This window comes from Carassius auratus, unplaced genomic scaffold (genome assembly GCF_003368295.1).
Source record: "Carassius auratus strain Wakin unplaced genomic scaffold, ASM336829v1 scaf_tig00025933, whole genome shotgun sequence".
Taxonomy (NCBI): domain Eukaryota; kingdom Metazoa; phylum Chordata; class Actinopteri; order Cypriniformes; family Cyprinidae; genus Carassius; species Carassius auratus.
In genome coordinates, this window is record NW_020525469.1 from 307734 (window position 1) to 379822 (window position 72089).

Below are 72089 nucleotides of genomic sequence, written 5' to 3' on the forward strand. Positions count from 1 at the left end.
TTGATAACGTCCAGCGTGTTGAGTTGTGATGTTTGTGATGGTCAGAGATCCAGTTTGATGATCCACCTTCAGTCTGTCTCTGAATCTCCCGTCAGGAACATTAAATGTGGAGATGATCTGTTTGTTTATTTTGATGTTCACTATTGGAGATGTTTCAGCTCCAAATGTCCACACTATCCTGCTGTCTTCACATTCAGTATCATCAGTGTTTAGAGTGACAGAATCTCCCTCCATCACAGACACTGACTGTGTTTCATTTGTCTCAGAACCAAACACACCTGAAGAACATGGACATATGAAGGCTCCCTTTAGTTGAAAAAGCCTTAAATCAGTTGTAGATTGTATTAAACATAAAGTGAATAACATCCAAAACAGCAGAAGGTATTTAGTGTATTTTAAACATATCTGATGTACAATAAATGCAATGTGGGAAGTGGCATAATTTATAATATACGTTGGATTCTCTTAATTGACTAGTAAATTTCCTTCTGTAAAAGTCTTCTGTAGCTGTGTATGACTACTGCTGTATTCTTAATAATTCAATAATAAATTGCTGGAGAGCATTTGCATTTGTAACCCTCGTAATTAATATATATTAACAAAAGATGCCAGAGATTTGAAAGCGGTTCAATTTAATTTCTTTCTTTATGAGTAAGAAAAATGTACAATCCACAATGGGAGGGCTGGAAATTCCAATCAAATCAAAAAGTTTTCATAACTTACCAATCAGACGGCAGCAGCACAAACAGAACAAAACAAACACATGAACCATGTTCTTCAACAGTTTAGTGAAAAGTCTGATCTAATAAGACTGTACTCGACCTGTTAATCTGGTTTGTGAATCCTCCCCCGGAAGAGTTTGTCCCTCCTAACGCAGACGTACATGCTCTTAACACGTTTTATTTTTTTATGTATGTATTTTTATTTGTTTACTGCATTATATTGTATAATAATAATGTATAATATTCATAAAATTTGTATAAACTTCATAATGTTGGGGTATATATTATATATATATATATATATATATATATATATATATTATGATTAAACATTTTATTTGTAAATAATTTAAGTTAAAAATGAGTTTTATCCTTTTTTGGATTAAATAAATTTTATTAAGTGGATCCACTCTTGATTTTTTAAATGGTTGTATATATTTATTTAGTTCACAGATATAGTATATGGAAAAAGCAACATACATGGTTAAAACTGTCTGCCACCTCCCAGTACTGGTTTAACTGAAGTACTGTTACTGATTCAAACTGAAACCGGCTGCGGTTGGTTTTGCTTTGAAGCATCAAGTACACGAGAATGGCCATTCAGAGCAGGTGTTTTATATGTGAAGAGTTTCTTCCTGTCCTGCTGCTGGCTTTTATGATTCTTTACTCTACAGAAACAATAAACCATGATGTTTGACACAAAGGGAGATAAACAGTGGTGGAAACAGGCAAAATATTGGGAGTTGATGGTGATGATAATGTAAGCATTGTTAATGAGCACTTGTTTAATAAAAAGGGAGAATTGGTTTAAAAACACCATTAAAAAAAAAGGAGTAGTCAAAAATTTAAGCACACTTAACAAAAAGTTACCTTCACATTATAAGGCTATATTTGACCCCTTAAAGGGATAGTTCACCTAAAAATGAAAATTATGTCATTAATAACTCACCCTCATGTTGTTCCAAACCCGTAAGACCTCCGTTCATCTTCAGAACACAGTTTAAGATATTTTAGATTTAGTCCGAGAGCTCTCAGTCCCTCCATTGAAACTGTGTGTACGGTCTACTGTCCATGTCCAGAAAGGTAAGAAAAACATATACTTTTTTATTACTAATAATAAAAAATTATAATTCATCAAGTGCTCATTTACGAGATAGAGAGAGAGAGAGAGATAGTCTTTTTATTAACAGTGAAGTTGTGGATTTGATTCCATTAGAAACAATGATGTTACCAGCTCCTTGTTGAGAAAGATAATGTAGCTCTTGAGGGTTTGAGCAATTTTATTGATAAAATTTTGGGGGAGCCCTAAAAAGTTTGTTCATGAATGTCGGAGTGACAACTGATCTGTGTGAGTGACTTGAGTGCGTGTGTGCATTAGATACAGCGAATACAGCGCATTAGTTTACAACTCTTTAAACGTAGAGAGTGTGTTAATTTGTGCAATGACAACCTACCAGCAATTTTTTTTGTATATATATTAGAATGAGTACATTGCAATATAAATTTATTAGAACTAGTACATTATTATTTATAGGCTTTAAAAAAATGCAGACAATCAGAATATTGAGGTAAGATTTCGTTGCGGCCATGTATCATAAAAGCGTATCATATCGTGGCATCTGTATCGCAATACGTATTGTATTGTGTCTTTGATGGCGATACACAGCCCTAGTTAATACACAGGGGAGATAAAAAATATATAAATAGAATTGTTAACCAACTCTACGTTAGAAGTAACTAAATGGTCTTACGTTTATTCTTTTGTTTCAGGTTTTCCCTTTGTTTTCCCCTTTCCCCTTACCACAAAAGATCTGCAGCAAATGCACAGAAATCAAGAATAAGAAAAGAGCTGTAATAGTTGTTTAAAATTACAACAATAAAAATAAACTTTAAATGTTTTATTGATGACTGTAGTGTACTTACACAAATCCTGTGATGGCAGCATTTCTTCCTCAAGTCTCTCTTCAGCAGATAAACACACGTTTGTCTCATCTGTTCCTGTAACATCCAGACAAGAGTCGGTCTCCTCTCTGATTTATCTGTGATATACTGCATTTACATGTTGAGTTAGTAACTGACTTTTGATGTAACTCACTTTTCATCCTACACAAATGTTCCATAAATTACCAATATTGCAAATGGACAAATAAAACAGATTACTTATGTTTAGTTACTCTATGTAGATGTGTTTGTTTCCATTACTTAAAGGTCCCGTTTTACGCGCTTTTTTGAAGCTTTGATTGTGTTTACAATGTGCAATATAACATGTGTTCATGTTTCGCGTGTAAAAAAAACACAGTATTTTTCACACAATTCACCTATCTGTATACTGCTGTTTTCACTGTCACAGAAACGGGCTGATGACTTCCTTGTTCTATGAAGCCTCTCCTTCAGAAATACGTGACGAGTTCTGATTGGGCCAGCGGTACCTGTGCTGTGATTCGACAACAGATGAGAGCAGGCTGCCCTCCTGGTAACGTGATTGGGCTAGAACGCACGTGCTGGAGATGTATTTATAATCACAGGAGCGTTTTTACTGACGAGATGAAAACCGCATTTGTTTTTTTTGCACAGCCCTAACATCTAGTTAACAAAGCTAAACAGCGTTGCCCTTTGTGTAATAAGTTACAGAAACTGTTAAACGCACCAACTTAAATAATAAAATACACTTACCAGTTGTGGTCCAGACAAAGAAGGAACTGCTCCATCTTTCAAGAATAATCTTTGTGCAAATCCGGCATTAAACTGATTGAGATTGAGAAAGTTGTCCTCAGCAAGTTGTCCTCAGCAAGCTGTCCTCAGCAAAATGAGCTGCACATAGTTTTATATGTGCATATTTAACTCGGGAACCGAGTTAAATATAAATTGTAACCATTAATCTCAAAGTACAGCGTTCCTGGGAAGCCCAAACAAAGGTGATTGGACTCAGAGATGAAAAAACAGCGTTTCAACGACATGGCGACAAAAACAAACAGCTCTTCTTCTTCTCCGTCAGAGCGCAACAAGGCCATGCCCCCTGTTTGTGAATTCATGTGGGTGGTGATTAGTCAAAAAAAACTGTTTTAGTGATGTCATTACTGCAGGAACTAGAGGGCTGTAGTCCAAACGGGTCGTTTTTTGTAGGCGAATTCTGTTAAATCAAATATCTCGCTTGGCATTGAACTTTGAGCTTTAGAATTTTATAGATATTATTTATACTCTAACAACAACATTACACACTAACTAAAGTTTAAAACATGGAATCACGAAGAAGGGGACCTTTAAGCCCCGTTCACACCAAGAACGATAACTATAAAGATAACTATAAAGATAACAATATTAGCGTCCACACCAGCGAACGATATCGTACACGTGCGCCTACCGCTTTAATCCTCGAGCTCGTTATAGCAGGATGGATTCTGATTCGATGTCAATGTTTATATTGTTCACCAGCTGGAAAAAAATCGTTCTGAAAATGATTCCAACGATACCCATTTTGCATTTATCATTTTAGAAGTAGTGTGGACTCTGCTATTCTTTAATATTGAGAACGATTTTTAGAACTATATCTTTATCGTTATCTTTATAGTTTTCGTGCTTTGTTGTGAACGGGCCTTTACACTCATCTGAAGCAGTGTTGTGAGTGAATAAAATCACACACACATCACTCAGATCAGATGCATGTTTCATGTCTATCAGATGAGCTCATATTAAATACTTTTAAAATATTTGCCAAACAAGCCAGGCAGAAACTAAGTTAACATTAGAGTTTGTAACATTTAACAAAACATAATTTACAAAGGAAGAGTAAGAACCATTCTCAAAATCCTAAATCCGACTTTAAAATGAGATTTTGTCCGAGACTATCTCCGTGAATAATAGCGCCTGCTCAAGCACTGGTTTCGCACCGATTGTCGACTGAGCTTCTTGTACCCACAATGCTAAGCGTAATTTAAAAAATACGAAGAAACATCTGTAAAAAGAAAATACAGACAATTCATTTAAATTATTACAGTATATTGTACTGTGTTTTTATGGACTTTTTTTACAGGGTATGAAATCTAATGTAATCAATCAGAAAATTATTGAGGTGATTAAAAAACTGTCATTACACTATCTGTCTCAGGAGATGATTGAGTTCTCCCGAGGCATGCTGTCGCACATCTGACAAACCACCGTGCGCAACAGAGAACACTCGCCGACAAATTGACCCGCCCTCCTCTGACTCTGACCATTTGCCGTGAACCTGAAACAAACCAATCAATCAAACGATGGCAGTGAGTCTTACCCAATCAGGATGTCTTCACAGAATGTCGGTGGAATAATTTGTATGGGATGCTGCATTGAAGGCAACTCCGAAAGTACGGGACAAGCCCCGTCCCGTTTTGAATTAATAACATTAATTCAATATTTTATTCTCAAATACGGGACGATTCCGTATTTTAAGGGACGAGTGACAACCCTAACAGGAAACCTGACAGATCCGTTAATTAATTATTAATATGTTGTATTGATCTTAGTTAATATAAACACAGCTGTTCATTGTTTGTTGTTCACATGTTATTTCACAGTTTATTAACTATGTTAACAAATACAACTTTTATGAACTGCTCCGCTCCCTCCGGTATTTTGCTCGATGGTTTTGTTTTCGCACTATTCGTGTGTTTACAGCGGAAGTGTGAAAAGGCTGAGCCGGATGTGAGGCGCATAACTCACGTCATTTCCGAACGAATGTGATTGGCTTACGGGTAACCAATGATTTTAAACTTCAGAGAAGCCCTTCAGTTGGTATTCACCTTATTTTCCATGGCAACAACGGTGCCGCCATTGCGCTCGTTTTGTCATCTTACTTCCGGCTGAGGGACCGGACGTAACGTACCTAAGCTAGTGGCTACTGGCTAGATAACAGAACGCAAATATATTAAGTATTATATGCTAAGTTAGGGGCTACATAACAATTGTATTAAAAAAACAATTGCACCAACGATGTAGCGAACACATTGTGAAGCGGTCTGAGTCTTGTGGTGCACTTTACAATTTATACCCACCACCTAAAGAAGAGAAGCACCTGAGGAAATGGATGAAGGCGCTAAATTTGAAGCGCCCACTCGCTCTTATGTGTGTTCGTACCAGTTCATGGACGGGAAGGCGACTGACGAACACCCTTACCCCGAGAAATGGCTCGACTACGATGTTCCGTTAAAGAGGTCACGCCGGGGGATGAAAAGGTTGTCAGATTCGGGTAAGCTAACCTTAACTAGCTATGTGTTTGCTCGCCTAACGTTAGATTTATGAAGTCCGTTCTATGAGTACATTTAAGATCAGTAACAGGCAGTTAACAAAGTACAACGAATTTTCCATGATTACCATTGTCCACCTATTTATTTAATATTTACGGTAGTACAAGATATTATAGTACAATAGCTCACATTATTCCTGCTACAGAGATTGCAGGTGATAGCAGGCCAGCTAGCTACATTTCTCATTCAGATACTGACCTACGTTTAAACACAGTTAACAGTGTGTACTGTTTTGTTTCTAATGCATCTCTCTCTCTCTCTCACACACCGTTCTAAGTTCGGGTCCCATCATATATTAATTCTCATTATATGTTCTAAGTACTAATGTAAAAATGTTTAATTATTTCCACAGATGTGTCGATGACCGCCAGTGATGCAGTGGACAACTGTGAGGGTGATCAGATCCACATGCCCCTGATCTTGCTGAAAGTCACCTGAAGTTACCTGCTGTGATAGTTATTTTTATGAACCTTTACAATGTCACCAGAAGTTACCTGCTGTAATAAGTTATTTTTATGAACCTTTACAGTGTCACCTGACATTACCTGCTGTAAATAGTTTTTATTTATCTTAATTTGATCTTTTTTTTTATCTTTAATCTCTGAATTGAAGGAATAAGTCAAAGTTTGCAAGTTAATTTCATCTTGGTTTATTACATATGGAAATTAAATGTTGAAATTTTATAGGATTTTTTTTTATAGGATGGTCAGTAAGAGGTGTCTCTTGCTTCCTGAAAACAACAAACACTGATCAACAAATCACAAATGATTTTATACAACTTATATTAAATTATCCATGTTCTAAAAAAAAAATCACAGTCTGTCTCGTGTTTAACACAACTGATTTAAAACAACTTATTTCATATAGTCTTCACCCACATCCTCTACATCCCATCCCAATTACCTAATATCCTATCCTTAACCTAATTATTCTCATTCCTGCTTACTTACAAAGCTGCAAGTATCTTGTGGAAAGCAGCAGGTCGCCTGCCTGAAACTCATCTGACACGAGGAAGCATACACTTAAAATAAAAGGTTTGTAGTCTAGCTACACTCTTGGCACAGAATTGCTCATTGTAACAGATGTAGCAGAACTTGCTGTGATGGATCCCAGATGAGCAGCTTACAGGTCCTCAGCCCTGTACAGAACATGGCAAACCTAAAATACATTTCAAAGATTTCACAGTTGTCTTATTTCAGAATCATTCATTATTATTACACTTGACACTTACCTACATTATTCATTGATTAGACTTAATGTACACCTACCAAATCTTACCTTTACCTTACCTTTTGCATATACACTGTGCAGAATTAAGAGGCAAGTTGATTTTCTGATCATATTTTTTGGTAAAAATTACCAATTCCAAACCACACCAATCTTAACTATTAATTTTGCATTTAATCTTTTATAAGTGATATATAATCTTTTTTTTTTTCAGAAAAAGAAAATCTGCCTAATAATTATGCATACCTGGATATAAGGCGTTTTTCACTTCCAAATTCCAGTCTCCTCCTTTTCTAATGTGTAATTGGTAAACGTTCACTTACTTTACTCCACTGTACAATTGAGTTATTAGACAAAATACTTAGTCTGATGATGGTCATCAAACACGTGAATATACTTTTAAACATTCATAACTTCGTGTATGTTAACATCACTCACTCACACATACATACACACACAAATCCAGCACCATGCTGAGAGGTTTAGACTGCGTGGCTGGTTGCACGTTTAATTTTAAAAAGACGAAAAAACCCTCGCTGTGTAACAGTACACGACCCACTGTCTCACTATGTAAATACTGGTATGCCTCGGTACATTATTTTTTAATCATTTTTCCTTGCTGCTCCATCAACTCCTTCTGACAGAGCAGTTAAATATGTAAGTTAACGCTGGCCACTTCTTCATATCGTCTAACATTACCCGCGTTAACAGCGTCGATGGATGGGACAATTTGAGACCATTTGATCGTCGTAAGACGTTTTAATCGTACTCCCAATTTATAACATAATGTTCTTTGTCTTTTCGCCATAATTATAGCTAGCTGTAAACAATCTTACAACTACTAAACTAGTAACCGGACGTGCCGTATCGGTTTAGCGGAAGTCGGATGACAAAATGCGGAAATGCGAAGTATTAAAAGTGGGCGGGGCGGAATAAGGTGAATAACCAGGCTGTTACAGATAAGCATATCAAAACGTCCCCGGTTACTCACGTAACCTTAGTTCCCTGAGAGGAGGGAACGAGACATTACGTATGGGGAAATCCATTTCCTCGAAATTATGAAGTCTGATTGAATAACTCTTTTGCTTGCAAATAGCCAATGGCGCCCTCGCCCTCACCTGATTGGCTGACAGCCATCAATATAGGTGACGGTGGGCACCAAAACCCTCAGAATCTTCCACTGAACGAGAGTAATGAGGCTGGAAGGTTTTTCCACACGGCAGGTTACGTAATGTCTCGTTCCCTCCTCTCAGGGAACTAAGGTTACGTGAGTAACCGGGGACGTTCCTTTATCGAGTCGGTCTCTCGACATTACGTATGGGGAACAATAAAACCCCCGCCGTGTGGGAAATACTGTCCGGCCCAGCTCGCATCGAGCCACAGAAGAGCATAAACACTAGTTCTTACAGCGCGTTAGCTCTAGGTCGGGTACCGGACCTAGTTGAAACACCTCTTGGCACAGAGCCAAATCAGCTCTTACACCATCGTAATCCAGTGCACCCAGATAAGCAACACTGGTGTGATATGGGGAAAATGCAGCAATATGTTGGTGCTTGGGAATACACTGCCGGCTTATAATGCGGGCATAATAAGGGACCACATTAGATAGTGAAAGAATACCTCAACCGCAGCTATTACAACAATAACTGACGCTGACCTGGTAGAAACCACGGCTAGTGCACGCGCTAGGCAGGGCGTGCCCATAGTTTAGTCCAATGACTGCTCAACTCCCTCCTCCTGCACTGACAGCACATGTGATGCGAACGAGGGAATGTCCAGATTATAGAATCTCGCAAACGTGTTGCGAGACGACCAGCCCGCTGCGAAACAAATGTCCTGAATAGACATGCCTTTCGCCCAACCCCATGACGACGCCAAACTCCTTGTGGAGTGGGCGTGCACCCCGATTGGGCAGGCGGTTCCCCGGGAAGCATAAGCTAGTCGCACAGCCTCCACTATCCAGTGTGATAGCCTCTGCTTCGACAGCACGCTGCCCTTCTTGGCACCCGCGTAGCAGACGAAAAGCTGCTCTGAAGTTCGAAACTGGCTAGTTCTGTTCACATATGCACGCAGGGCACGCACGGGGCACAAAGCGCACTTCTGAGACACTGAATTACTGTCCTCCTCGGGGCAAAATGCTTGAATTGTAACTATCTGAGCTCTGAACGGCGTTGAGAGCACTTTAGGCGAATAGCCGCGTTTGGGTAAAAGTCTGACCATACAATCGTCCGGTCCAAACTGCATACACGCGCTGTTCACTGACAGGGCATGCAAGTCTCCCACTCGTTTCCCGCAAGCTAGCGCGAGCAGTAGCGCCGTCTTAAATGAGAGCACTTTAAGGTCGCTAAACTCGGCTGGTTCAAAAGGTGGGTTGGACAGCGCACTAAGCACTAATGACAGGTCCCAGACCGGCATCTGACGAAGGCGGGGTGGATTAAGCCGCCTAGCTCCCCGAAGAAAGCTCGTTATCAGGGGGTGCCTCCCCACTGAATGGCCGTCTAGCAAGTCACGAAAAACGGCGATAGCGGCCACGTAGACTTTCACTGTAGATGGGGTACTGCCAGCATCCAGACGTTCCTGTAGGAAGGTCAGAATAATGGAGATATCGCAACTCCTGGGGTCCTCATTTTTGTCAACACACCAGTTAACAAATACTTTCCACTTCAGAGTGTATAAACGCCTCGTCGAAGGGGCTCTAGCCTCTGCTATTGTCTGCAGCACTCGCTGATATACTCCAGGCTGATCTGCCACACATGCAGATTCCAAAGCTCTGGGTTGGGGTGCCATATGGTGCCCCTCGCCTGGGATAAGAGGTCCCTTCTCGGCGGGATCCGCCACGGGGGAAGCCGCGACATGTTCACCAGTTCCGGGAACCACGGCTGGTTGGGCCATTTGGGTGCTACCAGGATCAACGCACATCTCTCCTCCCTGATCTTCTGCAGCACCAGCGGCATTAACTTGACTGGGGGAAAACCATACTTCCGTCCCTTTGGCCAGCGGCTCGACAGCGCGTCTCCCCCCAGGGGGGATGCTGTCAGCGAGAAGTACAGAGGGCAGTGGGCGTTCTCTTGCGACGCAAAGAGGTCGATTTCCGCTTTGCCAAACAGATTCCAGATCATATTTATCGTTTGCGGATGGAGCCTCCATTCTCCGTGTACAATGCCGTCCCTGGACAGCATGTCCGCGCCGCAATTCAAACTGCCCGGTACATGCACTGCTCGAATCGACAGAAGTACCCTGTCCGTCCATAACAGCAACTGTCTCGCTAGTCCCTGCAGGGATCGCGAACGCAAACCTCCCTGGCGATTGATGTACGCCACCACCGCCGTGTTGTCTGTTCTGATGAGAACATGACGGTGTTTCACAAACGGAAGGAAACTCTGCAGCGCTAGATGAACCGCTTCCATCTCCAAGCAGTTTATATGCCAGCGCGTCTGGTCCCCTGTCCACGTACCGAATGCTGGTCTGCCATCGCATAGGGCTCCCCAGCCTGATAGTGAAGCATCTGTAGTGACCACTACACGTCTGACCACCCTGCCCATAGCAGCACCCTGCTCGAATATGGTCGTGCCGAACCAAGGCGCCAGAGTCTCGAGACATGAACGCGTTATGATAAGGCGTTCCGTTCCCGCTCTCCACGCCCGCGGCTTCACTCGGCTCTGTAACCAGTGTTGAAGCGGTCTCATGTGTAACAAGCCCAGTCTGCAGACGGAGGCTGCGGCCGCCATCAGACCGAGCAACCTCTGAAACGTTCTTAAGGGGATAGCTCTGCCTTGAACGAAGAGGGCTAGTGTATTTTGAATCGACTGGATTCTCGGCTCTGACAGCTTCGCGGTCATAGAGCGCGAGTCCAGTATCATGCCCAGGAATGTGATATATTGGCGCGGCTGCAGTGTGCTCTTCTGAATGTTCACAGACAGCCCCAAACCTGTCAGATGGGCGAGGAGTCTGTGTTTGTGTTCCTCGAGAGCGCTTCTCGACCGTGCGATGACTAACCAGTCGTCGAGATAGTTCACTATGCGCATTCCACTGAGCTTCAGGGGAGCGAGCGCTGTATTCATGCATATTGTAAATACGCGGGGAGCCAAAGCGAGCCCAAACGGCAACACTTTGAACTGGTACGCCACACCCTCGAATGCAAAACGCAGGAAGCGCCTGTGATGTGGGGCTATCTGGATGTGGAAGTAAGCATCCTTTAGATCCACTGCAATGAAGTAATCGTCGGGCTGAATGTGCGTGAGGATCTGCTTCACAGTTATCATCTTGAACGTGCGTTTCGCGAGTGCTTTGTTCAGTAATCTCAGGTCTAAAATGGGGCGCATACCTCTGTCCTTTTTCGGAACTAGAAAATAACGGCTGTAGAAACCGGAATTTCTCCGTTCCACGGGCACTATCTCTACTGCTTGTTTGGCCAGGAGAGAGGATATTTCTGCTCGTAGCAGCGGGGCGCTCTGTTCTGACACTTCTGTCATAATCACACCGCCGAAGCGGGGTGGTCTGCGAGCGAACTGGAGCGTATAGCCGCGTTTTATCGTGTTGATCACCAAATAAGATGCCGCGGGGAGCGTCGCCCACGCGCTGAGATGACTCAATACAGAGGGTATTAATGCATGCTGCGGCGGGGCGTGCGCGCCAGCCACTGGGGAAGCATTGACCGCTATATGAATGGCAGGTGACTCGTTCGCGGCTTCTTGCACGGGAACAAACATAGTCACCTCCTCGGGTTTCCCCGAGCTTCCGCTTTGCGAAGCGTCTCTCGGAGGAGAGGCTTCGCTTATGTAGCGGGTAATAGTAGAGGGAGGAAGAAAGCTCTTTTGCTGAGGCATGTAATGCATGTTTATTGAAACAGAACACAGCGGTTTCATTCTCACGACATTTACATTTTTGACGAACTCTGGGCGGGAACACGCCCTTTTCGCCGCGGGTCCGACGAACACGTCCCGCGCTCTCTTCCCCCTGGCACGAGCATCAGGAACGCTGCTCCTTCTTGCCAGCCGGGCGCCCTTGGCTGCTAGAGGCCGGTTTAGGACCAAAACGGGGCTTCCTGGGCTGCCTCTGGCGGAATGGTGGCTCTGGCTCACGACGCTCTGCCGCGCTCGGGAACGCGCGCCTGGTATTTCCCGCCTGGCGCTGTGCCGAAGAAGATCTGGACCTCGCTGCAGGGGGGGCTTGAGACCGTTTCGGCAAAAGATGAGGCATCATCTTAGACTGCTTGACGGTCTCGGCGTATTTCTCCGACAGAGATTCCACCGCGACACGGAAAAGACCGGTGGGGCTCACCGGTGCATCTAGGAACTGCCTCTTTTCGGCATCGCGCATGCCGGACAGCGTCAGCCACATATGGCGATGCAGGACCACAAGGCTGCTCATATTGCGGCCGATTCCCTGCGCTACCTTTTTCGACGCCGCGAGAGCGAGATCCGCCGCCGTGCGCAGCTTCCTGAACGACTCTGGGTCCGGGCTTCCCTCATCCAGGGACCCAAGGAGCCGAGTTTGGAACACCTGCAGGATTGCCATCGTGTGGAGGGCAGATGCTGCATGTCCAGCAGATATGTACGCCTTCTCGGCGATGTGAGCAGTAGCTCGACATGGCTTAGAAGGCAAAGAGGCGGTTTTCCAGCCGGGAGAAGACGCCAGGTGGGCCGCAATAGCATCCTCGACGGGAGGCGGTCGCGCGTATCCTAATTTCTCCGCCCCTTCCACCGTTGTCAGCAGCTGGGTCCCCTGTGCATGGGCTCGGGCTGAGTAAGGGGAGCGCCATGACCGGGTGAGTTCCTCGTGGACCTCAGAGAAAAAAGGCGCGGGTCTCTGCGGGGCTTCAGCCTGGCGGCCCGCGCCGAGGAAAGAACCGTCCATCCATCTCTTAGACGGCAGCTCCTTGGGGGCTGTCCACTCCAATTCCATATCTGCCACCGCCTCCGTGAGGATCGCCATAAGCTCGGCATCCAGCGAGGCGAGGGCGGCTTCAGACGGGGCCTCGGACCACGCTCCCGGGTCTGAGGCATTAGTAGACATGGCGTCGTCCTCGTCATATCCAAACGAGACCATTTCCCGCGCTTCTAGTGGAGGGCGGCAACTGGCCTCAGAGTATGAGAGGGGATCTTCCACGTGAGGGTGGCGTGGGCGTTGGGCCGACGCCAGTACCTCGACAGAATCCGTCGACGGAGCTCTCTGCAGTCTCCCGGTTCGCGGCTCGACGGCGGCGGACGGGGGAGAGGCAGGAGATACAGGGCCACCGTTACGGGTAACGGCCAGCCTTGCACGAAGGATCTTGATGGGAAGCTCCTCACAGGCACGACATCCCGATCCTTCGAATGCCGCCTCTGCGTGAGCCCGACCCAGGCACAGCACACACTGCTCGTGTGCGTCCGGGAAATCAATGGGCCCACCACACATGCGGCAAAGAGACATTTTAAGACTAAAATCACCGGAACGCGAGAGGGGATAATTTTCGACAACTTTCCGCTCTGTATGCGTGAATCCACGGCGAAACCAGACTCAAGTGAAGAAAAAAGATTCTGAGGGTTTTGGCGCCCACCGTCACCTATATTGATGGCTGTCAGCCAATCAGGTGAGGGCGAGGGCGCCATTGGCTATTTGCAAGCAAAAGAGTTATTCAATCAGACTTCATAATTTCGAGGAAATGGATTTCCCCATACGTAATGTCGAGAGACCGACTCGATAAGGGAACGAAAAGAACATAAAGCAGCTAGCAGTAATTTATGATAGATACAGAAGAAGAAGAAAAACAAGCAAGGGATAATTAATCGGAATCTGATGTCATATCATTTTTGTTAAAAATGCCTCGGTTTATTTTGATCTCAGTGTTCTCTTTACTGGCTAATGGTAAGAATTTTCATGTTATCTGGTGTAATCAACCATTATAAATGTTTAACTCTTTTAAATCAGATCTGATCACTGTAACGTTACAGTTAGGTATTCCCCCACTCTAACCTATGTTTAATGAGTGAATGTGTAAAGCAGTGCAATGTTATTCTGCTGTTTGTTTGCTTGTGTTACATTATGAATCCAGATATACACTCTTATGCTGCGTTCACACCAGACGCCAATAGAGCCAGTTGCATAAAAAGTTTACACTGGATTTACACATTAGTCATCTAATTTTTTCTTTATACATAATTTATTGATTTATTTGTATTCAGTTACATAAAAGCAATGATTAATTTAAGTTATTTTCTAAAATAAGACTGATCACTTATTGGTTAGTTGGTCTCATATACTGTCTTAACATAAAGGCTAAATTTATGCAACTGGCCCCATATGTTTCCCCTTTGTATTACTTAAGCTACAACAACAACTCTGTTCGCTTCACCTCACCCCAACCTCTATACATTCCAACAGTTAATTATTGTCCTTCCAAAAATGAAGAGCAAGAATAAGAAAATCAAATGGTAGATCATGATCTATTGCATTATGTATTGTGGAACAAGGCAAATAGAGAATATATTGGGTATTAGAAGAGATTAGAAGGAAATTGGAGTATGGTATTACGTTTTTACGTTCAAGCCATCCGCAAAGTAGAAAATCACTGTCAATAGCCGCCACGTTATTTCTAGGGTCGCGTATAAACTGCATCTTATGGTAAAACCGTCAGAGAACTGATCTGAATGCAGTCAGTGCTCTTCAACCGAACGCTACTTTTTCCCCCAACACACAGTCCGTTACTGTCTGATGCTGAATACCAAAATAAAAATGTAATACTCTGTAATACTCATATTACAAAATAAGAACAATAATATATGCTTGCTGCATCTCTACATTCGAAAAGCTATAAAAATAAAAGTTTTAGATTGCACAGACTGGTTCCACCTCGAACAGAAAGTAAAGTGTCAGCTGCATCGTTTCAGGACTGTGGAATTACACAATAAGAGCCTCCCAAATCTCATAAACAAGCTGCTGCATCTCTACTTTCAAAAATCTATAAAACATAAAATGTATAGATTGCACAGACCACTTGTACCTCATATTGAAAGTATATCTTCCCACAGTGTCAGATGTGTTGTTTCAGGACTTACTGATGTGGAATTACAAAATAAGAGCCCCCCCCAACTTTCATATAAAGGTGAATCTCAATAAATTTGAATGTCATGAGAAGTTCATTTAATTCAGTAATTCAACTCTAATTGTGAAACTCATGTTTTAAATAAATTCAATGCACACAGGCTGAAGTAGTTTAAGTCTTTGGTCCTATTAATTGTGATGATTTTGGCTCACATTTAACAAAAACCCACCAATTCACAAAATCTCAACAAATTAAATGCTTAATAAGAACAATGAAAAAAATTATATTATATTATACATTATATAAACCATCATCATTTAATATATTTCAAATAATAATAAAATGAATGACATATGTCTTTGATTTTACTTATTTTGGCAATAAAAGTTAAATATCGACCAAAAAATAAAACATCCATATTTACCGACTACCCCCCTGTGGTTCTGCCTTAGCGCACTCATCAGTGACGTGTTTAGTAAGTTGCAGACAGTCAATGACAACGACGAAAAATATTTGTTAACGCACATTTTTTATGTGATTTAAGACTAGACACTGATGAGCTAAAAATAATATCTGATGACGAAATTATGACGAAATTTATGCAGTGTTTTCATTAACGAGACTGGACTATATGTTATTTGAGGACTATTGGACATTCAAAATGCATCCTATAGGCTGTTGTCCTTCAAAATGTGTGTCCCTGTCATTGGATTGCAATCGGATAAGGGCCGTTTGTACCCTATATCTAGTCAGGATAACAGCCGCAGTGTATGGATATACTAATAAAACGCGAACTAGCGATCTGAAACTATGGCCTCAGCACCCGAAGGGGTAGGGATGAGGTGACCAGACGTCCCGTTTTTCCCGGGAGTCACAATTCGTTGTCAATTAACTTAAAGTTAGTGAAGGCAGGATAGGCAGAATCACGCTGCTCCACTTCTTCAGTTCTCATATACAGTGCGTGATCAGTTCTCAGCACTCACACACACAACAGTAGAAATGTTATTGTGTAGAGTATCTCACATAAATACAGTAGGTTATGGATTAAGTGAAAGTGAGCATGTGTGTGTGAAAACTGAACGTGTGTCAGTATTTAATGCATGCCTTCCGTCTGAAAAGGATAGCATTCCAGATTAAATATGTCCTTAATTTTAACCAACAAAATACGTTAAATAAATGTTTGTGTATATATATATGTGTGTATCAGTTTGTGGCACTGCTGAGGTGGAATGGAAGCCCAGGTTTCTTTGATAGTGGCCTCAGGTTATCTGCATTTTTTTTGGTCTCTTGTTTCTCATTTTCCTCTTGACAATACCCTATAGATTCTATATGGGGTCCAGGTCTTGTGAGTTTGCTGGGAAATCAAGCACAATGTGTTGACATTTCCCAACACCACAGCAGTAATGACTTTATGAACTACTTTACTTCTAAGATCGATACTATTAGAGATAAAATTGTAACCATTCAGCCGTCAGATACAGTATCACATCAAGACAGTGCACTATAGACCCCCTGAGGAACAGTTCCACTCATTCTCTACTATAGAAGAGGAAGAATTAGACAGCCCTGAAACGATGCAGCTGACATTTTACTTTCTGTCTGAGGTGGAACCAGTCTGCAATCTATAACTTTTATTTTTATAGCTTTTCGAATATAGAGATGCAGCAAGCATATATTATTGTTCTTACTTTGTAATATTAGGTTTTTATTTTGGTATTCAGCATCTGACAGTAACGGACTGTGTGTTGGGGAAAAAAATAGCGTTTGCTTGAAGAGCACTAACTGCATTCAGATCAGTTCTCTGACGGTTTTACCGTAAGACGTAGTTTATACGCGACCCTAGAAATAACGTGGCGGCTATTGACTGATTTTTATTTGGCGGCTGGCTTGACAGTAGTCTTTTACCAGAGTAGATTTGTTAAAGTTTTTTTGGGGGGAAATACGATTTGAATTAATATGATTTGTGTGTGCGTTTGTGTTTGTCTCCTTTTCCTGGTCCTCTGACACGGAGGGAGTTGGAGACCCAGCGCTGACGAAAAGGGAAGTCTCTTCCGTAAACAAAGAAGATACGAAGAATGGCGCCAAAACTAGGTAAACGAAGCTGAATCTGCCATACTTTCGTTGTTAAAATGAAGCTTCGATTTATTTCGATCTCAGTGTTCTTGTTTTTATTCGTAAATGGTAAGATGTTCTGTTATGGTCTCTGTTCTAGTCAACCGTTACGACGAACGGCACGAAATTATTTCATAGGAGCTTTTATTTAACTTAACGTTACATCGATAGTTTCTCACGCGGGCTCACGGCTGCAAGAGCCACCGCATCATTCAGTAATTGTTAAAATCGGCATATAACCTTATATTTTGAGTCGAATTGAATAAGCTTATGCCAAATGTATTTTGTAAATTAACTTAAAACAAAAAGTAGTAGTTTCTGTTATTGCATAGTAGCAACCCACTGTTTTCAAAGTAGTATTTAAAATAAACTCAGTATTTTGTAATTAATAGAACTAAGAAAACATTAGTTTGTATAAATGTACAATTATATGTTCACGGAAAACAGTTATGAGTCAGGGTGTGGGTTATATGATATTCATTAAGTTGTTGTTGAAGATCATTCATGAGACACATGTAGGGTAGAGTTAAAAACTAGAGTAGAAAATCTACAGTTTTTCCCAAAATAACCACAAAATAAAGTCAAGTTATATATAAATATATATATTTTTATTGCAACTGTTGACAAGATTGATGTACAAGTTTTCACCATGAAGCTCACACTGGTGATATACCTGAGAGATAACAGTTTTCACTATAAATTATCTATGTTTCGAAAGTTTATTATTATTTTTTTTAATCTTATAACATCAAAACTATGAATATTTTTAATACTTGGTTTATGATTGATGTCATTGTCACTAAAACGGTGATAACGTTTCTGAACACATTTAACTTTTGTTTCACAGAAAGAAATTACACAGTCCTTTAGTGCGTTTTCCTTCTCTACCCTATGTTTAATAAGTGAATGTTTAAATCAGTGATGTTATTTTTGTTTGTTTGCATGTGTTAGATTATGAATCCAGATATATTTCTTTACTCACAAACTTTATGATATGTAGAAAGGCATTTTCAAAGCGCTTTACTGTTGTATAACTTTGTTTGACTTATAATGAACTGTAAATTTCTTCATCAGATGTGTCTGGAGTTGGTGCAGATGGAGAGTCAGTGTCAGTGATGGAGGGAGATTTGGCAACTCTAATCACTGATGTTAAAACAACCCAACAAGAAGATATAAAATGGTATTTTGATGACACTCGCATCGCTCAAATCACTGGAGATCTCAGTTTTATCTGTACAGATGTTGGGTGTAATGAAGATACTGAGAGATTCAGAGACAGACTGAAGCTGGATCATCAGACTGGATCTCTGACCATCACAGACGTCAACACAACTGACTCTGGACTTTATGAATTAAAGATCATCAGCATCAGAAGAAGCAGTGAAAAGAGTTTCAGTGTTACTGTTTATGGTGAGTCATTTAATGAATTTAATGATTGAGCACATTTAAAAGCTGACAATGAATGTGAATTAGCTGTTTGTTTGAATGATGATCTAAAATAAGGAAGTAAGTTTATAAAGTGTATAAAACAGAGATACTTGTTTCTTTTTAAAGAGCATGATTAAATCAATTTCAAATCCTTAGTTGTTGATGTTTTGTGCATTTTTTCGGCATAAATATATTTCCAGTCATCCATTGGTTTGTGTTTCAGATGTTCCTGCTGCTGAACGAGATGAGATGAAGAGAAAGTCAGTGAAGGAGGGAGAATCTGTCACTTTAAACACTCGTGTAATGAAAAATATGAATGATTCAATGAGGTGGTATTTTAATGACATCTGCATCGCTGAAATGACCGGAGATCAGAGTGATATCTGTACAGATGTTGAGTGTAATGAAGGTACTGAGAGATTCAGAGACAGACTGAAGCTGGATCATCAGACTGGATCTCTGACCATCATGAACATCACAAACACAGACTCTGGAGAATATAAACTACAGATCAGGAGCAACAGAATCAGCATCATTAGGAGCTTCGTTGTTACCATCACTGGTGATTATCATTTAATTTAGGCCCCTTGAGGCCCCAGTTTTAAAATAGTTACATTTTATTTATTTATTTATGTTTTTGGAAAAGTGAGCTTTCACTCTGTATCAAATGGAGTGGAACATTTCTGGAAACTTTTCCAAAATGTCTGAAAGTTTCCAAATTTCTAGAATGTTTCTGAAACTTACCGGACACCTTCCACCAGTTTTTAGCCCTAGTATTAAACTATGATTGAGATCGTCACCTTCATGTGAAGTGACACAACCAAGACAAGCTCCGCACAAGACCAATGTTAAAATTAAAATTAGTCTGTTTTTTTTTTTTTTTTTTGTGACAGCTCACAGTAATTTGATGCTGTTTAATCTGCTTCTCGTCAAAACCCTCCAGATCTCATCATTTATGAGTTAAATCAATATCAGCTGATGACTAAAGCAGGAAAAGTGTACTTGGAAAAACACATAGATAAAAATAGTTGCTCTTTATCTGTTTCAGATTCAGGTCTGTCTTCAGCTGCTGTAGCAGTTATATGTGCTGCTGCTACTGTTTGTGTCCTGCTGCTGATGGCTGTATTTCTATATTTACTGTACCATCCAGTAAGATGGAAAGGTGAGTATTAAATTTAGCAATGGGAAGTCTGATTTTTTTTTTCTGCAAAACTGGTTCTTTCATACAGTTTGTTTATGTAATCTTGTTGAAACAATTATTCACCAGTTCATTTACATCAATATAAGGAATGTAGCAATCCTGTTTTTGTCACTCCAGATTTGGGTCATTTACCGTCCTGATCATGTATGGACATGTATTTTCCTAGTGTTAGCTGCACACTTAACCACATTTTAATTATTATAATGAATCCGATGTACAGTGCAATGCATATACACTGTAAAGGCAAAAACTAACTGTAATCTGATGAGCATTATAAAATGTAATATACTCTAATTACGAGTGCTTGATTTTTGGAAACTGATTACGTAATTTAGATTACATGTAATCAGTTACTACACAGCTCTGATTACACATACAGCTGAATTAACAAGATGGAAATTGTGTTTAGAGAATTTTAATTAACAAAAGTAGTGTGTGTTTAATTGAGTTTATTATTGTTCAAACAGACACCAGGACACAGCACAATGATCAGGTAAGATACTGTGAGCACTGAATCAGTTTAACTACAATAAATCAGAATTAATGTCTGCAGGTTGGAAACATGTTTGTGTGATTTTTGCAGTTTGATTCAGAAATCAGTACATTGAAACACCAATAATAACTGATTCATCAGGACAGCACTGATATTACTGCTTTACTTAATAAAAATCAATGGTGTGGATACATTTTATATATCAATACATATATTTGTGATAGCTTATTCAATTATATTATTATCAGAATTGTATTTAATATTTTATTTTATTATTATAAAAAAGCGCAAGGGTGCCAATATTTTTTTACCACAACTGTATATTACTGAAGTATGGCGGATGACTGTGTAATTACAGTGTATTTAATCTTCCTAATTTTTGTTTAGGTGAATTGTTTGTCCTGTTTATTTTTTTTAACCTTCTGTGAATCTTTTTTCTTACAGGCTGATGGTGTTAATGATTTGTCTGATCAGAATGACGTTCCACTGATGGATGTTGCTCATGAGAGGTCCATTAATCATCATTAATCACACTAATCTAGTGACAAACACTACCAGTGACCCTAATCACAATAAGATCGAGCCTGCGTCTGTCAGTGAGATTTAACATTTATTACAGTTTTTTTTCTATTGCTAAACGACAGTGAGCACAACTGGAGCTAAATGTGCAAATCTCTAACTACGGTCTGCACTACCAACAGTCACCTGAGCTAAACAGTTCACATCACCTGCAAAACTCATTCAAAGCAACACAACTCTTAACACACGGCTCAAAACAGACTGAGTGCAGCCAAACACTACACACAACCCTCACTGAGATAACACACACCGTCACTCGGAACACACAGAGAGGAAAAACACTACACACAACCCTCACTGAGATAACACACACTGTCACTCAGAACACACAGAGGAAAAACACTACACACACCGTCACTCGGAACACACCGATAGGGAAAAACACTCCACACAACCCTCACTGAGAGAACACACACCGTCACTCAGAACACACAGAGAGGAAAAACACTACACACAACCCTCACTGAGAGAACACACACCGTCACTCGGAACACACAGAGAGGAAAAACACTACACACAACCCTCACTGAGAGAACACACACCGTCACTCGGAACACACAGAGAGGAAAAACACTACACACAACCCTCACTGAGAGAACACACACCGTCACTCGGAACACACAGAGAGGAAAAACACTACACACAACCCTCACTGAGAGAACACACACCGTCACTCAGAACACACAGAGAGGAAAAACACTACACACAACCCTCACTGAGAGAACACACACCGTCACTCAGAACACACAGAGAGGAAAAACACTACACACAACCCTCACTGAGAGAACACACACCGTCACTCAGAACACACAGAGAGGAAAAACACTACACACAACCCTCACTGAGAGAACACACACCGTCACTCGGAACACACAGAGAGGAAAAACACTACACACAACCCTCACTGAGAGAACACACACCGTCACTCAGAACACACAGAGAGGAAAAACACTACACACAACCCTCACTGAGAGAACACACACCGTCACTCGGAACACACAGAGAGGAAAAACACTACACACAACCCTCACTGAGAGAACACACACCGTCACTCGGAACACACAGAGAGGAAAAACACTACACACAACCCTCACTGAGAGAACACACACCGTCACCCGGAACACACCGAGAGGAAAAACACTACACACAACCCTCACTGAGAGAACACACACCGTCACCCGGAACACACCGAGAGGAAAAACACTACACACAACCCTCACTGAGAGAACACACACCGTCACTCAGAACACACAGAGAGGAAAAACACTACACACAACCCTCACTGAGAGAACACACACCGTCACTCAGAACACACAGAGAGGAAAAACACTACACACAACCCTCACTGAGATAACACACACCGTCACTCGGAACACACAGAGAGGAAAAACACTACACACAACCCTCACTGAGATAACACACACCGTCACTCAGAACACACAGAGAGGAAAAACACTACACACAACCCTCACTGAGATAACACACACCGTCACTCAGAACACACAGAGAGGAAAAACACTACACACAACCCTCACTGAGATAACACACACCGTCACCCGGAACACACCGAGAGGAAAAACACTACACACAACCCTCACTGAGAGAACACACACCGTCACCCGGAACACACCGAGAGGAAAAACACTACACACAACCCTCACTGAGATAACACACACCGTCACCCGGAACACACCGAGAGGAAAAACACCACACACAACCCTCACTGAGAGAACACACACCGTCACTCAGAACACACAGAGAGGAAAAACACTACACACAACCCTCACTGAGATAACACACACCGTCACTCAGAACACACAGAGAGGAAAAACACTACACACAACCCTCACTGAGAGAACACACATCGTCACTCAGAACACACAGAGAGGAAAAACACTACACACAACCCTCACTGAGATAACACACACCGTCACCCGGAACACACCGAGAGGAAAAACACCACACACAACCCTCACTGAGAGAACACACACCGTCACTCAGAACACACAGAGAGGAAAAACACCACACACAACCCTCACTGAGAGAACACACACCGTCACTCAGAACACACAGAGAGGAAAAACACTCGCATCAAACTCCAATACAGAAAATCATCACTTTTCATCTTTACAGTTTGAACAATTTCAGTGACTTCATACAAAGTCATATTTTCTTCAAAGAAAGGAGTGACATTCTTTCACGTGATTTATTTACATTTTTAGAACATACCAATTCTTTATGGTAAATGAAAATAAGCAGTTTGCTTCAATAGTCTGTAGTAATCTACAGAATTACAGTAATGAGAAAAAAAAAGGTAGAAACTAAAAGTACATACTGTAATTCGAACAAATAATTTTCAAGGCTAATCCTGAAATTACAATAGACCAACGCTACTTTTGCGTCATCGAAGGGTAACGCCCCTTTTTGGGGGAAAACAAACGGATTCCTGATACAGAACTCGGTCCAGGGACCTTTTTTTTTTCATTGTTTCTGATGTGTACAGGCCTGTCAGATACAATTACAAACAGATATTGTATAATATTTATATTGTTTAGTACTAGCCTGCGAAATATTTCAAACTTAAAATCAGTTAACAGCCAAGGTAGCATGCCTAATGAGAGCTAATGTTAATCACGTAGCTACTAGCAGCTTCGTATTTCTAACTACAACAAAACTGTCAATAGCTTAAATCAAGTGAAATATGATCCAAGTAAACCACCGACTCCTCTTGACATGGCCTCATCGTCTAGTTTATCATACTGGGAGTATGTTAATGACAAAAATAGGCTACTTGGTGATTCCACGAAATAATGGTAAAGTTGGATGTCCATATTTGGCCACTGCGTGGGGTTATTAATCCAGTTTTCGACCATTTCAAAGGGAAACCTCTGTAAACACTGTATTCAGCTTCTTTAAATACCTCTCATGGTCCTCGGCCCGCAAAGAGAGTGTGTATGCTTCTGCCATTTTTGCTATCAAGAAATTAGAGCGAGTTCTGTATCAGGGGAATCCGTTTGTTTTCCCCCAAAAAGGGGTGTTAACCTTCGATGACGCAAAAGTAGCGTTGGTCTATCAGCAGTGTTTGAAATCTCTTCTGTTTTGAATGTGTGCGTCACAGTTTTGACAGCAGTGTGTTAGCATTTGAACAAAGTGCTGTAAATCCACAGTGTTGTGCAGGTTGTGGTTTAAGTCATGGGATAAGTGTGTAGAGTTTTAAAAACTGTGTTCAAGCAATGAAAAACGAACTAGAGTTTGGTCCACATGAACTGCTGCTGTGCAGACTGTAGTTAGAGTTTTGCACATGTGACTCCAGTTGTGCCCACTGTCGTTTAGCAATTGAAAAAAAACTACATGTACATGTAATTATTTTGATAATTTCATGGATGAAGCGGTACTTTCATCTACCTGAATAAATCATATAAAATGTCCTAAATATTTAATCTGTGACACAATGAATGTAATAGTATTAGTGAAATGTGATCATTATTTTAAGTTAATTGTCAAAAGTCTGTGATTTTGAGTAAGGCTTGTTTGTATTTGGCTGGGTTATTTTGTACAGTTAAAAGACCGTACACCGACAGCTCAAATAGGAAAAAACTTGTTACTGCATTAGCATTAGCAAAGCTACTGATTATTGAACAAAGCATCATGCCTCATAGTAATGCATGCAGTTATTTATAACCATGAGCTCTACTCTTCTATACAATAACAACAGAAACTTCAGCATAACAGAAACTCTTTCAAATGTCAAACATAACTGAAAATAAAACCTAAAACACTAAATTTCAATATTTGCTCTCCATATCCATGCTATATGCCAATCATCATATTAGAATGATTTCGGAAGATCATGTGACACTGAAGACTCAAGTAATGATGCTAAAAATTCAGCTTCAAACACCGCAATCAAGTACATTTTGAAATAAATTCAAATAGAAAGAAGCTATTTTAAATCTGTGAAAATATTTCAAAATTGTACTGTTTTTGCTGTAGTTTGGATACTTTAAATAAATGCAGGCTTGGTGAACAGATGACAATTATTTCAAAACATGAAATACTGATCAAAAACCTTTGACTGGTAGTCTATGCAGATCATTTTTATAAATTGAAACAAAGTGCTTTAGCCAGGATAAAGAGAATGAAATGGCCTCTGAGTTGCTGCAGAAAAAGAAAAAAGAGAAACCATAAACACACCAGACGGGCTTATTGAAAAATTCAAATTGAATCTCTGCCAGCAGTAGGCGCTTTGAGCTTTTGCTCCTGAATGATTCTTTATCAGATAAAAATGCCATTGAAACTTTTCTGAAGACAGTTGGTTCTCATCAGATATACGTTCGTATTAAACACCCGCACCGCGTTTTGATATTGAAACGGTCAGTACTCATGTTTATTAAATGAAGTCAACCGCCACAAATATTAACCGCCACATAATTAGTGTATGAGAAACACTGCAGTAATGTATTTCGAAATATCGGAAATGTGTTTAAAAATCGTACAATCGTTAATGCGAAACACACACACACATATAACGATACATTTAGATTTTGAATTATATTTCAGCACTTGGTTTTAGTTGTGAAAATTTCTCAATATTTTCCATACAACACTGAACCACAATTTATTTAATAACATATACACAGTTTTTAATTATCACCTTAATTTTTAAAATATATATATTTTTTTTTTTTTTACAGTGAACTGAGCGTGTTATATTCCATGCCTTTATGCATTAATGATGTGGGTTGTGTTTGAATGACGAAATAGCAAATGAAACACGTAATATGTTAAAGTAAGCACAGTGAAACAATATTATTTTCTTTGTAAAAATAAAAAAATTGTGATATTTTATGAAGTCAAATTTTTATTGTTTTTTGTGTGTAGCCTATGCATTAAGCTTCTGATTTTGCATTTTTTTTTTTTTTTTTAAATTGTATACATTTTATTATACAACTTGAAACATTTTTGTTTTCTGTAATGCATGTAATTAAACATTTGATTAACTTATAGCAGTTGGAATCTGTGAGTTTGTATTCAGAAATAACTGAACTAAATTACTAAGTTATTAGAATCACTGTGTGGCTTTATACATTCTGTAATCAACTTTCACCTTCAACTACAGTATTCATTCTTTTTTTAAAATCTGTCAATTCCTGGTTTTGGCACTAGAGGACGTTCCAGTGGTGTAGTATGCAAGCCATTTTTGCTTGTGAATGAAGAATTTTGCTTACAAGATAAAGAAATTAACAACATGTTCAAGGGACATCAGCTTTGGGTTTTCATAATAAAAGATAACCTCTTTGAGAATAAAAGTGTGGGTCACATTTGTAGGGCCAAAAACAAAAGCACTTTATTCAGCCCAAAATCTACCCAGATAGCAAATGACATGTGGCCCAGTTCTGGCCCACATCTCCCATATTCTTCTGGCCCACATACCGCGTGGAATGACGGCGATGACTCAACCTGAGTCTGGCTGACATATGTCAGCCACAACTGAACCAGATCTGGGCCACATCTCAGAAATGGTGTGGGTGACATCTGGGCCAGATCTGGCCCAGTTTTGTCAGACAGAAGTCAGCCACAACTGTACCAGATCCATGCCGCATCTCACAAATAGCATGGGCGACACCTGGCCCAGATGTCAACCACGCCATTTCTGACATGTGGCCCAGATCCGTCCCAGTTGTGGCTGACTTCTGGGTTAGATATGGCCCATATTAACCCTTTCTAGACACAAAAGAATATGTAATTCATCCAGAATAAAGAAAACACTCATGTAATCTAAACTGCTTTATTAAAATATAAAAATGTGACAAATAAATATACATACATGAATACAACTGCATGTATAGATATAAAACAAATACATTTACATTATTACAAAATACAAAATACAGATAAATATTTATAAATATAGTTAAATACACATTAACATTACATTTACATTAAGCAGACACTTTTATCCAAAGCAACTCACAAATGAGGACAATGGAAGCAATCAAAATCAACAAAAGAGCAATGATATACAGGTGCTGGTCATATAATTAGAATATCATCAAAAAGTTGATTTATTTCACTAATTCCATTCAAAAAGTGAAACTTGTATATTATATTTATTCATTACACACAGACTGATATATTTCAAATGTTTATTTCTTTTAATTTTGATGTTTATAACTGACAGCTAAATTCAGATGTGGCAGAGAGGAGTGAGTATGAGAAACATTCAGATACACAGGCTGATTCAGTCTTCTGAATTGGGAGTAGCGAACATGCATTATAAACTTCTTTCAAATTAGAATCTGTTGGGGAGATAAAATGTGCAAGATAACGTATATGTACTAATAAAAACATCAAACAAAAAAAAATGTATCTTTTACTCTCCAGTACTGAAAGCAGAACTGATAAGGGAGCCCTTGATACTAGCCACATTTCCACTGTGGGGCCAGTGCGAGCCAGGGCTTAAAGCGGGTCGGGCGGGGCTCACAGCCCCGGGCCAGAATAGCGCAGGGTTTCCACAGTGGAGCTTGAAGCACCGCTGCACGTCACTAAAACACGCCCTTTACACGCCTCTCAGAACAACGTCATGCAAAATTAATCACACATAAACACACTTATTTCTATTTTATTTATTTATTTATTTTTAACGCTTATGAAAATAGCCTGCTTATTCAGTCGAGTCTGTTTCTGTTTATTAGCCACAGTATAGCTGTCATATTTATAATGAATGATAATATCTCTATTTTCATAAAAGCTCCCGAACAAAAAAACATTATTAGGCTATATTCTTTTATGATAGGCAACGTGAGATAAACTCTCGAGACGAGGCTTGTGACAGATAATATAAGTTACTTAATAAATACACGATTGTGATAGAGAATAAGAAGCTGACGTCTGATTTCTTCAAGCGGTCTTATTTTACCATGTTTACTATGATAACATGTTTAGCGTGCATATCTTTTACATCGCTTATACATATTTCTGCCTTGTTTAGTGTTTATAATCCACAGATCAAGTTATTTCAAACACTCGCTGCTGACTGAAAGAGAGTTTTGAGCTTGATTTATTTTAAAAAGTGTTTAATGCTGGTGTTAAAGCTATTATCTTTCTGAAATGATCCGCAGCGCAGACTCGCTATTTTTATAAAAGCTCACAAACAAAAATCATTTTTATATTTTGGTGATATGCAACGTGGAGCTAAACTCTTGAAACGAGACGACAGATAAAATGTTACTTAATGAATACACAATTGTGATAGAGAACAAGAAGCTGACGTCTGATTTATCCAAGCGGTGATATTTACCATGTTTACTGTGTAACGTTAATGTTTAGCGTGCATAGTCTTTTACATCACTTATAAATATTTCTGCTTTGTTTAGTGATTATAATCCACATTGGATCAAGTTATTTCAAACACTTGCTGCTAACTAAGAGTGAGTTTTGAGCTCAACTGATTTTAAAACGTCTTTAATGCTGCTGTTAAAGCTGTTATCTTTCTGAAATGATCCGCGCTGACGCTCTCTAGACACGGAGAAACTCCGCCTTTGTTCATAACCCCTCCTCTAGCCCCAGCTGGCCCGCTTTGGCCCAAGGTTTTCGTCGGGCCAAAAAACCCTGGCCGTTGGCCCCGAGGAAGCCCCGGCGAGGCACGATCAAGCCCCGGAAGTGACAGTGGAAACACGACCGGCCCTGACAGGCACTAGCACGCCTGGTCTTAGCTCGATAGTGGAAACACGGCTACTGTGACACAGCTCTTTCAAATTAACATTACCTTTTTTGCAGTGGCGGTAGTTTGTATGTCCATCTATAGTTGCCATCATCTAAGGTCTTTTGAGTACTGGTATCATCTGAAGTCCTCACAAGTCCTGCAAGTCCTGTGCTGTGCAGTTTCTAATAACCCTGGGATGGACATTTGCAGAAACAGGAAGGCAAAGGGAGAAAGATTAGCATAGCTGCTGTTCATATCATTTCAGGCAATGTGCACTTTTTACTATTTCATCAATGGAGTACATTGAGTACTATTTTTAATCTAGTAGCTTTAAACTGAAATAATTTTTCTAGATCCCTTAATAAACATATTATTTGTGGTCTGTTTTTGGGGAACAGACACAGTCTCTATAGAATGGACTGCATATGTCAGAGTAACATTTAATACATTTTAATAAAGTTTAACTGGGAGGAACATCATAACTGTAATTTACACAACCATTCAAGAGTTTGGGGTCTGTAAGATATTTTATGCCTTTATAAAAAATCTCTTATGCTCACCACGGCTCCATTTATTGAATCAAATTACAGTAAAATAGTAACACTGTGACTATTACAATACAAAACAACTCTTTTCTATGTGAATATTATGTTAAAATGTCATTTATTCCTTTGGTCAAAGCTGAATTTTCAGCATCATTACTCCAGTCTTCAGTGACAAATCTTCAGAAATCATTCTAATATGATGATTTATTGCTCAAGAAACATTTCTGATTATGATCAATGTTAAAATACAGATGTGCTGAATTGTTTTTTGTTGGATTCATTGTTACATAGACTCTAAACATTTTAATGTTAGTGTTACATGCATCAAATTGTTCAAAATCATCTTTTTCAAATAGTGTTCCTGTTGTTCAACTGGTAGGGCACTGCGATAGCAAGCAAGCAAGCGCAAGGTTGGGGGTTCGATTCCCCGGGAACACATGATATGTAAAAATTGATAGCCTGAATGCACTGTAAGTCGCTTTCATAAATAAATGCAGGTCTTTTGAACTTTGTATTCATCTGTGAATCCTGAAAAATAAAATGCATCACGGTTTCTACAAAAAAAATGAAGCAGCACAACTGTTTCAACGCTGATAATAAGTTTCTTGAGCAGCAAATCAGCATTTCTGAGGGATCCATGTGACAGTGAAGACTGGAGGAATGATGCTGAAAATACAGCTGCACATCACAGGAATAAATTAGTTTATAATGTATTCACATAGAAAACAGCTATTTTAAATTGTAATAATATTTCACAATATTACTCTTTTTACATATTTTAATCAAATAATTACTACAGAGGTGAGCAGAAGAGAATTATTACAAATTGTATCAACTTCAAGCTTTTGAACACTAGTGTACAGTATATTTGATGTTTGACTTACTGTACTAGTCTTGTGGTCAATAGCATCTTGGAGATGTTGTCTTACAGTAGGTTCACTCCGACTCTGCTGGATGCAGCAGGCCATCAGCACTGAAGAATCTAGGAACAAAACAAGCAATTTGACACAGAGCCAACAATATTTAGTCTGCAGTTCCAGGTTTATTAGATGGAAACAAGCTAGAGCAGGTGAGATGCAAAAAATAAATAAATAAAATAACAGATTCATTGCGATATATGTTGTGAAAAAAATGCATATTAGGTTACTTAACCTTTTCAGCGCTTCCTACATCTCTGTCAGCAGCTCCCTTCAGACATATTGAAATCTTGGACACTCCCTTCTGTTGTAGAAGGATTATTTTATTATTCTTGAAATCGCAGAACAGTTTTATGTTTACCATAAAAGATCAAAACAACTTTAGTTTTCTGCCAATTTTCGCGCTCCTTGATAACGTGACGTCATCGATCAACAGTAAAGTGTAAATGTTAAGGTTAAATAAATTAAGCAATTTCCAATCATCCATTGAAAGATTACCAACAAAACAGTCAAAAGCTATCATCTACAGATGAAGATTTGATTAAAAGCCCAAACTTTCATAAATAAGAGCACAATAGAGTTATCATACCTGACGATACGTCGTCTGAAAACGGTAGAAATGCTAACGGACTTTTTCGAAGACATTAAACCATTCCTATAAAGTAAATAAACAACAGAAGCGAGTCAAATACAAGTAAGAGAAGTGTCAACAACAGTTATAAGTAATATTTGTGTGATTTTATGGACTTAACTCACCTGAAAACAGTGAAATCAGCGAGAAACGGGGTGTTTCCTCGTGACATTTGCAGTGTTGCGCTCCGTTTCCATGGCAACTCCATCAGGTCCGCGCGCGGCGCACGCCCATGAAAGCACGTCACGAATTAAAAGTCACACTCTTACGTTACATAAATAAACATATGAATAAACATATGCCCCTTATTTTTTTTCTGCGCGGCCATTTGTAGATTTAATGTGTCTGGCTTTCGGTGTCATTCCAGCTATATTAGCTGTACAAACAGCTTGTTTTGCTGTTTACTGTTGCAAACTGCTGTATCTTACCATGTTATTTTTAATGTATTTTCTTAATTATGAACGTACTGTTTTGTAGTGCAAACAGTTTTACCGTTTACTGCACTTTGTTCTTCTTGTTATTTCCCTATAACCATGACCATAAGTCTCACACATTCACATACAATTGTTTGGTGGATAGAATTAGATCACTACATAATTCAAAATGTCATTCAATTCAATTTTGTAGTTCTATGGCCCAGTGCAAAATGCCAGGCCTGCACATAATAGTGGGACAAAGTGGCACTTTTATAGTTTAAGATTTTGTATTGTTGCTTTTACGAACACTCATATATATATATATATATATATATATATATATATATGTGTGTGTGTGTGTGTGTGTGTGTGTGTGTGTGTGTGTGTAAAAGGTGCATCTTGAAGAAATGTGAATATCATGAAAAAAGTTCATTTTTTGTAACTTTTTTTATTAAAAAGTGAAATTTTCATATATTCTAAAGATTTATATATTTTTTTTTTTGATGATTAGAGCTTAATTTAATGAATGTAATTATTACATTTAAAAGTAAAAAAAGGAGTTAAACAAATATTATTTAAATATTTAAAATGATTTTTAAAGAAACTTTGTCCTGTGGTGTGACAGTACAGGTGTCACAATGGAGGACTTTTTTTTTTTTATCACACCAAAGGACGTTTCAGCCTTTTCTGTCAATTAATGACCTTGCTATTCCAAGCTAACCTGTCATTAGTGGCAAGCAAGACACATTTGCTAAATTTTCTAGGATTATGTATCTTAACATGCACTTTTTAATTTAAAAAATATATAATTTAGGGGTGTCATATTAATGCACAACAAAGCATAAAACATTTGTAGTGGTTCCGAAAAAGTTCAAAGGACATGGCACATCTGGTCACCTGGTATAAGCCATATCTGGCCCACATACAACAAGCCAGAACTCAACATAAAACCGGTTTGTCACACACGGGCCAGATCTGGCCCACACACAGCAAACCACGACTCAAATTAAAGCCGGTTTGTCGCACACGGGCCAGATCTGGCCCACACACAGCAAGCCACGACTCAAATTAAAGCCGGTTTGTCACACACGGGCCAGATCTGGCCCACACACAGCAAGCCACGACTCAAATTAAAGCCGGTTTGTCACACACGGGCCAGATCTGGCCCACACACAGCAAGCCACGACTCAAATTAAAGCCGGTTTGTCACACACGGGCCAGATCTGGCCCACACACAGCAAGCCACGACTCAAATTAAAGCTGGTTTGTCACACACGGGCCAGATCTGGCCCACACACAGCAAGCCACGACTCAAATTAAAGCCGGTTTGTCACACACGGGCCAGATCTGGCCCACACACAGCAAACCACGACTCAAATTAAAGCCGGTTTGTCACACACGGGCCAGATCTGGCCCACACACAGCAAACCACGACTCAAATTAAAGCCGGTTTGTCACACACGGGCCGGATCTGGCCCATAAACAGCATGCCACAACTCAAACTAAAACCGGCTTGATGTGTGTGGGCCAGGGATGGCCCATATAACGTCTGCCGCTGCCAGAACTGAGCCAGATGTGCCATAGTTGGCCCAGATGAGGCCCGGATATGTTTGCTATCTGGGTATTGGTTACATTACGCTCACAAAATAAATGGGTGACAGTTTCCTTCACAAAACCACAAAAAAAAAAAGAGCAAATCATCAATATCAGAGTATTTAGAGATGGATAAGTTAACAGGATAGATTTTATGAATGATTTCTTGGATACACAAAATTTACTAGGCAAAAGTCAGGCCTTTCTCCAAATAATGTTTGTTACAAGGGATCCCCAATAGAATTTACCCCTCGGAGTAATCTTTCTCTTGATTTGAAAAATTGTGCGAATATATCTATTGTTCCATTTTCTATCTAAAAAATCTATCTCGCCCAGGCGTAAAGCCGGATAAACACTAATACCTTTACTGAAGTTAAGGTGATTTTTAATTAATTGAATTAAGCCTGCTGGGATAGCTTTTATCAAGCTATTATATTCTTTTGGTGGAACTGGAAACTTATGGAGATTCAAACATTGCTTATAGGTTAGAATATGACCAGAATCATCAAAGACAGATAGAATGCAATTAAAATTATTGCTAAACCAACTAGGAAAAATCATTATTTCTAATGATTATATCTGTATACTTTGTGGGGGGAATGGACAAAACACAATTTCCACGAGAGAAGGCATTGCTGATGAAAATTAGATAAGGAGATGGGTAACTTTCTAGGTAAAAAGTTGCACTTTAATAGGGAAAGACATGCCACCGAGTTTGTTAAAGATATTATTAGGAATAAAAAACCATAACGACACTGGATTCACAAGGCCAACTTTTCAGCCAGTTTACTTTAAAGGTGTTTATAGTATCAGCATAATCCAAAAAGTCAAGGCCACCTTCACCTCTGGAATTAGGAAGTACTTCTCTTTTCAATTTGTGAGGCCTATTTTTCCAAATGAAATCCAAAAATATTTTGTTAATTTCTCTTATAGCTTTATCATTGATAAACAGAGAGAGAGCAAAGTAGTTCAGTGGCTAAAAGTAAGAAAAACGGGGAGACTGGACAGCCCTGTCTGACTCCACGATGGATGTCAAACCTTTTGGATGTGCCACAATTAACGATCACTGAGCTGTTAATATCTCTATAAAACATGGTTACAGTATCAATACATGAATAAATTAATTACCGAATCCAAATAACTCTATAGAGTGCGAAAAAGAAATTTGTGTTCTATGGAATCGAAAGCTTTTTGAAAGTCAAGAAAAAGTATTAGTAAAGTAGACCATCTGAATGAATTAAGTTAGAGAAATTCAGCACATCTACTACTAACCTGATATTATTAGATATGTGATGGCTTTTCATGAATCCCGACTGAGATTCTGAAATAATGTTATTTAGACCAGTACTTAATCTTTTAGCATAAACAGAGGCTAAAATTGTATAATCTGATGTTAACAGAGTAATAGGTCGCCAATTGTCAATTAATAATGGTTCCTTGCTTGACTTTGGTATAAGGGATATAATTACCTGTTTCATTGTAGAGTTCATTTCTCCCTGACTGATGCATTACTTATACATATGAAATAAAGGCAATTTTATAAACTCCCAAAAGTGAAGACAGAATTCTACTGAAAGCCCATCAATACCAGGGGATTTACCTTTCTTCATTGAGTGCAGAGCTTGATTAATTTCATCGATTGACAAATCAGCATCACAAATTTGACTAAACTTATGATCAATAGTTGTAATATCAATAAATTTTTCACAGCTGTCATAGTTAAATTGAGAGTTTTAAAGATTGCTAAAAAATATGGTAACAATGTCTGATATTTCTTTTGGGTCTATAGAGGTAACTCCGTCAATGTTAAGTGCTGAAAGAGCTTTCCTCTGACCGTTTCTTTTTTCCAGGGCAAAAAAAAATTGCTAGATTTTTTTTCTCCCCCTCCTCAAGCCATTTTGCCCCGAGATCTAATATATGCACCTTTGGCCAACTCTACACAGCAAAATCCCCAGTGTTAATTTAACACTCTAAGTGTGGACACATGGAGAAAGGAAGAGAATCAGGTAGGTGCAGAGCGGAGGAGAACAAGGTTACGACTGGGGCATACAAGATCCATCTAATAAAGAAACACCCAACAGGGCTGTGAGGTACGTGACATTAGGGAAAAGGTTGAACATGCTATAATGTACTGTAGGGAATATACACTGATAAAAACAACTTATAGGATTTACTTGATAAAATCATTGTAACAATTTGCACTCAATTTTTCTTAGTAAATTTTACTGCTGTAATATCAAGTACAACTTACTTGCCAGTATCAAGTGAAATTTACTTAACTCTAAATGTAACATTTGTGAAGACATTAAGTAAATGTTACTTAATTATATTTTACTTAGCAGGTTCTATTTATTAAAAGTAATTAAGTAAATTTAATTTTAAAATGTGAAAATATCAAGTAAATTTTATAAATCTGTTATATTTACTGTTATGAATTAATTAAGTAGATTTTAGACTGTCCATTTTGAATTACTTAGTTTAATGAATTTTTATTACTCACTATTATTATGTAAATGTTACATAATTTTTTTCAGTGTTACCAAATAAATGTAGTAATTTTCTCTGCATCAAATACTTTTCTCACAAATAACAAATAAATTCAATAAAGTTTAACAGTTTATTATGTCAACATTCACATATTCACATCAACTGATAAGTAGTTAAGGTACATTCAGTAACCTCTCGGATCATTTACAATAAGAATTAACCAACAATTTCCCCTAAAGAAAATTAAAATCCATTTTACTCCATCCAACACATATCTGGGATTATATTTTCTCAAATAGGTGAAGGGATAGTTCACCCAAAAATCTAAATTTATGTAATTAATAACTCACCCTCATGTCATTCCAAACCAGTCCAAACCATTTATCTTCTGAACACAGTTCAAGATATTTTAGATTTAGTCTGAGAGCTCTCAGTCCCTCCATTGAAGCTGTGTGTACGGTATACTGTCCATGTCCAGAAAAGTAAGAAAAACATCATCAAAGTAGTCCATGTGACATCAGAGGGTCAGTTAGAATATTTTGAAGCATCGAAAATACATTTTGGTCCAAAAATAGCGAAGACTACGACTTTATTCAGCATTGTCTTCTCTTCCGTGTCTGTTGTGAGAGAGAGTTCAAAACAAAGCAGTTTGTGATATCCAGTTCGTGAACGAATCATTCGATGTAACTGGATCTTTTTGAACCAGTTCACCAAATCGAACTGAATCGTTTTAAACGGTTCGCATCTCCAAAATGCATTAATCCACAAATGACTTAAACTGTTAACTTTTTTAATGTGGCTGACACTCCCTCTGAGTTCAAACAAACCAATATCCCGGAGTAATGCATGCACTCAAACAGTACACTGACTGAACTGCTGTGAAGAGAGAACTGAAGATGAACACCAAGCCGAGACAGATAACGAACAAAAGACTGACTCATCAGTTAACAGCTTAAGTCATTTGATTTCATTTGGATTAATGTGTATTGGAGATGCGAACCATTTCAAACGATTCAGTTCGATTTGGTGAACTGGTTCAAAAAGATCCAGTTACATCGAATGATTCATTCGCGAACCGGTTATCACAAACTGCTTTGTTTTGAACTCTCTCTCACAACAGACACGGAAGAGAAGACAATGATGAATAAAGTCGTAGTCTGAGAGCAGACTAAATCTAAAATATTTTAAACTGTGTTCTGAAGATAAACGGAGGTCTTACAGGTTTGGAACAACAAGAGGGTAAGTTATTAATGACCTAATTTTGATTTTTGGGTGAACTAACCCTTTAATGCAATAACAACATTCAAACCGACGCTAAGTGCTCTTTATGCTCTTAAAACTGTAACACATTAAAACATTTCAAGAAGTAAAAATTAGTCAAGATTTTGTAAAAAATATTTGAGCTGGAGATGTAATTTGGAGCAACTTCAACTTTAAAGATTGCACTTTTGGGGACATCTTAACACCATCCAGGTCCAGGAAATGTTTCTGGAACACTTCAAAGGTGTAGCACAGTGTTGGGGTGTATGCCAGGTTGAGGGCATAAATAAGCCCCATCAGCAGTGTGCATTCTTTAGCAGTACTGCCGCATGATGGACACATCGACTGGATCCTCTTGATCAGCCCCATGGATGACCAGTATCTTAAGGGTGTGTTCAGCGGCATTACTACAAGTGTCCTCCTGCATACAGTTTATAAAAAAGAAAGAACACAATTCTATTGAGACACAAATACAAAAGAGATTCATTATCAATGCAGAACGAACATGCTCGCTAAAAATTACTTAACATAACTCACATTGTTAAATTCAGTATAATGTGTTTTACCTTGAGTCAACATAAGTAAAAAAGTTAGTAGAACATTGCGCAAGACAGATGCAATTCACAGATTGTACCCATAAAATGAATGTTGTGCGAAACCATTCATTGTGTGACTCTGCACCTTTACAGTGCCAGGAAACCCTTTTTAATATCCAGACTACGTTTAAGTTGTGACTGCACATAATTTGGACCATTGCTGAGTGGAAAATCTTCATGTTTGTGTCTTACTTTTTCACTTGCGCTTAAAAATGATTTTTATGACAAACAAAAATCATGCTTTATCAGGCAATCTTCAAAAAGCTCTTCTTCTTTCTCACTGAGGTACCGGATAAGGCTGCGGATGACAGTTTCACGTCTGCTTTGGTACTGTCAACAGATTGATAATGTGTCAATACTGTATGAATTACAAGCAGGAGGAGCTGTTCTGCATATATACCTGCATGCAGTTTGTCTTGTGTGCAGTATTCTGCAGATTTTAACAAGTTAAATTTAAGTTTTTAAAAATAAAATTATATATATATATATGTGTGTGTATATATATATATATATATATATATATATATATATATATATATATATATATATATATATCCCAATCCATTACAGTTTTATGACCTGTCAAAAACATGCATTTACTTATCTATTTGTCACATTTTTATATATTTGTTAGACATTTTTTGAAAATATTCCCTGGTGTGTAAGTTTGAGAAATAAGAGCAGCAATATTATAGTATTATTACAAATATTTATACTTGCCTGTATGAGAATGTTGCCGTGTCAGACCAGATAGATATCGCAACGCACTCCTGTATTGTTCTTTTACCTGTTGAGAGAAACTAATTGTGTCATTGAGATCTCATTTACATTTTGTTTTAATTCCTTTTAATACAGCATTGAACTTGTTACGAGTTTGTGCCTGAAAATGAATTGGCATGGCAACGAGGCGGAGACGCTTGCCGCCCATTGCGTTCAAAGATAACGGTTCTTGCTTCATCTCCTAGACTGAGATTCACATGGATGAAGCTACTGATGCTAACCTCCCTCACTTAAGCCGTGAAAGGCTATGGTCTAACGTTAGGTTTTAAAAACATTACATTTTATTTTTATTAAAAAGATTACCGTACCTTCATACCGCTAGCTTATTAAAATAAAATGGCTGAATTCATACAAGCACTTACTGCTACACATCAATGTTTAACGTAATTAGTAGCCAAGTTCACCTGCCATCTGGTAACGTTACTGCATTTTTCCAAACGTTCCTTCTTTGATGCAGACGAAATTTTCAGTGGATTTAAAACGACTAACGTTAACGTTAGACACTTTTAAACGCGGCTAACTACATTTAGTTTTGACTAACCATCAGTCTCAACTTTATAGAAGTGGATAATGGCGGCGCTTAGCTAACGTTAACCTTATTGTGATTAAAACTTACGTTCAGATAATTTTGAACCGTAACGTCTATGCAATAATCAAACCATGAAAATGAACACATAGTTGTTATCACAAATCTAAAGTAGAAAAATCTAAACTTACCGAAGATAAGTCAGCCAAAAGTGACCGCCCAAACCGACCGTCTCTGCCACTGCCAGAAGGATCTTGTTTAAAAAAAAAAAAAGAAAAAAAAAAGCGCGCGGATTCAAACGCACTTCGCTTTTCAGATTAACATTTACTTAGTATTTTTAGGTGAATGTGCTGTGACCATAAAACATTAAATAGTACTTGTAAATATATAATACAATTTACTCTTTCTTTTCAGTTATGTTATTACATGAATAAATAGTGTAATTTTTACTTAAGATATTATAGTTCCAACTTAATCTTGATTTTACAATGTATAAATTACATTAATTAATGTAATAGATTTTACCACACCACAAAGTCATTATTTTCAGTGTATAGTTGAAAGAAATGAATTGAAGAATGAAAGAGAGAAAACGGGAGAGCAGTTTTCAATTAAATATTTATTAAATTCAGGTAGAAATATTAAGATATTACTGTTACAGTTCTTGACAAGCACCAATCTGAATAAGCGAGTATAAGGTTTTTTTTTTCTTCTTCTTCTCTCATTAAGAGGACTGAGGGTGGACAGAGGAGCTGGAGACGCAGCGTAAGATAAAGCTCGATGAAGAATCTTAACGAATATACCGGGTTTTAGTGATTTATAGAGATGATAGGTTAATCGAGTTAGAGTGTCTGGTAAATCCGCCGTAAAACAAGAAGAAGCCTGTCTATGAGCGTTTCTCAATATGCGTACTTGTCTGTACTTGAGTTCTTGTGGACTTGTGAAATGTCATCAGTCGCTGCCCAAGTACTGTTCCAATTCAAAGTTCACATCTAGCCAAGTCCAGTTCAAATCCCCGGATGTGTTCTTGATCCGCCCCTTTTACCGAGGATGCATGGAGAGGTGACTTGTGCAGACTTGTTATGGGACATAACCCAGAATTCAGATCGAACCAGGTTCGCATCAATGGCAGAGGAGATTAGAAAGAATAATTAGAAAAACATACAAAGCTGGAGAGACATGCTAATATGTCTCGTCTCTTCGCCATCCTCCGCTGCATCCTGGCTTTTCTTTGAAGGATTTGTCTCCTCCGTTCGGCAGCCTCCTCTTCAGCATCTTGATAAAAAATAGCAATTGCAATGGCAATCCTAAGCTCTTCCATTTTGATTTACACTGGTTTGCAATTGATTTACTACGGAAGTTCTAAGCGGCCATGCATTATAATATTTTTTCTTCTTGTTTTCTCGTTATAACGACTTAATTTTCTCGTTATCTCGACATAACGAAGTTCGTTTTCTCGTTATAACGACTTCATTTTCTCTAAGAAGTTACAAAACTGCGCCAGCAGGTGGCACTATAGACCTGAATATAACTGATGGGGTGTTGTACACTATCCACTTTACTGTACGTGGACCTTCCTCGTGATCGCTATCATTTGTGCAGTCTTCATTACTGACATTAATTAATTCATAATTGTTAAATGCTTGAATCAATATGAATATTTTGTGTATTAAGTTCCTGCTAGATGCATGAGTTTCACCAACGCTTTCTGTGTCATAAAATAACTGCTTATCAAAACCAAGGTTGACATCACTGTATTCTGTTTATCTACAGTAGGACGGGATTTAACGATGTAGGCTGATGTGCTTCTTTTCCTTATTTCTAATCTTTATTGTTAATAACCATATTGATGAGAAATGTGATGTATATGTAAAATCCATAGGCTAATTTAATTCAGTTTTGTTCTATAATGTTGTAATCGTTTTTTTCTACACACACACACACACACACACACACTACACTTACACATGGACGCTCTTTTCAAACAGAAGCTTCTAACACACATGATATCTGCCACATCATATAATGACTACTACAAATTACAAATTATATATAATTTTATTTCAAATAAAGGGAAAATGAAAAGTGAGTTTAATCCAAGCAGCTCTAATTTCGCGGTGTTGCCATTTAAACATGTTAATTACAAAAACAAAACGTTCGTTGTACTGTCTCTGGAAAAATCAATAGTGATTGATCAGCCTGTATTTATGTACAGTATTGTAGACGTTATTACCTAGGCGAAGCTAAATTTGCAGATTAGATGGAGCGGAATTTCCTTATATGGGTCCTAAGGGCACTTCTGCCGGAAGAGCGCGCGCTCCCGTAGAGCAGAGCACTGAGAGGCTGAGCACAGACATTCACTGATCAAAGCGAGAGCGTCGCGAAATGTCACAAAAGAAGTGTGTTTTTGGTTGCCAGGGCAAGACAACCCTGCACAGATTACCAAAAAAAACTGCATTAAGGGACCAGTGGATGGAGTTTATTTTTACAGAGCATCAACGGAGTTGTGCAAGTGTTTTTGTTTGTTCCCTGCATTTCGAAGATGCTTGTTTTACAAACAAGGCCCAGTTTGACGCCGGATTTTCATATCGTTTATTTCTTAAGGATAATGCAGTCCCAACGAAAAAGGGTCACGATCGTGTGTTGGAACCGCAGGCGGTGAGTAAAACTGCTTCAAATATCTCTGTGTTGTTAACTTAGCTATCGGCGCGTAAGCACATCAAGTAAAAAACATGCGATGTTGTCATCAAACTGCACTTTCCACATGTACAGCTTAAAAAAAAAAAAAAAAAAAAAAAGAAGACATAAAGTAGAACTTAGTCATTTTCCAAAACCGCTAAGCAAATATATACAGTTTCAGTACATACCACATAGAGACGTCGTTGCTGATGCTGCTCTTGTTAAATTTCAGCCTCTGGATCTGATTCTGGATCATAAATATACGCTGAATCTAACTGTTAGCCATGGTTTGTTTTGGATGTTTTTTTCCTCACGGTAATGCCACAGCTTCCAAACGCTCTCAACGCAAAAGCCTACTCGCGCTCGTGATTCTTTAGCTCCGCCCACACGTCACGCCTCCAGCAGCTCGTGTTTTTCCGGGAAAAATCGGTACAGACTATCGTTCTCTTATGAATATAATAAAACTAAAGACTTTTTGGAGTTATGAAGGATGCAGTACTACTCTATAGGTACTCAAGATTAACAGGATATTGAGTGAAAACGAGCATTTCACCCCCCCCCCCTTTAAATTGTAGCTGAGATTGTTGAGACTTATTGCTAGACTGCTTAATGAAAAGAGGCAGTTGTTTCCACATATTTTATTTTATTTTAAACAACGTAAATATAATCACAGTAGTAATGTTACCTGAACCACATTAATAGTTTATAATAGTTGTGTAATATTATATTCAATTTCATTATAAATATAAAGTAAAATTAATCAGAGTAGGTATTTATTTAATATATTGAAAATAAAAAAGAAGTTAATTCAAGTAAAGCATGCCTATTGCATGCTGAGTGACAGGTACGTTTGTAGAATGTCTGGACTCGCTCTCCCGTCCTCAAGAGTTCGTTCTTCTGAGTCGAACTTGCCAAGTCCAAACTCGGAAGGATGTCAGGCTTCGTACTTCCGCTCAATTTCAGTTCTCTTTTGTACTCAGTCTGAGATAAACCATATCCCAGTTTTCCTCCAGCTCAAAAACGGCAGGACAATTAACGAACAGAGGAAGGACGGAGAGCCGTGACGCTAAACTAAGCGTAAGCGCCTAAATTTAAGATCGAATCTGTAAGTAATTTCTTGAAAATGTTCTGATGATATTGAGCAATAATAATAATAAAAAAATAAGATTGTAGTTTAGGTTAAGGAGATCGAAAACGGCAGGGGATATGGAGACACGGGATGCTATTCGCTCTGTTGTGGAGAATATTCCCTTTATTTGCCAACTGAAGCCCGAACCAGAAGAGTGTTTGTTTCACTTTGAATGGAGGTGATGTTGTAGACCTCCCGGCAGGTTTGGGGAAAAGTTTAATTTATCAACTGTTAACGATCGTCAGCGAGAAACCGGGGAGGCAGAAGTCCAGCCAGGCGATATTTGTGATTGTGAACTGTTCCCTCGGGTATTTTGCTCGATGGTTTTGTTTTTGCAGTTATTCCTGTGTTTACAGCGGAAGTTTGAGGCGGCTGAGCCGGATGTGAGGCGCATAACACACGTCATTTCCGAACGAATGTGATTGGCTTAACCAATGATTTTAAACGTCAGAGACGAAGCGGCAAACACAAACAGCTTGTATTAATTTATGATACATACAAAAGAAGAAGGAAAACAAACAACGGATAATTAATCGCAATCTGCTGTCATATCATTTTTGTGAAAAAATGCATCGGTTAATTTTGATTTCAATCTTGTCTTTATTCGTTAATGGTAAGACTTTTTATGTTACGATCTGGAGAAATCAACCGACGAAACGAATATTGATCGACATTATTTTGATATTGAAATTATTTGAGTTAGAGAAGCTTTTATCCAACCATCTCACACGTGCTCGATAGTTATATTGCATTATAAATGTGTAAATCTTTTACATCAGATCTGATCACTGTAACGTTACAGTAAGGTATTCCCGCAATCTACCCTATTGTGATGAGTGAATGTGTAAATCAATTATGTTATTCTGCAGTTTGTTTGTATGTGTTACATTATGAATCCAGATATACACTCTTAAAAATAAAGGTGCTTCAAAGGGTGCTTCAAGCGATGCCATACAGACGCCTAGCCCTGCTCCTGATGATTGACTGTCCTGCAAAGTTCAGCTCCAACTCTAATCAAACACATCTGGAGCAACTAATGAAGGTCTTTAGGATCACTTAAATATTAAAGACAGGGGTGTTTGATTAGGGTTGGAGCTAAACTTTGCAGGACAATCCCTGTCTTAGAAGAAACATTTTTGAAAGTGAAAGTGACCTGACATTCAGCCAAGTATGGTGACCCATACTCAGAATTTGTGCTCTGCATTTAACCCATCCGAAGTGCCAACACACACACACACACACACACACACACACACACACACACACACACACACACACACACACACACACACACACACACACACACACACACACACACACACACACACACACACACACACACACACACACACACACACCCCCAGAGCAGTGGGCATCATTTATGCTGCAGCGCCCGGGGAGCAGTTGGGGGTTCAGTGAGGACACCTCAGTTGTGGTACTGAAGGTGGAGAGAGAACTGTACATGCACTCCCCCCACCCACAATTCATGCCGGCCCGAGACTCAAACTCACAACCTTTCGATTGCCAGTCCGACTCTCTAACCATTAGGCCACGACTTCCCTCTTTTTTTGGTTCCACAAAAAGCCATTCAGTCAAAGGTTTTTTTTTTTTTTTAAAGAACCATCTCATTCTTACCTTTTTATAATTTGAAGAACCCTCTTTCACCAGAAAGACCCCTTTGTGGTTCTTCAGATGTTAAAGGTTCTTTATAGAACTATTCAGACAAAAGGTTCTTCTATGATATCATGAAGCACCTTTATTTTTAAGAGTGTATTTCTTTGCTCACAATCTTTATGATCTGTACAAAAGCATTTTCAAACCACTTTACTGTTGTATAACATTGTTTGACTTAAAATTAACTGTTAATTTTTTCTTCAGATGTGTCTGGAGTTGGTGCAGATGTAGAGTCAGTGACAGTGATGGAGGGAGATTCAGTCACAATGTACACTGGTGTTACAACAACCCAACAAGAAGATATAAAATGGTATTTTAATAACACTCGCATCGCTCAAATCACTGGAGATCTCAGTTATAACTGTACAGATGTTGAGTGTAATGGAGGTACTGATAGATTCAGAGACAGACTGAAGCTGGACAATCAGACTGGATCTCTGACCATCATGAACATCACAAACACAGACTCTGGACTTTATGAATTAAAGATCATCAGCATCAGAAGAAGCAGTGAAAAGAGCTTCAGTGTTACTTTTCATGGTGAGTCATTTAATATATTTAATGATTGAGCACATTTAAAAGCTGACAATGAATGCGAATGAGGTGTTTGTTTGAATGAGTATTTCAAATAATGAAATAATTTGTAATGTGTACAAAAGGGATATATGTTGCATTTTAAAGAGCATGAATAAATCAATTTCAAATCCATAGTTCTTTGATGTTTTGGCATAAATATCCTTACAGTCATCGGTTGGTTTGTGTTTCAGATGTTCCTGCTGCTGAACGAGATGAAATGAAGAGAAAGTCAGTGAAGGAGGGAGAATCTGTCACTTTAGATCCTGGTGTAACGAAAAACCCAAATGATGTGATGAGGTGGTATTTTAATGACATTTGCATCGCTGTTGTCAATGGAGATAAGCGTAAGATCTGTACAGATGATCAGTGGGATGAGAAATTGAAGCTGGATCATCAGACTGGATCTCTGACCATCACAAACACCAGAACCACAGACTCTGGAGAATATAAACTACAGATCATCAGCAGCAGATTCAGCATCATAAAGAGCTTTAGTGTTTATGTCACTGGTGAGTATAATGTAGATTAGGTCCCTTGAAAAATTTCAAAATAGTTAAATGGTGTTTTTTTTTTTTTTTTTTTTTTTTTCAACGCAATAATTTTTTTTCCCATTGTTGAATTATTATTTTTTTTTTCGTTGTTTCTTTGTGTTTGGAAAAGTGAGTTTTGACTCCGTATCAAATGGATTGGTTAATTTCTGGAAACATTAAAACATTTCTGAAAGTTTCCAAAATTTCTAGAATGTTTCTGAAACTTACTGGAAAATTTCCACCAGTTTGTAACCCTAGTATTAAACTATGAATGAGATCGTCACCTTCATGTGAAGTGACACAACCAAGACAAGCTCTCCTCAAGACTAATGTTTACTTTAAAATTAGTCTGTTTTTTTTGTGACAGCTCACAGTAATTTGATGCTGTTTAATCTGCTTCTCGTCAAAACCCTCCAGATCTCATCATTTATGAGTTAAATCAATATCAGCTGATGACTAAAGCAGGAGAAGTGTACTTGGAAAAACACATGGATAAAAACAGTTGCTCTTTAGTAATGAGGACTGCTTCTCTTTCTCTTTATCTGTTTCAGATTCAGGTCTGTCTTCAGCTGCTGTAGCAGGAATATGTGCAGCTGCTACTGTTTGTGTCCTGCTGCTGATGGCTATATCTCTTTATTTACTGCACTGTCCAGTAAGAAGAAAAGAGTATCCAGTCTAGCAATGGTAAGTCTGATTTTGTTTTAATCCTTTTCTGCGAAACTGGTTCTTTCATACAGTTTGTTTATGTAATCTTGTTGAAACAATTATTCACCAGTTCATTTACATCAATATAAGGAATGTAGCAATCCTGTTTTTGTCACTCCAGATTTGGGTCATTTACCGTCTTGATCATGTATGGACATGTATTTTCCTAGTGTTAGGTACACACTTAAAGTACATTTAATTATTATAATGAATCCGATGTACAGTGCAATGCATATACACTGTAAAGGCAAAAACTAACTGTAATCTGATGAGCATTATAAAATGTAATATACTCTAATTACGAGGGCTTGATTTTTGGGAACTGATTACATAATTTAGATTACATGTAATCAGTTACTACCCAGCTCTGATTACACAAACAGCTGAATTAACAAGATGGAAATTGTGTTTAGAGAATTTTAATTAACCAAAGTAGTGTGTGTTTAATTGAGTTTGTTGTTGTTCAAACAGACACCAGGACACAGCACAATGATCAGGTAAGATAAGATAATATGAGCGCTGAATCAGTTTGACTACAAATCTGATTCAGATCTTTGAGTTGGAAACACGTTTCTGCAGTTTGATTCAGAAATCTTTACATTGAAACACCAATAATAACTGATTCCTCAGGACAGCACCGTTCTCACAGTTTACTTCATAACAAACAATGGTGTGGATACATTTTATATTAATGCATTTATATTTACAATAGCTTAATCAATTATATTATTATCAGAATTGTATTTAATATTTTATTTTATTATTATTAAAAAAAAAAGTACAAGGGAGCCAATATTTTTGACCACAACTGTATATTACTGAACTATGGCGGATGACTGTGTAATTACAGTGTATTTTCCAATTTTCTGTGAATCTGTTTTCTTACAGGCTGATGGTGTTAATGATTTGTCTCCTGATCAGAATGACGTTGCACTGATGGATGATGCTCATGCGAATTCCATTAATCACCATTAATCACACTAATCTAGTGACAAACACTACCAATGACTTGTTCTCTAATCACGTTGAGATCGAGCCTGATGCTGTCAATGAGATTTAACATTATTAATTATTTTGATACTTTCAAGGGAAGAGAAGAGAGGATGGGAAACGAGAGAGATTGTCATTTCCACGCTTTATAGTAGGGCTGTGCAAAAAATCGAATGCGATTTTCATGCACCTCTCATCAGTAAAGACGCTCCTGTAATTAGAAGTATATCTCCAGCATGTGCGTTCAGATCATGGTTGCCAGGTTTTCACAACAAATCCTGCCCAGTTGCTTCTTAAAACTAGTCCAAAACTAGCCCAATCGCGTTTCCGGGAGGTTCCCCAATAAAAATGGCTTCCCGGGGTTAAAATATAAATTTTTGGGAAGGGTTTCCCTGGTAAAATTAGCACTTTAGGGGCTAAATATCACGTTATTGGTATTGGGATTGCTTCAAACCGCGGACATGAAAAACAATCGCAGACTTGGCAACACTGGTTCAGGTGGAGCGGCAGTTACTGCACAGAGCCTTAGTCTACCGACAACTAACACAAAATCGCTTTCAAAATCGACAAAGAATCGCCTGCGATTTTAACATCGATTTTGTGTAGATTGTCAGTGAATTACGGCTCGGTGTAGTAAATGCCAACCAGTGTTGCCAAGTCTGTGGTGGTTGTTTTTCATGTCCACGGGTCACAGCGACCCCAATACAAATAACGTGATATTTAGCCCCTAAAACGAGAATTTGACCAAGGCAACCCTGCTAAAAAACGTATATTTTAACCCCGGGAAGCAATGTTTCATCGGGGAACCTTCTGGAAGCGGGATTGGGCTACACTCACAGAAATATTTCACCCCAAATTTAAGATTTGTCATTTTATTACATGACAAATTCCCATTTATATTTTTTTCATAACTTTGAAAACCAATCACATAAACTTTAAATAACAGAATCTTGTTTGTTTTATAACTCTTACAGAAGATCGTATTGAGAATGAACTAAAGTTTAGATGTTGATTTATTGTTTCATTTGAAGTAACCATGTTAGAGATCAGTGTTTGCTTTAGTTGGGCTCTTGACCCTTGATTTCTGTCTTAGTCTTTTCTCTGGCTGTTATAATCGTGTGTTTCTAACACATTTGTTGTAAACCAAAAGCCCAGAAGGAATCCCATCAGGTGTTAACCTGTACCTAGGTGAAGGTTGTTATACTTTTTATTGGTGATGATAATCATCAATTATTGAACTGTACAGAGTCTAATCTCTGATGAAATAGGTGTTGTGTAATTTGATTTATTATAGTACAAGTGATTCTAAGAGAAAGTGGTTCTGTGATAATCAGTTAATATGAATGACTTTTTAAACAGTTTGGACTTCTATGGTGTCAAACAGTCACACAAAGACATCAATAATCAGAATATGAACCTCAACAATGGTGACCATAAAAAAATGCTGCAGAGCATGCTGGGAGCCATGGATGAGTTCTGTACTTCAATAGTACCCAGCATGCATTGCAGCATGTTTTTTTCGTCACCATTGTAGAGGTTCATATTCTGTTTATTAATGTCTGTGTTTGACCAACTACTGGCATGGAAGAAAAATTAATGTGTACAAAATGTTTGGAAAGTCACTTGTATATTAACTGATTATCACAGAATCACTGACTCTTAGTGTCATTTTTACTAGAACCACTTCTAATTACACAACACCTACTTCATCAGAGATTAGACTCCGTATGGATCAATAATTGTGTATAATAATGAATAATTATCATCACCTATATAAAGTATAACAACCTACACCTAGGTACAGGTTAACACCTGATGGCATTTCTTCTGGGCTTTGAGTTACAACAAATATGTTTTAGAAACACACGGTTATAACAGCCAGAGAAAAGACTAAGACAGAAATCAAGGGTCAAGAGCCCAACTAAAGCAAACACTGATCTCTAACATGGTTACTTCAAATGAAACAATAAATCAACATCTAAACCTTAGTTCATTCTCAATAAGATCTTCTGTAGACGTCTGACAGAAATAAAGTCAGTCTGGTTATTAATAAGTGGAGCTGTTGATGCTGTTTGTGGGGTTGTTTAATCAGATCTTGAGAGATTTCATGTATTTTATTTCAGTTGATTTCATCTAAGTCTGCGTCTGAAGTCAGTTGTAGTAGTTTTGAGAAGCAACTGGGCAGGATTTGTTGTGAAAACCTGGCAACCCTGATCTGAACACACGTGCTGGAGATATACTTCTAATTACAGGAGCGTCTTTACTGATGAGATGTACATGAAAATCGCATTCGATTTTTTGCACAGCCCTACTTTATAGTAAGACAGTCATACCAAGATTTAAGGAGTCAGTACCAATACAAAGTGAAATTTCACCTCAGCACACTAGCTTCTAGAACTACATTGTAAGATTAATGAATGCCGTGACATCCCAGTTATTTAGTTTTGTTTGAGGACATTCACTTATAGCTGCTAGCATTGGCTGTTTACATGCTTATATATTGCCCAGACACAACAAAAAAGAGCAGGTACACAAATGTGCTGTTTTCCAAGACTGCTGTAAGTCAAACAACAGGCATTCAGGTTTACTCTGTACTACTGATGCTGTAAGTGTTATTTAATTGATAATAAGAGAATGAATTGTTGCTAACAAACAAACAAACAAACAAAAAAGAGCAAAAACAAACGCATGTAGCTTGAGACAGGCTTTAATACTGAAAATGCAAACTGAATCTCTGCCAGCAGTAGGCGCTTTGAGCTTCGCTAATGAACGATACTTGATCAGTTAAAAATGAGAATGCCATTGAAACTTTCCTGAAGACAGTTGGTTATCATCTGAGATGCATTCATATAAGACGCCCTTGACACGTTTTGATTTTGAAATGTGCAGTGCTCACGTTTTTTCAGTGAAGTCAACCACCACAAATAAATTAATGTATGGGAAACACTGTGGCAATTACACACTATTTTTAATTATCACCTACATTTTTTAAATGAAAATTACAAGACCGAAGGTTTTTATTTTCTTTTTTTTTTTTCTTGTGTTCCATGCCTTTATACATTAATGATGTGGGTTGTGTTTTAATGATGATAGGAAATTAAAAATCTAATCTCTGATATGTGGAAATAGGAATCACAGGGAAACAATAACATATAGTATTTGCAAACAAAATATTAGTGGTATTTTCTGAACTGCTGCTGATTAGTTGTGCTCACTGCCAAGTTTTATTTTTTCCATTTCAATTTTTTTGTAATCAAATTGTAAAAAAACAATTGTATTGTTTTTATGTGTATGAATTTAGCGTCTGATTTTGTATTTTTTTTATATTTGAATATATTTGTAAAAACATTTTATACATGTTATTATACAATCTGAGCGATCTGTGTTTCCTGCAATAAATGTCATAGTCATTAAACATTTGATTGACTCACAACAGCTGGAATCTGTTTGTATTCAGAGATAACTGAACTAAATTACACTGAGTTATTCTGTTCATTCTGTAATCAACTTTCACCTTTAAATTATTATTATTTTTTTTATCTGTCAGTTCCTGGTTTGACCCTAAAATATTTGATGTTTTCTTTACAAAGAAATTCCAAGGGATACATCAGATAGTGAACCTTAATAACCTCAATACAATCAGTAATATTTGACTAAGCAAAAATAAAAATTTGGATGATTTGGTCTTTCCGACCTTTCAGTTGTGGATGTTTATCAGTGAAAGTGTTGCAAATAAAGTCTAGCAGATTTGTGATTTACTCTTGATTTAATATTGAAAGTCAAATTCAGAAATCAATTATAATATAAAGTAATAATGATGCATATATATATATATATATATATATATATATATTTATTTATTATTATTATTATTATTATTATTATTAATCAGCTCCTTTTCGTTATTTACTCCCCAAGACTAAATAAATTTAAAAACTGCTGAACATCTGCATGGTACCATAAATATCACAACAGTAAATCATATTTTGCATTTTTTTTTCTTAAAACAACAACAACAAATGTATTTTAAATGTATTTGAGATCAAGAATAGTTAGAAAAAGAAGTAAGAATTAATGTCTGTTTTAATGTCTGGTAACTCTTAAAACTAGCAGAGTTTGTCTACAGGGTCACAGCATGAGTTCATAAAATAAAAAGTGAGATGCACACGTGCTTGAAAATCAAGTTCATGTTTCAATGACACTAAGTACATGATGTTTGATTGGAGAGAATCTTTTTTTTTTTTTTTGTGTACAGAAGAGAAATGTGTCAAACTGTTCAAATCATGGTCAGAAATGGAAAAACACCCTTCAACCGCATGCTATAGACACAGACACGTCAGACACAAACTCATGAACAGACATCAAACACAAACATACAGCAGCAGACACATTCTCATGAAGAAGATGTGTCTACCAAACCACATTTCACAGAATGAAGCGCTTCACTTCCACTCGTTTCATGAACATTTTACATATATAAAGATATACATCAATACATTTTTAGCCACCCCCCCCCCCCCCAAAAAAAAGTGAATCAAGTGGTTTAATACAAATTCCCAAAATACATGATGACTTTATGATGACCAGATTTAATTTAAACTTTATTCATATACAAACACTGATTAATGCACATAGAGCTGATCAAATATGGTCAGTGCAAGCTCAAATCAGCACGCTTGATTCACAGAAACCAGTGAAGTTTGTTCTCGCACATCAAAGAAGTCTTTCACGTTTCAAAACAGATTTTCAGTGGATGGACAAAAACTGACAATATTACAAATATGACAATATGACATGAATTGTGTTAGAATATGCTAATCATATAAGCATCTTGTTTCGATGATACTAGTAAGATGTTAGCAGCATGGTGCTGATTCTTACCAATCTGAAAACTCATGCACAGACTCTGAATCTGAGCGTGTAATTGGACTCAAAAGCCTGAAGGTTGCTCATTTTCTCATGTTGACAGTTGCATATGTCACATGGTCCTCCTCTTTAACTTTCTGTACAAAAACATATTGCACAATATATAACACTGATACAATTATTTAAAATGTGGCATCCTGAAAATTGATTGAGATTCAAAACGAAATGTGGTTGTCATTGTGCTGAAGAGTCTCTTGTGGTAATATGCATTAGGGCTAGCAACTGACAACACAAATGTGTTCTAATCTTTTTTTATTAATGTGAGGAATTTTTTTATTTTTTTCAATTATTTTTGTTAACAAACAATGGCTTTAAATATCTGATGCTGTTGTGTTTAATGTATGTGACAGATCATAATACAGACAAAAACACAAGCACACAGATCTACATCTGACTGAATAAAAAATAATAATGCACAGACTAAATGCGGAGATTCAGATCTTACCAGTTTGTGTGAATTCCTTTTGAAGAACGTTGTGTCGGCATAATCTAATTCTTCATCACAAGTCTGAACTGTTTAAATAAATTAATTCAAAATATTTAATTTTAAAAACAGCATTTATGAATATGACGTAACAAAAGGCAAAACACTTGCCTTCTCTGTCTGTTTTTGTACACGTCCTGTAGGTCCAGAAGATCACGACTGCAGCTACAATCAACAGAGATCCAGCAGCGACAGAGATCAACACTTCTAGAAGTGAATCTTGTTCTGGAGGAGAGTGTGGGTCCAGTACTGTAAGATTAAAGATAAAAGTAAATTAATCTGACCTACAATAAAAGACAGAGATCAGATCATAAAACCACTGCTGTACCTGAACATGTGTGACAGAGTTTGCTGATGTCCAGATGTGTGGTCTGGTTTGTGATGGGATTGTTGATCACACAGCTGTAGCTGTTTTTCTCCTGATATTCCACCTCCAGAGGTAGAGAGAGACTGATGCTGAGATCAGACACACTGATGCTGGACAATAAACTGTTTCCTTTGTACCAGGAGAGAGTCACATGACCCACATTCACCACTGAACACAACAATGAACAATTCTGCTGTGATGAAGATGAAGATGATGATGATGAACACTGTGAAGAGTTACTGCTGATGACAGGAACAGGCAGACGAGCTGAAAACATGAAAGAATAAAAGTAATACAGATAAATCTGATCATGTTGAGTGTTTAGAGTGATGACAGTTAGAGAGTGTGTCTGTGATCTCAAAATATAAAATTATCAAACATGTAAATAGTTAACAAAATAAGAATATTTGAGGGTCATCACATATGATCTCTACTCACCAAAGACAGAAACACTAAATGTTTTTGATGACACTTTTGCTCCATTTATCTTTAGTTGATATTCTCCAGTGTGTTGAGTTGTGATGTTCATGATGGTCAGAGATCCAGTCTGTCTGTCCAGCTTCAGTCTGTCTCTGAATCTCTCATCAAGAACATCAGATGTAAATATTTCATTATTTTTTTTAACTGTAGTTATCAAAACATCTTCTCCTCCAAATTTCCACACTATGTTGTCATTTTCCTGTATTTCAGTACCATCAGTGTTTAGAGTAACAGATTCTTCCTCCGTCACAGACATCATCTGTATTTTATTTGTTTCAGCCCCAAACACACCTGAAGAACATCAACAGAAACAAATGAAAGCTTCTGATGGTTTCTAAAGCCTGAAATCAGCTGTAAACTATTGTTTAAATATGACCCGAATAACACACAGAACAGCAGCAAAGACACAGAAGCAAAGGGAAAGGTGAAATACATGAAAAGACAGATAATCATGAATCAACTATTTTTATCTTTATATATTTTAAACTTATCCAGAGGACAATCAGTGTGTGAATTTATATAATGTATTGTGGTTATTTGTGATTAACACTGGAGTATTATTATTATTATTTTTTTTTTTGTTGAGAAATTGCTAGAATTTGAAGAATTTGCATTTACTGTTTTTTAAATAAAAATATTTAATTTAACATTAGTCGTCTGAAATGTAAAAGTAGTTCAATGGTGGTTTTGGCTTTTTGATCGAGAGAAATGTACAGTCATGGTAAAAGCCCTGGAAATTTCAAATTAAAATTCTAAATTAAAACAGACAAATTAATTCAAAATAAGTACATCTTAGAATCTGAACAAAAAAACTCAGGAAAAATGCTTTTAAAACTTACCCATCAGACTCATCCAGCACAAACAGAACAAGCAGAACAAAAGAAACGTGTGAAGCATGTTGTTTAATTGTTCAGTGTAAAGTCTGATCTAATGTCCGCTGCTGTCTGCTGAAAACACTCAACCTGATAATCTCGTGATGAATCCTCCCCCAACACACACTCAGTTCACATGCTCTTAATGTCTTCAAAAAAGATGTATGTATGTATCTATCTATCTACATGTATATATATCCCTCTGATGCTTTTTGTCACTACAGTGGACAGATATTTGGAAGCCATTTTGCACCATTAAAGAGCAAACCACCAAAGTGTTGTCTATTATTGCATTTATCTTTTTACCTATCTTTTTATCTATCTATCTATATATCTATCTATCTTTTTTATATATTGCTTAATATATTAAAAATTGTGGCAGGAAATAGGGGATGCATCATGTGCCTAAGGGATAAGTGTTAAAAGTGTTTTTAAAAAAAAGACAGCTACAAAAAGTATCTTTCAAATAAATAGGCAATCCAAAGGGGATATAATTCTGCCTATGCTTATTTTGTATGTTTTATTAAAATTATGATATAATTTACACTGAATGGTATTATTGAATATAAATATTAAATAGTCTTCAGATTTTATAATTTATTTCAATACTTACAGTCTATATTTATAAATTAGGTAATATAAAAGTGTATGCATGTATACTGTATGGGTGCAGATATGTGTGTTTATGATGTTTGAGTGGGTGGTGGAAGTGTGTGTGTGCTTGTGTGTGTTTGTATTTGTGCTCACATGTGTATGAATACCATCGCCACACACACACAAACACACATACACACACTGCCTCACACAGACCTGGTTCATAGACACACACTCTTATGTTTTGTTTGTTACACTTCACATTTCTGTGCCATCATAAAATCATAAAATAGCTTGTTGTTATTGAATCTTCTTGTGTGTATTCAAACCATTTTCACTTAGCAAATATTCGAAAGACTTGTTTTTTAAGACCACACATTTAGTTCTATTGATTCACTTTTAATACCTTTGGTGCACTGTGTCAACTACAGTGGAGATGTATGTAACTTTTTTAAAAGTAAAAACAAACATATATATAAAAAATATATTACTTTGTGATTTAATAATTCATGCATCAGAGGGATATATATATATATATATATATATATATATATATATATATATGTGTGTGTGTGTGTGTGTGTGTGTGTGCATGTGCGTGTGTGTGTAGTGTACATTATTTATATAAATGAATGTTCATATGAACTGTTAATAATGGACAGTCTGTCTTTGTAAATATGTATAGTATAACATACTTAATAATAAAAATATTAATCTAGCCGACTCTAGTGTTTTAAAAAAGTATTGTATGTATAGTCAATTGTTGTGCATGGAAATACAAAGTTGAAAAGTTAAAAAGTTTGCGCATCTAACATTACTAGTCTTAGATAAGTTCAGCTTCTGAGTCAAACTGAAAGCTGCAGCGGTTGGTTTTCTTCAGAAATGTGGTTTGATCTGCTGGGTGGACAAACATCTTGTGCATGAGAGAACAGAGCATAAAGCTTGTAGGTGAAAAGCTTCTTCCTGCTTGTATGCACAACACAGACACTGTAACTTACATAACCACTGAAACATAAAAGAAAGTGAAATAGAATCACAGTGATCATTTTTAATACATTTATTATTATTATTATTATTATTATAGCCTCCACACATACAGAATGTTTCCATTTTTCATTTGTATTGTGGTGTGTTTAGTGATTATGAATAAAGTGTATACTAATTTATATGCAGTCCTTTGGTTTCCTGTGGTCTTGTTTAGTACGGCAAATTTACTTTTAAGTTGTAATGAATGGCTGCAGTGCAAAACTGTAAAAAAAAAAGTATGCAAAAACACAGAACATGGAATATTTAAATCTATCTTGAATGAGTTTTGTCAGACAGAAGGAACTAGTTATCTCAACTAGACAGGGCTCCATCACTGGTCAGACTGATGGGACTAGTCTTCTGGACTAGACAGGGCTCCATCGCTGGTCAGACTGATGGGACTAGTCTTCTGGACTAGACAGGGCTCCATCGCTGGTCAGACTGATGGGACTAGTTTTCTGGACTAGACAGGGCTCCATCGCTGGTCAGACTGATGGGACTAGTCTTCTGGACTAGACAGGGCTCCATCGCTAGTCAGACTGATGGGACTAGTCTTCTGGACTAGACAGGGCTCCATCGCTAGTCAGACTGATGGGACTAGTCTTCTGGACTAGACAGGGCTCCATCGCTAGTCAGACTGACGGGACTAGTCATCTGGACTAGACAGGGCTCCGTCGCTAGTCAGATTGACGGGACTAGTCATCTGGACTAGACAGGGCTCCATCTCTAGTCAGACTGACGGGAATAGTCATCTGGACTAGACAGGGCTCCATCGCTAGTCAGACTGATGGGACTAGTCTTCTGGACTAGACAGGGCTCCATCGCTAGTCAGACTGACGGGACTAGTCAACGGGACTAGACAGTGCTCCATGGCTAGTCAGACTGACGGGACTAGTCTTCTGGACTAGACATGGCTACATCGCCACTCAGACTGATGGCGAGTCCGGCGCACTGTGAGGCAGGAACAAAGGATTCCGCTTGGTCATAAAGCCTTCCGCAAACACCCACGATAACAAATAACAATGATTTTTGTAAAATAATGATTCATTATCAATTGATAATTTGGTCATTATGGTCTTGTGAAAATAATAATATGGGCTGCGAGAAAATAATGAATACAGAGAGTAGTGCTACTGAGTGCAGGCAAGTTTCAACTCAGTAACATGAAAACACACCGTTCCTCAGACTGACAGGACTAGTCATTTCGACTAGACAGGGCTACATCGCTAGTCAGACTGACGGGACTAGTCTTCTCGACTAGACAGAGCTCCATCGCTAGTCAGTCTGACGGGACTAGTCATCTAGACTAGACAGAACTACATCACTAGTGAGACTGACTGGACTAGTCATCTCGACTAGAGAGAGCTGCATCGCTAGTCAGACTGACGGGACAATTCATCCCGACTAGACAGGACTGCATCGCTAGTGAGACTGATGGGACTAGTCATCTGGAATAGACAGGGCTCCATCGCTAGTCAAACTGACGGGACTAGTCTCCTGGGCTAGACAGGGCTCCATCACTAGTCAGACTGACGGGACTAGTCAATTGGACCAGACAGGGCTGCATCACTAGCCAGACTGACGGGACTAGTCTTTGGGACTACACAGGGCTACATCGCTAGTCAGACTGACGGGACTAGTCATCTTGACTAGACAGAGTTCCATCCCTAGTCAGACTGACGGGACTAGTCATCTCGACTAGACAGAGCTGCATCGCTAGTGAGACTGATGGGACTAGTCATCTCAACTATACTGGACTGCATCGCTAGTGAGACTCACGGGACTAGTTATCTCGACTAGACAGGGCTGCATCACTAGTTAGACTGACGGGACTAGTCATCTCGTCTAGACAGGGCTGCATCGCTAGTCAGACTGACGGGACTAGTCATCTAGACTAGACAGGGCTACATCGCTATTCAGACTGACGGTACTAGTCATCTAGACTCGGCAGGGCTCCATCGCTGGTCAGACTGACGGGACTAGTCATCTGGACTAGACAGGGCTCCATCGCTAGTCAGACTGACGGGACTAGTCAATTGGACTAGACAGGGCTCCATCGCTAGTCAGACTGATGGGACTAGTCTTCTGGACTAGACAGGCCTACATCGCTAGTGAGACTGACGGGACTAGTCATCTCGACTAGACAGAGCTGCATCGCTAGTGAGACTGACGGGACTAGTCATCTCAACTAGACAGGACTGCATCACTTGTGAGACTCACGGGTCTAGTCATCTCGACTAGACAGGGATGCATCGCTAGTCAGACTGACAGGACTAGTCATCTGGACTAGACAGGGCTCCATCGCTAGTCAGACTGATGGGACTAGTCATCTGGATTAGACAGGGCTCCATCCCTAGTCAGACTGATGGGACTAGTCATCTGGACTAGACAGGGCTCCATCTCCAGTCAGACTGACAGGACTAGTCAACGGGACTAGACAGTGCTCCATGGCTAGTCAGACTGACGGGACTCGTCTTCTCGATTAGACAGAGTTCCATCTCTAGTCAGACTGACGGGACTAGTCATCTAGACTAGACAGGGCTCCATCACTAGTCAGACTGACGGAACTAGTCAATTGGACTAGACAGGGCTCCATCGCTAGTCAGACTGATGGGACTAGTCTTCTGGACTAGACAGGCCTACATCGCTAGTCAGACTGACGGGACTCGTCTTCTCGATTAGACAGAGTTCCATCTCTAGTCAGACTGATGGGACTAGTCATCTAGACTAGACAGGGCTGCATCGCTAGTCAGACTGACGGGACTAGTCATCTAGACTAGACAGGGCTCCATCGCTATTCAGACCGATGGGACTAGTCATCTAGACTCGACAGGGCTCCATCTCTAGTGAGACTGACGGAACTAGTCATCTAGACTAGACAGGGCTCCATCGCTAGTCAGACTGACAGGACTAGTCATCTGGACTAGACAGGGCTCCATCGCTAGTCAGACTGATGGGACTATTCATCTGGATTAGACAGGGCTCCATCCCTAGTCAGACTGATGGGACTAGTCATCTGGACTAGACAGGGCTCCATCTCTAGTCAGACTGACAGGACTAGTCAACGGGACTAGACAGTGCTCCATGGCTAGTCAGACTGACGGGACTAGTCATCTAGACTAGACAGGGCTCCATCGCTAGTCAGACTGACGGGACTAGTCATCTCAACTTGACAGGACTGCATCGCTAGTCAGACTGACGGAACTAGTCATCTCGACAAGACAGGGCTACATCGCTAGTCAGACTGTCCGGACCTGATTATTGTTGGCAATAGGGGTTTGTGCAGAGGACTTGTCTGTTTGGTCTGGTCTTTGCTGAGGATCTGTGCTGATGAATGTCAAGTCATGATGTTCAATGGTCATGGTCTTCGCTGACATTCAGGGCTGTATTGTGGTCATCTCGGGTGCAGGTCCACCATCTGGTTTGTGACAAGAACAAGACAGAAAGACTAAAATATGCAACAAATATCGGCTGATGACTCGGCACCTGTAATCATACAAGGAAATGTTCATACAAAATTTCATAAACTCTTAACAGCCACCAATTGTTATGTTTACACATAACCACTACTCTTTTAAAACAAAAATGTTACTGGCATTTAAATAAGTTTGACATTTTGGGAAATTTTTTACATATTCTTGCCAAATTTTTCTTAGACAATCTCTCAAGTCTAAGCGGTAAACATAAAGCTAAGCTGTTAAGCTTAGTGTAAAGGCTGGGAACCGGCAGAAACAGCTGATCTGTCTCAGTCTAAACTTCAAGATGGTCTCAGTGCTTCCTGTTCAACATGAAATATGAGAAGTGCCATGTGATATATAAGGACCACAGAAAGTCAATGTCTCATTCAAAGGATGGTGTTTTTTTATTTTATTATTTACAGTAGTGCATCCCTTTACTGGGGCACACGTACAGGATGAGCTCCCCCTGCTGGCCTCACGAACACCTCTTCCAGCAGCAACCTAGTTTCCCTGCTTTGCCTCAGTGGGCAGCATGTCTTAGGCTACAGGCTGATATGACTCCTAAAGTGAGAATAATATTGTGTCACTTTTAGGCATGTTTTGCACAATTATATTGTTAGGGTGACCCTCTCCCAGATCTGTGACGTTCTTTGGTTGCATATCATGTGACTTCCTGACTGATCCACAGGAAAGATCAATCCTGTTTACCTATAATGTGGTAAGTCTTAGGACTTCAGTTATTTAAGATGTTGAAAATGCTCCAGCTGGATTAAAGAGAGTAAAAGTTCAAATGAAGCATTATATTATAGGTTATGTGTGGTTTCAGTTGTTCAGTGTTTCAGTGCTTCTGTTGTTGGCAGCTACATTACTACATCACAGCCAATGCTAATGCTAGCACTGACACTGAGCAATAGTCATGCTAATCCTAGTACACACTACAATCTCTTCTTGCCCATCCCATATGTTAGTATGCTAACATACTAGGAGTATGTCATAGACAAACTTAAACATTATTATTTAACTTATAACTTAGGAAAAACTTGCCTTCTTGGTTTGTTTTTCTTTGTTTCTGGCAGATCCAGAAGATCCCAGTTACAGCGACAATCAACAGAGATCCAGAAGAAGAAATCATCACTATCAGAGATACAGAGTCTGGAGGATGAGAAAGAGAGTAAAAGAGAGACATTAACAAAAGTGAATAAACACTATATCAGTGCTGCTGTACTGAACATGTGTGACATGTGACATGAGTTGAGCAATGAACAATTCTGCTGTGATGATGATGATGATGATGATGAACATTTACAGTTTATTTTTTTTAAATGTAACTACTATTTTTATGCTTCAAAAAGTTCATTAAGAGATCATAAAACTAATATGAATGTGAATTTGATTAATGTATCAGTAGTGTTAATTCATATGAATATGTATGAACATGTTTAACTGTTTAGTCCACTCGAGTCTCAATTGTATTATATCATGATAAACAGATTTAATTTGGGCTTGTATTCAACTATAAAACTTTGATTAGCGAACATAAACAGAAGCTCAATTGTGCTTGATGCACAAGAACAATCAGTGTTTTCACAATAGCTTTCTATACCCTCATCACTATTCCCTACATTAGTCAACTGATACGGTATGTTGAATGAAGCAGTGAATGAAAACAAGTGAGTGAATTTGGATACTGAGTGCACCAAGAGGTCTGCTGCTTTGAAATTGTGTGCTTTCAGTGTAATAATCAGATGAATTCAGCAAAGTGACATCTTCTGTTGAAACTAGCAATTAATTTGGCATGACCCTCGTATTCTCTAGCCACTGAATGTACATCGGTTGTACACTTATTATTGTGGTGCATTATGTGATTGAATGAGTGCACTCGATAATGTCCATGGTTAATGAAGATTTCAAAGCATCAGAATGGTAGTTGCACAGACTCAGTGGAGGGTCGGAAATCTGTGAAAGCAAGTGATGTAGTAAATTAAGCTCAAATGGGAAATGTATATAAATAATTACAAGTAATTAATTACAATTATTTATATGAGCTGCCAGTAGTATCTGTAGCAGAATTGAATTGCCATCAACTAATCTCTTCGTCTAGTAAACCCTTAGAGCAGTGTCATATCACCTCTAAGAAAGGATATTTCCGTGGCCACAGAAGATACTTTCATACAGTATTAATGCATTAGAGCATGTAGCAAAATCGGAATCATAAAGGGACATTGATTTGTAACAGCTTTGTAGGCTTTGACAAGTCAAACAGAGAGTTCAGGAGTCTCCACCACCTTGAGAAGAACTGAAGTGAACACCCCTAGTTTGAAGTGGGACTCGAACCCAGGTCACCAGTATGGGAGGCAGGTAAGCTAACAAGGATGTTAAAGATTGTCAGTCGCTAGTGCACCTCTAGAGATCAGAGGAGTGAGGTTTAGATAGGACACAGGTGTAAAACTCAGTTCCTGGAGGACCGCAGCCCTGCAGAGTGTAGTTCTAACCCTGCTCCAACACACAAACCATATAGTTTTCCAATAAGCCTGAAGGACATGATTAGCTGGATCAGGTCTGTTTAATTAGGGTTAAATCTAAACTCTACAGGGCTGTGACCCTCCAGGAACTGAGTTTGACACCCCTGGCCTACGTCTTCTCTTTCCCAGACACGATCTGGCCAGGATTTCTATATTGCATAAAATATCCAGGTCTTGGCTTTGTTTTCATGTTTTCATAATTGCTGAAGGTAATGATTGAGGAGTAGTTTGACCAATAATATGCTCCCATTGTACATGATCGACCAATTATGGACCGTGAGAAAGTGGGATCTACAGAGAACAGTCAAAGCAATAAAAAAATATGCACACATACTGTATTAGGTGTGTTTGACCTGAAGCACTTTTATTTTTAATCCACTCATTGTACAAAAAAAAAAAAAAAGTGGTCTTGTCATACTTTACATAATCCTGCTATAATCAAACTGTACATTTTAGATGACACATATTTAGAATAAAAACAACATGTAATCTCTTTAAACTCATTTCCCTTCACTGTGATCAGAAAACAAGCAGTGAAACACTATTTGTTTATAAATGAATGAAGAATAAGATATATATGGACCAAGGTGTGGGTTATATGATGTTTTTTTAAGATGTCGTAGCTTTATCTGAAGAGTGACTGTGTAAATCAGTGCTTTGTCTAAACTGTTTGTAAGCAGTAAAATCCTAATCTTGTTGACTAGGCACAGAAGGAAGTCTTGTTGTGACTGAAACGTTTGCCATTCTGAATGATATTCTATTGATGGACCATTAAATTAAAATCCAGACATCAGTGTTACACCAGAAAATGGGATATAAAAAGTGGAAACAAAACAGAGACAAGAAAGGGAATAAATATGAACAAAACCAAAAGGTGTGTGTGAGGTATTGTCCTGTATGAACTCATCATCAGTTCCAGTCATCTGATCATCATTTTTTGGGGGACATTTTCATACACAGATTCTATCTTTTCCTGCAAGGAAACACAAACACAATCAAAAACCTGTGGATATGATAATAAATATATATATATATATATATATGAACCGCAGCAGCTGCAGCTCAAGACCAGACTTCAGCACAGCTAACATGGCTTAACAACTTTGTTTGTGCATGTGTGTGTGTGTGTGTGTGTGTGTGTGTGTGTGTGTGTGTGTGTTTTTATAACAGAATAAATTATGTTATTGACCAAATTATGGATTGGCTTTGGTGTAATATTCAAAAGCCTTCTTGTAGCTAGGGTATAACTACATCCAGAAGTCATAAAACCTAATGCATAAATTTAATTCATGGTGTATGGAAATAAATAGAGAAAGCATCAGGTCAGATATAGAAATGGACTGACCGTAAACTAAAAACATGTCATGATGCAGGAATGGGAGCAATCTGGTTCAATCAAATGAAACATTTGAAACATTATGTATTGCCAAATGTATTGCAAACACAGAAGTAAAAATCTGTCACGAGTCCGGACCCGGTGTTCCTCCCTCTCACCACCAGAGGGCGCCACTTCCCCATCTTCCGGACTCATTCACCTTCACTCTACACATCTGGTTCACTCTGCACACCTGTTTCACCCACCCACACACACACCCACAACCACTCTTTCTAGAAAATAAATCGGTGTATCTAAATTCTAACGTTGGATTCCTGCTCAGTGATCACTTAAACAGAATATTGACAGCTGGCAGATTTCAGATTTCCGCAAAACTACAGGTAATCAAGATAATGACAATACACTTTTGTCCATTTAATATTAGTAACAATATATCTAATTTATATTATTGATAGTTCTAGTTAAAGACTGTTGTGAATAGCTCATAATATTAGCGGTGTGGTGATGTCTCTAGTTTTAAAACTTTTGGGGATGTTGTGTATGATTTTCATCATTAGACACCACACCACAGTTGTGATGTATGCCTGTCTTTTACTAGAACCAGCAGCAGAACATTTGACTTGGACATAAGCGATCTGTGACATGATATATTTATCTTGATTATCATGAAATCAAGTTTAAATGTATGCTGGGTTATACTCACATACCAGATATGAAAGCAATAATTTAATGTGCACACACACACAAAGCAGTGTTCATAAATTATGCTGTGGTGCCTGGGGAGCAGTTGGGGGTTCGATGCCTTGCTCAAGGACACCTAAGTCGTGTTAATGCCGGCCCGAGTTTCGAACTCACCACCCTAGGATTAGGAGTCAAACTCTCTAACCACTAGGCCACGACTTTACGCTATTCAAGTTGTCTAAATAAATAAAAGACCATACCATGGGTCAAATAACTTTTTTTATTATTGAAAGTTTGTGTCCAAAGCACAAGGACACACCAAGTCTTGTATATTACCTTCTTTACTCAATGCATTTTACACTGAACTCAACACATGGTACATAATGCATGTTAAATAAATCCAGTGTTAATTATACCTTAATACGTTAGCAGTCTTGTGGCATGAAGTCACATGTATTTAACATTTTTGTTTGTTTTTAAAGGAACTATTACGTGAAAATTACTATATTGCGTATTTTAACATCAACCTAATCCACTGGGCAAAGTTAAGTCCAGTGGACATTTTTTTATGTCTTTGCAGATGTTGAAAAGACGTCCACTGATGTTTAAATGTTGATACTTGATTCATTTGAAGTCACCATTGAGGTGATCAGTGTTTTGGTTTATTTGGGATCTTGGTCCAGTTACTTCTTGTGTTAGCTTGTCTGCTGCTGTAACAGTGTATTTTAAAACGCTGTTTTCGTGGCAAAGAAAGACAAAATTAAACGAGCTCATGTGTTATCAGCTCTTTGTTGGTGATGAGAAAGTCATCACATAATAAGTATTTGAGATTAGTAAATAAGTTTTGTTTGACATTTTTAACAGGCACCAAGAACAAAATACTTATTTTGAAGATGGACAAAATGAATGCATTTGAAATATTTTGAGTAAAAGAATCAAGTACTCACACTGAGACTTCTAGATTTAGCATATGCCAACTAATGAAAACACCAATCACTGTTATGGTGACACACATTAGAGTTAAACCTCTGTTAATTCTCAATAAAAACTTTTGTAGATGTCTAACAGAAATAAAGTCAGTCTGGTTAGTAATAAGGGAAGCTGGCAATACTGTTTGTGGAGTTGTTTAATCCTCCTCTGGTGACATCTCCAGAGATTTAATGTCTTCTTTTATCTTCAATTGATTTAATCTAAGGTTGTGGCTGAAGTCAGTTGTAGTTGTAGTTCTTGTGTTTCTACTTATCTCTCAGACCATCAAGTTGAAACAACAAATGACCATTAGTTTAATAAATTGTAAAACTTAACTTCTTGAGTTGAAACAAAGAGTATCTGTAAGTTGAGTTAACTCACATTTTTAAGGCAGCAGGTAAACTTTCGTTTATAAGTTTAACCAACGTGAAATGTTTTACAGTGTAGTTGTAGTTCTTGTGTTTCTGCTCTTCTCTTTTTTCTGTTATCTTCTTTCCTTCAATGATTCTGCTTGTTAACAGGCTTATTAAGGCTGAAATTACTTCATATTTAATATACACAGATTTTGTGGCTCAGATAAGGTCCAGTTCTGTTTAATTTCTTTACTCTTGGCAGACATGTGGCATTGCAATGGCCTGCTGCTGGCTCAAATCTGGCAAACAGGAGCGGTCCGCTGCATGTGGGCCAGATCATCTTTCCACGGGTGCTAGATGTGGGCCGGATCTGGGCCGACACAATGTTGCTATGTGGGTAAAATATAAGCACTGAAAACCGAAGTGAAATCTTAAGCTATTTTAGCATTTGAGGCTCTAGGGATCTGTAAAATTAATGAGGGAAAACCCTGTGTCCTTATAACGTTATTGCCCCAGTCAAGTGAGTCTTCATCTGTGAACACACGGTCAAGACAGCCGCTGCCTGGATTTGAACATTTGTCTATTTTTGAATTACAGGACAAATGCGTGGCGTGGCCAAAAAGCTGAGAAAGACACTTTTTGGAAGCTTAATGTATCGCAACACACACCTGTGGCGAGTGGGGCGGGGCCGAGAGCCGTAGGAACGAGGAGTGAGTCGTCCGTGAGGGGCTGGTGCGCTGTGTTGTGTTTATTTTGAATATTAAAGTTTCATTTTGATTGTGCGCCGGTTCCCGCCTCCTTCTTCCGGATGATTAGGAAGTTTTTTATTATTACAGTGGTGCCGAAGCCCGGGAGAAGGAGGGACGTGCTGCTGAAGATCCCTCGCCGCTGTGGTGAATCCGCGGTGCCCTCGAGCTGGCGAGGAGTGTGCCGCCATGGACGCTCGAGGCGGTGGGCTGGAGCGAGTTGCCGGGGACGGGCGAGCTCGCTGCCGGCTGCCCACGATATGGAGGGGCGGCTGCCGTCAGTGAGGGAGCGGAGGAGTCGGCGCCGTTCGCCAGGGGGCCGGAGCCTGCTGCCTCTACGAAGGAATCCGGAGGGGCAGGGAACGGGGGACTCCTGCCGGCTGCCCAAAACCGGAGGAGCCGTCGCCGTCCACCGAGTGGCGGAGGAGTGTCATGCCGTCCGCCGAGGGCCGTCCAGTGCCACCGCCAGGTAGAGCGCAGTCTCGAGGGTACCCCCCGGCCTGCGAGGGGCGATGGGGGTATGTGGCGAGTGGGGCGGGGCCGAGAGGCGTGGGAACGAGGAGTGAGGCCAGGTGTAGTGATTGGAGATGAGCTACACCTGCGCCCCACCGCCGGTCTCGAGTCCCACGTAGGAGATGGAAGGATATAAAACTGGAGCGACTATAGTGAAGGACGAGAGAGGACCAGGCCTGGGCCATATTTTATGTTTTGGTTTTTATTTATGCGCACCAGTCGTCCGTGAGGGGCTGGTGCGCTGTGTTGTGTTTATTTTGAATATTAAAGTTTCATTTTGATTGTGCGCCGGTTCCCGCCTCCTCCTTCCCGATGAGTATGGAGCTTTTATTATTACAACACCTTACATCCACAAACAGAAGTACAGCAAAATCCAGGCGACGGCTCAACTGACCGCGGTCCTACACTCGCGGAGCACGGTCAGTGCAATAAATAATAGTACCTACAGACTTCAGGTCGAATACCAACTAAAATATAAGCACTGTGAACCAAAGTGATATAACTATTTTAGCGTTTGAGGCTCTGGAAAACAGTGAATTAACGAGGGAAAAACTCGTGGTGTCATATTACCTTCATGAAGCACAGTCAAATTTGCTAACATGCAATAAATTGCAACATTATTTATTTATCATTACAAATAATAATAAAAAAAAACTCACCTTCCTCGCATTCTTTGTGTTTCTCGACACGAATTCGTGTAAGGTCTCCAGGCAGCTGCATTAACTCAAAATGGCGATGGCTTCTCTCTGTATTTCGCATAGACAGTAAAAGAAATGGACACAGCGACCCCATTGGAACTCAATTGAGACAAGTGAAGCCCATTTTTAGCGTTTTTTAGCACTTCCGTTTCTGATGCGCAGACTCAAACGAAGCTTGACGACGTCAGCAACCTGTTTGACAGATGTAAATCTTCTAGTAGCTGTGCGTGCAAACTGCCATCGTTAATCTTGCAGAGACGGCGAGCTTGAGCGGGGAGTTCTTTGTCGTGAGTGAGCAGGAGTAAGTATTCTGATTAATTATTTTGTATAGTATTTTAAAATGTAACGCCAGTACGCCATATTAAGTTAATTGCCTGTGAGCTTTTCCTCCTGTCTGTACGGTAATGTGACAGAGAGTCGAGTGGTTATGACGCAATCGTTAGCCTATTTTTACAAAAAACTGTTTCTACGGGGCCATAATGTAACATAGAAGGTAATGGAGCCCTTTATACATTGTTGTGTATCTTTAGAAATAAATAATGGACAAACGGAGTCTTTAAATGCATCAGAAGTTATTCGCTGTCAAAATGACGCCAAAATGAATGGGAGTCAATGGGAATGCTAACGCAAGTGAAGTTCTGCTACAAGATGGCGGCACCCGGCCGAGTTCAACTTCCGGTCGACTTCCTTGCTGCCTGGTAGTTTGTGCTCTCCGTGTATCGCCCCTCCCCCAACATATAACTTACAGACACGAGTTAAATGAACTTTTACAAGCTAGACAAAACTCAGAAGAAGTCAAGACAACACATTACTTTACGTTTAAATTTTCAATTATATGTAAACTTAAGTTCAGTATCCAAAACTTAAAATGAAAATTTAAGTTAAAGAGGAAAAGTAAGTACATATAACTTATTTGGGCTATGATGTTTTACAGTGTATCAGCAAATATAAAGTCACACACACTTATCTGTCACACTGACACACTTTTTAAACACCAAATATAGGTTATTTGTTCTGTGAACATTTAGAGTAGCATGCATTCGATTGTCCCCAGTCTTGTTTCTGGAAATCTCACTTAAAGTTCAGTTCCAACCCTAATCTAATTGAGAGTCAGGAACAATAGATAGTTACAGAAAGGTTTGCTGGAGCAGGATTGACACTGAACTCTGCACAAAGGTAGTATTATGTGCCTTTTAAAAATAGTAAGTGTTCCTATTTATGTAGTATTAAATAGCATTTTGTTGTATTAGGATACATGTTACTCGAGAATGCCACGGTACACAGATTTCAGTTTAGCTGTGCTGATAGAGTAGGAGGTGCCTTGCATGAAATGGACATTGTTTTCCTCTACTTTTATAAGCTGACATTTCTACATGTCTCAAAATTATGCAAAGTATTGCCCATTCGTTTTTTTTTTTCAGAAATGTTAGAAACTAATTTTGTTTATGCGTGCCTCTCTGAGATTTTTTATCTGTTGTTAATGTTTTATTTATTCGTTTATTATTTTATATAAACCTTAATTTTATTTTCTTTGTGATTAAGATTATTATGCCTTATCATTCTGCCCCAAATAAACTTTAAAGATCATCTTTCACTGTATTATGTTTGCATACCATTTGCTAATTCGCCAGAAAAAAAACACGCTTTTACCATCAGAAGCACTAACGTACATTAGCTATGGCCATATCAATTTCCATTATGATGTCCTTTTTTTTACACGGTAGAAAAACCATAGATCGAGGAGACAACCACTATAAATCTGGACATGTAGAACAGTGAAGCTTAGATGCTGGTTTACTTACCCATATTGTAAGGGCCAGCATGAGGGACAAGGTTTATCGAGTCTCGGTAAGTGAAACTAGGGAAGGATAACGGCCCGTGTACTTGGTGGCCAATGGATTTTCGTTTTAAAAGGAAAAACACAAAAACGAAAAATGGCTCGTTTCCCAATTTCCACTAGTATAAATAGGAAAACAAAAAACAATCCATTTTTTCTTTTGATATTAAAAGACAGAAAACGGAAAACAATCTCGTTATCCGATTGTGTTTATAGATGGAAATCGGAAATCAAAATACGTATTTCCGATTTCCATCTATGAACACAATCGGATAACATTTACGTGTATTTAAATCCTGCTCATTAACCCTATGTCTTTAAGAAATTTAAATAATGCTTTCCTCCTGATCCTTATCCCCCCTCCCTCTAACCTGGAGTTCATGTATATGAATAGAAATTGGTATTTGAGACCAAAATGCTTGAGATCACTGACACAGTTACAGTAGATGATCCTCACACAAATGACCTGTGGTATTCAATGTGGTAAAACATTAAAAGTACCACACAAAACAAGTGAGCTAAGTATATGGCACTGTTGTGTTTTTTAGGATGCTTTACCACAGCATTTTGTATGTAATTAATCTGATTTTCTCGAATCTGATCTACTGTATGAATCGTAAGGTCTACTTTTTGGACATGATTATAGTAAGAAAAATACAGGTTGGGATGAACTGTTCTTTAGTTTGTGAGTTTTCAGTTTATAAAGTTGTTCAGAGTGGTTGCAATATAGTAGTTTCCAATTTCACCATAATTTTCACAACACTGGTATTATTTATTTTTTTACCTGTATTTTTGTGATTTTGAGTTTCTGACAAGGAAGAAAGTCAGCTTGTTAAAAATTCCAGATTTTATATTTTTTCAGAAGTCTATGTCCATTAATGTGATATTTCTGAAGCTGTGATCTGATTGGTCCTCTCCGGTCTGCTGGGTGTGGCTACTGTTGCCACTTTGATGTCAGATACATTTACATTGAAATACCAATTATTAATAAAAACAAGTGATTTAATGTGTGGGTGCAAAATGCTTTTTAATTTTATTTGGAAAATTAAACCACATTATTTGAGGAAAGACGTATAATTGGCATCAGAACGTAATGTGGTTTAAATGTACTGTTTAGTGATCATGAAACCAAGCTTTGGTTACCAAGTACTTTCAGTGCAATATGGAAAACAAAGAGACTCAGATAATGTGTTGTGATTTAAAAGTAACGTGTTACTTGTTAAGCATCTGATTAAGTAACTTCAGTTGATTGTAATGTGTTAGCACCAACACTGTAAATGATTCAGTAGTAGTTCAGTTATTTCTGATAACAAACTCTAAAATCATGACAAACAAATGAACAGGTCAGTCACTGAGAGTGAATCTCACTTGTTTTTATTGTCATATGAACATACTGGGTCTTATAAGCTCATTTCTATCATAAAATAGTCATTCATAAACACTCAGCTTCTTCATAGATTGATGCAGTTAAAACAAATCCTTAAGGTATCACAAGGCACATCATTATTGCATCTTTCTGAGGATGTGTTACAATATTTTGTGGCTGATTTTTGACAGTCCAATTTCAGTACTTCAACACTGGCATGACGATGTCTTTGTAACATTTACGACACAAAAATCAGCATCATGACATTTCTAACCCATGTATTAAAACATCGATCTTGCACTGATCTCTGAAGCTGAGTGTTCGGTGATATGTTCTGAAGGCAGATATCATTGTTTCTGAATGGGATCAGATTTGATTGACTGAACAATCTGATTACAATCAAAAACTCCTCTTACAGCTTCCAGGACTGACATCCCAGAAAATGTGACAGTATTGCACAGAATATACACAGCAGCACAAAATAACTACATATATATATATACATAAAAAACACTGAGCAAATGCAACATATCTAAAATAGCTTCATAAACAGAACAGAAAAAGACATGAAATGGACAAAACACTTATAACAAATGAGAAAATGTGCAGGATAGCTAGCCTCTCATAAACATCATAATGCTCATTACAATGTATAACATTCAACATTACAACTTGACCTGTAGTACCTTAAAAGAATATAATAATAAAAATAAAAACAGTGTGGAAATTGTGCTTCAACATTTGTGCTTTGTGCTAATGTTTTTCACAGCTAATCAAAAATAACCGCACATATGTATTAAAATACATAAATTATTCCCTTCAGGTAAACCTGTAAATGGCGACACAACCGTAACATCAACAACATCAGTGGTACTTGGCTATTGTTTCACAGCTGCCTTATTTTTTTTATTTTTATTTTTTTGTTGTTGCATATCTGTACACACAGAAAGCTCATGTTTCAGAGCATGACCCTGTCTGAAAATGCCCATCTTAGGTGATGTATTCAAGTAAACAGACAAGAAGTGCATTAATCGATCTTCTAGTGTTCTGTGCTGGTGACTGAACTTCAGCAGCTGAAATAAAACAGGTTTAGCACTTATTGTTCTGTTAATGTGTCAGTTTGTTCCTCATTTTATTACTGATGGACAGTTTATTTGTGTTTGTTTGAAGCAGTGTTTAATCGGGGCTCATGTTTTATTTTAAAATGTAGAAGACATATTATTCGACGTATCACAATTCCTAAACAATGAAACAATATCATTGTGATTCAAGTGCAATATGATACGCTGATTATATGGCGATAAAAGTTTTAGAGCCAGGCCATTAGTGTGTAATTAGTTTTGACTCTCTGGTTCATTGATTATAAAACATAGGATTACTTTTTATTAGAATTAAAAATATATGACTTCTAACTCCTTTTGTTTTGAGGCAGAGAGGCAGTTTGTTCTGACACTTTCGTGAGGTAAACCGTTGATAGGCAGGATCTTTGAATGTGTACCAATAAAGAAGACAAAGTCAGGGAAGATGATGGGTTTGTAATATATAAAATATCTGAATATAAGCTTAATTTATGCTGATATGAAACGGATTGAATTCAAGAAATACTTGGTGGACGTCCTAATTAATGCTGCTAGTGGTTAATAAAGTCTGCAAGTCATAGAGAAGACAATAAGCATTGTTGATGAGCACCTCTTTTGAAATGTAATGGCTTTGAGATGATTATTTCGGTTATTTATAGAGTTATAGACTATTTTGATCTAGTTGGTGAAATGTGTATTAAATCTAAAATGATTAAGTGTGGAGTAGTGAAATTAACACTCTGCGCTGTCAAATTGTTAATGTTTTTAAGCCATTGCATTCCCATTATTAAATCCAGTTCAGTCAGTGTGTATTAAGGTGGAGATCACAGTTTGTAGTCTGGCAGACAGTGTTTCACTTCACTGGAGTGATATTGGTCAGAAGTTGGCACACTGCGTTGAGTTTTGGTTTGGTTTTGGAAACCAAATACTGTAATATAATTAAATAAATCTAACACTATTCAGTTTTGAAATGTTTTGA

At 38.4% G+C, this 72089-nt stretch overlaps 1 protein-coding gene and 1 long non-coding RNA gene across 4 annotated transcripts; one reads left to right on the top strand and one right to left on the bottom strand.

Moving 5' to 3' along the window:
- Window positions 1–2447: 2447 nt before the first annotated feature.
- Window positions 2448–4618, bottom strand: LOC113078548 (uncharacterized). The gene is made up of 3 exons (XR_003281549.1): window positions 4517–4618; window positions 2646–2720; window positions 2448–2533 (listed from the first exon to the last, which is right to left on the bottom strand). It is a non-coding gene; the product is annotated as an uncharacterized LOC113078548 (long non-coding RNA).
- Window positions 4619–17098: 12480 nt separating this feature from the next.
- LOC113078546 (uncharacterized) lies at window positions 17099–45810 on the top strand. 3 transcript variants are annotated; one of them, XM_026250843.1, is made up of 4 exons: window positions 17099–17342; window positions 18438–18773; window positions 44770–45087; window positions 45660–45810. In XM_026250843.1, the coding sequence occupies exons 1-4, from the start codon at window positions 17327–17329 to the stop codon at window positions 45785–45787; spliced, it is 798 nt and encodes a 265-aa protein (XP_026106628.1). In that variant the 5' UTR covers window positions 17099–17326; the 3' UTR covers window positions 45788–45810. The 3 variants fall into 3 exon arrangements, with proteins under 3 accessions (XP_026106628.1, XP_026106630.1, XP_026106629.1); XM_026250844.1 differs by lacking the exons at window positions 17099–17342; window positions 18438–18773 and adding exons at window positions 42202–42304; window positions 44207–44542; XM_026250845.1 differs by lacking the exons at window positions 44770–45087; window positions 45660–45810 and adding an exon at window positions 19015–19572 and having other exon boundaries at window positions 17107–17342.
- Window positions 45811–72089: the final 26279 nt, after the last annotated feature.

Excerpts from the sequence above, each read along its gene's own strand:
- LOC113078546 (XM_026250843.1), top strand. Across the intron at positions 18,774-44,769 it reads TTTCAGTGTTACTGTTTATG|ATGTTCCTGCTGCTGAACGA; the intron begins GTGAGTCATTTA and ends TTTGTGTTTCAG. Across the intron at positions 45,088-45,659 it reads CTTTAGTGTTTATGTCACTG|ATTCAGGTCTGTCTTCAGCT; the intron begins GTGAGTATAATG and ends TATCTGTTTCAG.